Source organism: Eucalyptus grandis, chromosome 2 (genome assembly GCF_016545825.1).
Source record: "Eucalyptus grandis isolate ANBG69807.140 chromosome 2, ASM1654582v1, whole genome shotgun sequence".
NCBI lineage: Eukaryota > Viridiplantae > Streptophyta > Magnoliopsida > Myrtales > Myrtaceae > Eucalyptus > Eucalyptus grandis.
Genome location: NC_052613.1, coordinates 2866192 through 2938280, shown reverse-complemented (window position 1 = coordinate 2938280; position 72089 = coordinate 2866192). Strand labels below are relative to the sequence as shown.

The 72089-nt window shown below is 38.8% G+C and overlaps 2 protein-coding genes, 1 long non-coding RNA gene and 1 pseudogene across 3 annotated transcripts in view; 3 read left to right on the top strand and 1 right to left on the bottom strand.

The window, feature by feature from the left end:
• LOC104417981 (cysteine-rich receptor-like protein kinase 42) overlaps positions 1 to 2654 on the top strand; it is a 5416-nt gene extending 2762 nt beyond the window's left edge. Inside the window, 5 exon segments of the mRNA XM_018866682.2 lie at positions 561 to 674; positions 767 to 1117; positions 1320 to 1554; positions 1727 to 1871; positions 2057 to 2654. Of these exon segments, the coding sequence (XP_018722227.2) occupies positions 561 to 674; positions 767 to 1117; positions 1320 to 1554; positions 1727 to 1871; positions 2057 to 2332 (1121 nt within the window). The 3' untranslated portion in view covers positions 2333 to 2654.
• Positions 2655 to 15029: 12375 nt separating this feature from the next.
• Positions 15030 to 19455, top strand: LOC120290235 (annotated as a pseudogene).
• A 21390-nt stretch (positions 19456 to 40845) lies between these two features.
• LOC120289191 (cysteine-rich receptor-like protein kinase 42) lies at positions 40846 to 45555 on the top strand. The gene is made up of 6 exons (XM_039303805.1): positions 40846 to 41722; positions 43604 to 43717; positions 43810 to 44160; positions 44420 to 44654; positions 44828 to 44972; positions 45161 to 45555. Exons 1-6 carry the CDS (start codon positions 40972 to 40974, stop codon positions 45419 to 45421), a joined length of 1857 nt encoding a protein of 618 aa, XP_039159739.1. The 5' UTR covers positions 40846 to 40971; the 3' UTR covers positions 45422 to 45555.
• Positions 45556 to 59643: 14088 nt separating this feature from the next.
• Positions 59644 to 60541, bottom strand: LOC120290333. Its single transcript, XR_005548249.1, has 2 exons — positions 60103 to 60541; positions 59644 to 59956 (listed from the first exon to the last, which is right to left on the bottom strand). It is a non-coding gene; the product is annotated as an uncharacterized LOC120290333 (long non-coding RNA).
• Positions 60542 to 72089: the final 11548 nt, after the last annotated feature.

Here is a 72089-nt window from a genome sequence, read left to right as displayed (position 1 = left end):
TATTTTATTTAAAAAATCAAATTTTCAATTTTTTTTTTCCTTTTCCTTCTTCCTCCTTCATCAGTTGTCGAGCTTTAGCAACTGGCCACAAGTGTGAGCTAGTGCAGGTTGACCTCAAGCAAGCTCAAGCCTTGCTAGCCTCGCCGCAACAACCTAGGATCTAGCAAGCTCAACCTTGCCTGAGGCTAGTCAAGTTGGCCCTCGCCGAAACTACACGATGGCACTAATGGCTTGTCGCGGCCATTGTCAAGAAATAAAAGAAAAAAAGATAAAGCAAAATTATTTTAAAAAATGATTTTTATGAGATTGAAATCATTTTTCAAATGAGATTTAAATACTATAAAATATTTTTAGTCACATATCACCAAACAAAAGGAAAATTTACCATTTTCTTGAAAAATAATTTTCCAGGAAATATATTGTTTTTTCATGAAATTTTTTCCCATATAAACACATCCTAAGTATGATTTGATTGATCTAATGATTCAATGCTACTAGATTTTTAGAATTTCTAATGAACTTGCTCATCTCAACTTGATGTTGTCTTTATCATTTTGCAGGGTCATCTAGGATCCGCATCACCATAGCAATAGCCTCATCGGCTGCCGCAGTGACGTCGCTTGTTCTCATGGGTGCATACATTGGATGCAAAAAGTACTCCAAGGAAAAACGAGGTAATCAATCTGGTTCAAGTACGTATAATGATCATCTTGGTAATTCTTAAACACAGACTTGATGAACGAATTTTGCATTCATCCACTTTCAGTGCAAAATAGCCTCATGCAATTAGGGGCGAGCAAGAGCAAGTTTAGCTTATATTTCAAGTACGAGATGCTAGAGAAGGCCACCAACTTCTTTGATAACTCGAGGAAGCTAGGGCAAGGTGGGGGCGGTTCCGTGTACAAGGGGAATTTACCCGACGGGAAGGTCATCGCAGTTAAGCGGTTGGTGTTCAACACGCTACAATGGGTGGACGACTTCTTCAACGAGGTGAACTTGATTAGTGGGATCCAACACAAGAACCTCGTTAGGCTTTTGGGATGCAGCATCGAAGGCCCAGAGAGCCTCCTCGTCTATGAATATCTTCCTAACGGAAGTCTTGATCAAGTTCTTTTTGGTAAGTAGCTGATTGTCGCATAACTCATAACACGCTTACACAGTCATCGTTCAATGCCGAGAAGGGATCTACCCTTTATGACAAGCATCGGTTCGGTTTGCATTCTCTATAACTGGCTTCTTGTCTTGACTTCTTCTGTTATGTCTGTCCCACTCCACTCTGCTTGTCTTTCTAGATACGCTAATAGAATCCGTTGTTGCAGTCAGCAATGCGACCCCTGTCCTAACTTGGGAGGAAAGGCTGCACATCATCATAGGAATAGCTGAGGGCCTCGCATATCTTCATGGAGGTTGTGGAGTGAAAATCATCCACCGGGACATAAAAACCAGCAACATCCTCCTCGATGAAAATCTCAAGCCGAAAATATCAGATTTTGGGCTTATCCGATGCATTGCTCTGGATAAGTCTCATCTTAGCACAGGAATCGCCGGCACACTGTAAGAATGCCTTTTTATTACTAGCTTGCTTGAAACCATAGTCAGCACTTTCTGCCTCCTTAATCTAACAAGTTTGGCATGTCAAAGTGGTTTTGCATATCATCCTTCTCTTCACTTCACATCTTCTCTGGGCTAAGTATGGTTTATATCTAAAAGACGGTTAACTATGTAGCGGTTACATGGCGCCTGAATATCTTGTGAGAGGACAACTAACAGAGAAAGCCGATGTTTATGCTTTTGGGGTGCTGGTTCTTGAAATCTTGACTGGTAGGAAGAACAACGTATACACACAGGGGTCAAGCTCGGTATTACAATTGGTAAGATTGCTTGTCCCTACCATCAGGAAGAACTTAGATCGACATTGACTTTCCTGGCCATGCCACACTGGGATCTAACTTTTCTTTTGATTTTCCCAATAGCCCTATCGTTGCTTTTTGCGTTAGTGTTAGCAATTTATCTTCGGATATAAGGGAGCCATGGAAATTTCATGATTGTTTTGTAGGTATGGAAGCACTACAAGTCAAATAATTTAGCTGCGTGTATTGATCCGGCCTTACAAGGTAAATTCTCTGTCCTGGAGGCATCGAATGTGCTCCAAATCAGTCTTCTGTGCACTCAAGCCTCCATGGAATTGCGACCGCCCATGCCTGGAGTCGTCGAGATGCTTCATGACAAAGACCGTATAATCCCCCAACCGAACCAGCCCCCATTCCTCAACGCTAGCGTGCTATTCGACAAATCCAGTAGCAGAAGTTCTTCATGCACACGTAGCTGTTGAACGAGCTCACGGCCTTCGAGGGCTCTTCCAGCTTGATAGGAAGCCCTCTTCCAGCTTAGTTGCGTTGACCTTTTAGGATTGGGACCTTTCTTCTTCTTCTTCCAACGAATACAAACACTTGCCAACGAGTGATTGAAAACACTTTGCAAACGACTGGCGGTGCATATTTTAGTGACGTTAGGGCATGAGTCAAATTATTGTTACTTGGTTAGCAGCATGTTTAGATGATGAGGAGTCCAATCTTAATTCGATAAATCATGGATATCCCCCGAATATATGAATCCGAGTGAGATGCGATTGCTTTATTTTTTTCGTAGTTTTACATCCCAATTGGAGAATCACAACATGTTGAGATGTTTTGATTTCATTAGTTGTAGGTTATGTGAAAAAAGGAAAGAAAAAGAAAAAAGAAACAAATGTCATTATGTTTTTTCACATTTTTATGTTATTTTTTCTTCTGTTTTTTGGTCCAAATAGTTTTATGTCGCTTCAAGATACGTGACTGTCTCGCCTACACTTGCTGCCCATTGCTTTGGCACATCGTCGCATGCCCTTTTCTGCACTGATTTCACGAAAAAAAATGATGATGAGGAGTACATCTGCATTTCCAAAGGTGATGATTGAGAGGGAAATAGCCTCTGAAGAAAGCTCTTCCCACATCGATCAAGGTGAAGATGGCTCTAAACCAAAAACCTCAAAAGAAGAAGAAGAACTCCTGGAGACTGAAAATGTAATATTTGAATTTTTGACCAAGTCAAAGGTCAAAAGTCAATGAGATAAAAAAGGAAAAAGAAAAGGTAAACGGTGAACAGTGAACGCTCTGATTAATAAAAAGGGATTGAGATGCACTTGCACCACGGCCCTTGCTAAGCCATTAACTCCGATTCGCAATGTTCGTAAGTGATCGTGCCCTTCGTTCATTTAATTGAAGTAATATTCGAAGTTAGGGCACAAATTCAAGGTTAAGTGAATTTTAAGCTTTAAGGAGTCATTAAGCTGCTTTTGTGTTTGTGTGCACAAATTCAAGGTTAAGTGTGCGTGGTGTGTGTTTGGTGCGTGTCATGGCGGTAAAAATCTTAGGTTTTCCACGCATGATGCATAGTGAGCATCCAGTGATTTTGGGTCCGTATTTTGATGGCTTTTGGCTTGATTTTGGATCGCCCAACTTAGGGTTCTTATAGTACATTGAAAGAGCTTTTTATTGACTATAAGTACAATTGAAATGAAGTTCAGTGGAGAGAGTTAAAGCGTGAGTAAATTTTGCACTTAAGCTCTGCATTGCAAATGGCTTTGAATAATCGCTTCAGACAAGTGATTTTTGGGTGTGTTTGAATTATTTTGTTAGTGTTTAAGCTTAGTTTAATGGAATCATAATTGAGGTAATGTTTTACTTGATTTTAACTTGTTTCTCGTTTATTTGATGGGACCGCGAGTTTGACGATTCAAGTAACATTTCTTATTTGGTCGTAGGCATTCCTAGGTGAGTAGTACTATCCCTTATTTACCCAAGTCTTACAAATGATAGGATGATCAATATTATAAGTTAAAGAAGCATTATATGATTTGATACTCCTTTGAACATTAAAAAAAGTGGTGCTTGGGGCATAGTGAATGCGTAAAAATTAAATTGAGCATTTACTACCCTTTTGTCTATTGGAAATGGCCAAGTATGTTTTGAACATAACTTGAGTTGATTGTTATGAATGGTTTGTGAGACTATGCTTTGAGAAATTTTTTATGAATGATGTTTCGAAAGGTTATACATATCAATTTGTGAATTGGTTTATGAAGAATTGTGGAATGATATGAGAAATGTCTTGTGAAATGTGCTCATTTTGATGAACAAAGTTTAGAAAGATTATGCATTTTGTTTTGTGAAATCAATTATTAGTATTGATCGTAGATTTGATTGTCGATATTGGAGGATGCAGGTTTGGTGCTCAATATCACCATGAGCCCATTGGGGGGCTTGTAGGTATGCATATTGGGTTTAGGCTATTCCTCTAGGCCAAGCTACTAATTTTGTAGGTGGAGACCTTACCAGGAAGGAATGTTGATCACCTTGTCACCAAACGTTGTATTGTGACTATAATTTGATATTAAGCAAAAGATTGATCGATGGATGTATTATCGACGTATGTTTTAATATGAGATGAATCAATTAAATAGACCATTGGCATGTGATTTTGATAAGATTGATCATTGGATTTGACCATTGATATTTGTGATGATTTTAATGAGTATTTTCTGAATTATGTAAAGCTTGTTGAAATAAAGTGACATAGATGATTTGATATTATATTAAAGTATTGAATTATGAGTTTTTGGTATTGTTATATATAGTATATGCATGGTGGTTTTTCGATCTACTTAGAAGAGATATATACTGCTTACTAAGCTATGATTGCTCACATCTCTTTTTTTTTTTTTTTCAATCTTTTTTTTATTCTTATTAATGATCTAGTGTGAGAGCGTTATAAACTAACACTTTCAAAAGGGGGGTTTTTGGGTTTAGTTTGGAGCTACATCTTCTAAGTGAAAGGTGTTGCGACCTCATTTTCGGCGCTATATTGTGCGGGCGCATGCGGAGGCTAATGGCCGGCTAAGTCTATTAGGGCTTAGTCAGAGCTCTCCCAAGCCCATTAATTCACGACTTATCATATGAGTTTTGAATATGTAATTTACTTTTAAATAAGAGTCATCACTAATCAATTTAGGGTGAATCGATTAGAAACTCAAGCAAAATACTAGGAGAATTATTTCACTCCTGTGCAATCAAAGAAACTAGGATTATGGACTTGATTAGACTAGTTAATTACTAATGCCATTCTAATACCTAATCTTGTTTAAACCCTAAGGCTTTTTTGGATTTTCAAGGATTTTTCCATGCATTTGTGGAGAAAAACATATTTTTGGTCTTTTACTACTTTTTGAACATAAAAGTATTTTTGGATTTTTTTTCTATTTTTTTGAAGATATAAATCATTTTTTGACTTTTTCTGATTTTTTGGGAAAATGTAAAAACTGTTTTTTTTTTTTTTTTTAATTTTTCTATTTTTTATTATTAACATATTTTTTATATTATAATAATATAATATCAACGACCTGGGTGGGATTTCCGAGTTGGGTCCGACCAGGGTCGTTGAAGCTGCGGCCTAGTTGGGCCCTTCTAGTGAGCCCAGTCTATGACAAAAAAAATGGGGAAAAGGAAAAGGAAATGAAGCCCAACCCACAACCCAGAGAAGTTAGACCCAAATCCTAAAAGGGCAAACCCGACCCATGGTTTTATTTTCGCAACCTGGTCGGCCGAGACGGCAGCGTAGCTTGCCTCGGCCGAGCTATCCACCCACTCAAGCGCCGCCTTGGCTAGCCTCAGTTGTAGGCTTGATCCTCGGCCGAGCTATCATTCCACAGACTGTCCTCACCTTCGGCGTTTCTGACCACATGAGTTACGGCGACGGCGGCAACCGAACACCTAGAACAAGAAAAAGAGAAGCCAAGTAAATTGTGAAAAGGGAGGAAGGAAGCGGTAGCTAGCGATGGCCCCCACCTGGTATGGCGGCGACGCAAGCACGGTAAGGATCGGCTCAGCATAGGGATGGCGTCTAGAGATCGAAAGATGCGACGACGAGGTGGGCAGTGAGCGTCGAGCCAGCGAGCTTAGTACGGCAGGGCTCGCGGTTGGTCGTCGAGGCAACAGCAAGTGACGCCGGAGCGGCGACGGGTGGTCGGGATGAGTCCCAGCCTTGATTTCTCTCTCGAACTCGCTCGCAGATCACTCTCCAAATCTAAACCCCCTCCGCCCACGAGCTCTCTCTCTCAGATCTCGGCTTGCTTGCTCTCGGGCCTCCCTAAAGTCTCTCGGGAAGTCCCGAGCTCGCGGCCTCCGATCTCTCTCTCGTGTGTCTATTGCCTTCCCCCGACGCCCTATTTATAGGCAAGGAGGCCGGTCGACGGAGGTGCTCGGACCACCGGTCCTTCGTGCTCCGAGCGACCTCCTCCGGTCGAACCGGCATTCCCACCTGTCGAGGTGTCTCTAGCTAAGCCGCCTCCTCTACTACATTGAAGAGGCGTCCCCTCTATCTGCGCCACTCCACGTGAGTAGCCGTCTCCTCCTCCATCCGGCATCGCGCGTCCGGCCTCCTCTGTGCGTGAGTTGCAGAGGCAAAAGGAGGAAGAAGATAAGAAGGAGGGGATTGGGCCAAGAAGAAGAAAAAAGGGAGTGGGCTTGGGGCCCGTGCGGGGAAGAACAAGAAGACGGGGCTGGGCTTTCACGCCTAGCCCCATAAGAACCCTTTTATTTTTATTTTTTTTTTTATTTTTTATTAAATAAATTATCTGAAAAAAAAAGTGAAAAATAAAGGAAGAAAAGAAATGAAATAAAGCTTAATAGATGCAAATAGAAATTAAGACCTAATTGATGCGAAAATCATTTTTGTTAGGGCTGGATTGATCTATAATTTTCTTATACAATTTAATCCTAAATACTTAGTTAAAATTTAGGTATTAACAAAAGACAATGTGTCATCCCCATTTTCTGTTAGCTTTTGGGGTTTGACAGAAAATGGAGACAAAGAGGAGGAAGAGACTCTGGTGGATGCTAAGAAGAAAATCAAAGCCCCTATTGGGATTAACGGATCCCCAAAAACTGGATTCGACACTAAATCGAACCCCTAAAACGAATGCGGAAGACGAAGCTCGGGAAAATCACGTATCACCGATCCTAAAGCACACCACGGATTCGAGCGTACCTTGTTAGCCACAGATTAAACACCAATGTTGAAGTGAGGAAGAGAAATTGGCCCTGTTCGATCCGATGACAACAATTCGCTTGGAAGGGGAGAATGGATTAAATGCAGAGGAAATTAAACTCTTTTACATTTTGGTTTCCATGTCGTTTTCCCTACTAGGAAATGCTCACATATGGGCAAATCGACTTTTTTAATGTTGCCCAACAAGCCCTCTTTGGCTAGTCTATTCATACATTATTGGCCAATATGACCAAGTCTAGCATGCCACACATTCACATCATTATCATATGAAGTAGAAGACGTGAAACAAGGGAATAACAAACATTGACATCACCACAGTCAACATTTAGTACAATAAAACCATCTAGAAAGTGACCACAACCATAGTAGTTTGTATCCAAATACAAATCTACACCACTATTACGGAAGTTCACACTAAAACCAAGCTTAACCAACACCAAAACAGACACAAAATTTCGACGAATCTCCGGAGCATATAGAACATCATGTAGGAACAAGTTGCGTCCACCACGCATGTTCAATTGGTAGGTGCCAATCCCTTTAACTCATCTCTGGAGTTGTTTCCTACATAGATCCACTTAGTTCCAGTTGGTACTCATCGGAATTCCACGAAGGATCTTCTATTCTTCGCTACATGGTCTGTTACTCCTGAATCTACAGTCCACAAAGGATTGGATTCAGCCAATAATACAGAACTTGACACATAAGCAAAGTTCTCAAATGTACAAGAGGTGTTTACCTTCTTTGGCTCACGACAGTCATGAGCATAGTGACCCTTCTTGTCACAATTGTAACACCTCACCCTTGACATTTTCTTCACTTGAGGACATTTTCCTCTCTTGTGTTGGTTAACTCTTGATCTCTTGCAATAAGGACTTGATCCTTTGCATTCCCACATATCGAACGAATCAATACGCTTACGCTTAGAGCTCAAAGCCCTTTCTGAGCTAGAACCAGCATTGCAAATATCTATTTTCGGCTCACATGCCGTTAAGCAGTCCTCTACCAGCTCAAGGTGGCGCACAGCATCCTCAAGATCTTCCATAACATGGTCAAGAGCTTCTAGTGCTTCTTGCTTTTTCCAACACATATTGAATCTTCATGTTCAATATTTCACAATTGTTGCCATTCATATCAGCAATTACGTTCTTAGCTGCTGAAACCATCGATCTGAACACATCAGACATATATGCACGAATAATTAATGCCTATCACTTATGCATCCACTTTGTACAGATCCACCATATCAATAAATAATTTCAAGTAAGGTTTCAGAATCAAAAGGTCACTATGTTTTCAATCATCCTCCAAAAAATCCTAACTCAAAATTATCATTAATATAATTGTCTTATGCAAAATAAATTCTATGAAGTTACAAAAACTTCTATGAACTACCCACAACAGTCAACAATAACAAAAATCAAATAATATCTAACATCTAATAGAATAACAATGCTTTCACATAATACAACTATCCATTACACTAAGTAATATATACAAAGAAAAATATCAATATAGAAAGAGATATTCAACACTAAAAAACATCTCAAACTAATCTAAGAAATAAATAGGGAAAGTCCATTATAATCTATCAGTCAAAATATTTGAGAAATTTGAAGGCACATTTGCCAACCATGAAAAAACTTTTGGAGAGCTCTCATGTCGCCTCCAAGGCGCATTCACTCTGCGCCATGTGGTGCTCAATCTAAGGGTTGAAGTTTTGGTTAACTCAATCCTATAGAACTCTCTTACAAAAGCTTCCACTAGCCTCCTATAACCCGGAACCACGTTGACCTCCCATAGCCGATCTAACACTGCATGCCATTCAGATGGAAGAGTGTTCATCAAAGCCGGCACATTCTCAAAATCCGGCATAAGATAACCATTCCAGATGATTTCCTGTATCATCTGATTGACCCTGACCAAGTGTGATACTAAATCACTATCATGCCACTGATAATCAGCTAACTCTGTCATCAGCCTTTTAAGTCTTACTTTTCCTTCGTCCATTCTCGGGATTGCAGGTATCCGTGCATAACGCATCATAGTTCTTGCAACAAATGCAGAACCAAAAAATGGATCACTTATAATCCACAATAAACTAAATGGAAAATACATAATTTTCCATGATTCATGCAACAAATGCATAATAAAAAAATGGATTACCTCTAACCCATACAGACATAATTGAAAAAGAAACAAATTCTTTTTTTTTTCTCGGGTCAACGGTCAACGGGTCAGGTCATCGGTCATCGGACCAGTCGGACCGGACAGACCGGTCGGAGCGATTGGGCCGGTCGGGCCAAGTCGGACGAACCGACCGCACGTGCCGCGCACATGCGCGGGCTGACGTCACACAGACGTCAGCCGGCACATGCCGAGCGCGTGCCAGGTGTCCGCGGGTCGGGTCGGGTCGGGTCGCCGATCCGCCGCCGGTGACCGCCCGCCAACCGTTGTCGGCGCTAACGTCATCGATGACGTCATCCCAGCGGTTACCGACCGTTGGGTGACGTCATGCTAACGTCAGCACGCGTCGGTCCACCGACCGGCGCGTGCCGGTTCGCTGCCGGTGTCGCGCACGTGCCGGTTCGCCGACTAGCGCGTGTGGCACACGCGCTGGCCGAGCCAGCGCTTCGCGTGTGGCACCCACGCGCAGCAGCTTCTTGCCACACGTGTGGGCGCGTGCGGCGTCGCCCGGCGGCGCACGACATGTCGCAGGACTCGTTTTGACGAGCCCTTTCACCCTATGCTTTCAGAAATCGATTTCGACTTACAGAAACTCGAAAAAAATGGACAAACAGTGCTCGGGTGTCGGGATTTCTCGCCCCGATCCGTGTCGGCCGAATACTTTTGCGAAAATTCAATCAAAAAACATGAAAAAGGTCGGGAAAACATAAAATCGGGCTCTAATACCAATGTTGGGATTAACGGATCCCAAAAAACTGGATTCGACACTAAATCGAACCCCTAAAACGAATGTGGAAGACGAAGCCCGGGAAAATCACGTATCACCGATCCTAAAGCACACCACGGATTCGAGCGTACCTTGTTAGCCACAGATTAAACACCAATGTTGAAGTGAGGAAGAGAAATTGGCCCTGTTCGATCCGATGACGACAATTTGCTTGGAAGGGGAGAAGAAAATTGCCTTGTGCTTACTGTTTCTTCTATTTGAGAGAGAGAGAGAGCCTTGGAAAGAGAGGGAGACGTACGTATGTTAAATGCCAAAAGGTGCGTTCTCCCTCTCTCTCCTCCCTTTTATACGACCCTCCATCCACGGGCCCTATTCTTGTGGGCCGGGCTTTTAGGCCCAACATGGGCAGACGGGCCTTAAGCCCATCTCATATAAAACCATCAGCCCCCATCACCATTAGTCTTAAGAAATGCAAAAACATCATATACTTTGGGCATGTACGCCGTTAATTCATAATCATATATTGCAAATGCAATCTGAGCCTAAGATCCAACTTTTTCGGAGTCGAATCCCTTCATGAAGAACAACACTCCCAGTATAGATTAAGTGAGGGGAGGGAGAGGGAGTAACTTGGAACTTGCGAATGTTCAAGCGGCAGAGATTGTGGTGTTGGGACTTGCCGGCCACCGTGAGGGTGTTGGAGTCTAGTCTCTTCAGCAATGCTCTTGCCATTTCTCGATTGCTTCTGTTGATTGGCAGAGCGATGAAACCCTAGTCTTGTGGAGAAGATGAATAATCCCTTCTCTTCTCTTCTTGGGCGTCTCTTGATTTGCGAGCGATCAAACATGCTTTTGGAAGCGAGCATTTGAACCTTCCAAATTTCCTCGAATGCTTACATGAATTTTATTGATAACTATTAATTTCTTAAATATATATAATTATATATATATTTATTTATATATATATATATGTATATATGTAATAGAAGTTCAATTAAGCTCGTGAGCAATCTGGCTGAAGATTGATGAGCTTGACCTCAAATCAAATTTAAATAAGTGAATCTTGCATAATCATCCTATCTAGCCTGACTCAATCTAAAATTAGCTTGAGTTAGCTTCATTTCCATCTACAACTGAAATTAACTTCATAAACCGTAGGATCCGACTAAAAACACACCTCTAGCAGCACTCTTCAACTTGAATCCTAGCTTGTCGCCATGCTCTCCATCACTTTGTAGGTTGTTCAGAATTGGAGTTAGTTCGAAAGTTAAACAATTTCATTTTGATAAGCTATCTACAAGATTCCTCTCTGCTCTTGGGAAATAGTGAGCCAGTCATCATAGAATGTAAAGACATCTTAATTCTTTTTAACGAATCCTATATTGACTCACTATACTCAAGAAGCAAATAGATAAGTAGACTAGGTTATAAAGGCATCGAGATGTATCATGTTTTGATACTTCTTACCCTTGTATTTTGGCTTGGCTTTAATGAAAGAGAGAAAGAAAACACAACCGGGCCTGGTCCACTCATACTTAAGCCCATACGATGCTGATTCTCCACTAGCTTTTCTGGCCCCTCGCTCCAAAATGTTTCTTCTCAAATCTTCATGTTCTTTCTTAGTTTCATTTTGGGATAAAAAAAAAAAAAAAAGCAATGGCAATTCATCTGTTAGGGCCTTGAGATTATTAGGACCATTCCATATGGCATATAACATACTATTAGGGCCTTGAGATTATTGAGTAGACATATAACATATGATGATAACAATAACTTAGTGAAGAATTGCTTAACTAGGTATGACTTGAATCGAAGCTATCACATTAGGCCAATGACCTCTTATTGTATGCCCCAACACTATGAACAGTCATTTGAAAATGGGTTCTTCACTTATTCGTGATAAAAAACATGCATATACCCAACGAGTTAGGTCGCGAGTTTAATGTCAATTTGGAGTTCCCACGAAAACATGAATTACCTGCAACACGTGATGAAGCATGTGTTAGGTAACCGAGTTGATCACAAGCTATGAACTAGGGTTTATCGTTTATCTCGGTTCGACCTAAGATGTGCATGGATCATGAGCTGTGACTACGATAGGGGCAACCTTAGAAAGGAGAGGACTTCACTTGGACCGCTCTTTGTGTAGTGCATGGCTCACATGCTACAAATAGATATTTCTGCATTCTCACTAGTGATTTCGTAGAAACAATGTCATTTGGGAGACCCATCTATGGTGAGTTTTCACAAGGAGCTAAGTCATATAGCGATCATCCAAATTGTTTTCCAAGTGTGTTTCCATGTTCATAATTCTCCAGAATATTGGACGAAAGCTGACAAAGGAAAGATTAATCACATTAGAGATGAGCCATTATAATTTTTTCAAGACACGAAACTTAATTTAGGATAAATGTAACACCAGTTTATCGACTTGAGATATTTTTTGGTATTAACTTTGTGACTAACTCAAATAATAGTTAGGAATCCAAAACTAGTTGATTACTCATTCGGAGAAAAGTTCGATAAATCACATGATCAAAGCTAGTAAGTTCATATAAAAATTAGTAAATTTGAGGTGATGTGCGACAAGCTCGAGTCTAGGGATGAAGGGTTTAAGCTCCTTTTGCTATGAAGGTTAAACTAGGTGGTGCGCCAGGAATTTTAACCTAAGTTTGGTGCCATAATAATTCATTTTCTCCTTGATGATAGAATTACTTGATCTTCATGTTCATTTTTCCGTGGTCACAACTTTAATTGCACTCTTTTCGTTTTACCAGTTTTTTGACATTTGACTTTATCGATAAACTTTATTGCTTTTACCTTGAAATATAATAACTTTTGGTGTTATATCAATTCATTGGAAGTTTATTAACGTTTTCTTTTGGTGCGTGTAGTTTACCAGCTAAGCAAGTGAATTAGAATTTGGTAAAATACAATATTTCTTGAAATAAAATCTTTAAAAAAGAAATGTATGCTTTATTTTTTAAATATTAAATCTGAAATCATAGTTTTAGGCCTTCTTCCTCCTCCACTATTGTTTATGTGGTGTGGGCATAGGCTATGAAAATTGGGGCATCTACCTTTTTCTATAATTGGTGCTGTGTATGCGTGGAGGTCGAATCTTGGCGACTGAAATAATTTCGCGGTCGACAGGCGCGGTAACGGCCAAAACCCGAACTTATATTGCGTCGTGTGCTTCTCAAGCACTTAGGGACTCGGTGCATATGATCTGTTGAATCACACGAGACTTAAAAATGATTTTATGCTTGTCATTCTTTTATTCCATGTGCTTTGGAAAGCACAGAAGAGTTGTTGAATCGCTTCACGCTTGCAACTAATTGATATGAGAACTTTGCTTAGTTTTCTTAAGATTTCCTCCTATTTTAGATGTGAATTGAGACGGTCTTGTATGAACTACCACGTTCCTAGGTGTCTTTGATTTGTGGAACTCTGTGTAGCGGTTGATAATCAAGGTAGAAGAGGTCATACATAAATCTAAGAAATAAGTGCATTGAAAGTTCTAAAATTTATCATAAAGGCACAATCAAGTTCTAAAACTTATCAAATTGGTCCAATCTATGTCCTTCTAGTGATTACAATTTTTGAAAATTTTAAGAGAATTGTTTTAGGACTTAATTACACTTTTTGAAAGTTTTAAAACTCAATTTAGATTTTCGTGATAAATGTTAAGATTTTCAATGCACTTATTTCTAAATTCAGGCTAGAAAAAAAGATGGTGCCCAATCGTTCGTTTGGTGACTCATTTGAGTAGGCACGTGCATATAAACTAGCTTGGACACCTCCTAAAAGTCAAATTTACATGTATGAAAAATGAAAGGGGAATCTCATCCGAAACACTTGAGGCCAAATTTGATCATCTAAAGTCAAATTAAGGTCGATGAATTTTGCGTAATTATGTACATGAATTTCCAATGATGGACCTTATTTACTAGCCCCAACCACGACCATGCAAATATTGGATTCATAGTACCTACACGTTATAATAGGTTTTTCATTTTTGGAATTCGGAACCTACCATACATACCTTTAAACTTGGAACCTATGTTGTCTCAAATTCCATAGTGAATCATCATTTTTTAATTACCACAACTTTTTGCTATAATTCTCTGGCCATAACTTATATTTAGACATATGAAGAATATGAAACATTAATAAATTAAAAGTCTCAATTATAAAATAAAAGTTTAGACTAGTGATTCTAGATTAGACATTCATCATCAAATGCCATGGAATATTACAAAATCGTATGAAGATATAAATACAAAAAAATGTAAAACTTGTTCCAAGTTTCATTTACCTAGAACTTGGGAAATACCTGTTAAAATAGGTTCCTCAATTTTTGGAATCAGAGACCTACTCTGTATATCTTGGGACCTAAAACTGGTTTGGTTATTCGGTTTCAGGTTGGAACTTTGCTAGCGTGATAATTTTTAGGCTACTATGAGAATAACAATTTGTTGTAAAGCACATATTTTTGAATAAATGAACTTTTTAATAATTTTTTGGTTGTCCAAAATATATTGTTATTTTCATAATAGATTAAATAATACCGTCCAATCATCACCCTGGCGTCTCGATCAGTTGCTGCAGGTCTCTCTCTGGCGCCTCGACCGCTCTCAACCCAAAATCTTTTCTGACTCGAAAGCTCTCGGAACCCATCATGCCCGCCGTGTCAAACATTGCATTCCACCCTCTTTCTAGAGAGAGGGGGAGAGTGTGGAGAGAGACATGTCATTACCGTGGCACTTTCCAAAAACTCTAATGTAGCATGAAGACAGCAAGGAGGGACGTGAGAAACGAGACCCGAAAGTTAAGCCCCAGTTAGCCGCTTCGATTTCGCGTCGTGTAGCCAGGTTGAAGGTTTATGAGATCAACAGGTTGAATCGGATCTCCCCTCACGCTCTTGGTCAATCTGTCCCTTTTCTTCTTCTTCTTGTCTCTTTGAAGAGAACAGAGAGAAGGAATAAACGAGCATATCTCAAGCAGAGCCCATGAAGTCGAACGGAGCGAGACCATCAATCGCCCTTCCTCTTCTCGCGCTCTCCTCGCTCTTCTTCTCTCTCGCCGTCTCCGACCCTAGAACCACCGAAGCGGGCCTTTACTACGAGAACTGCACTGGGATCGTCGCCCAAAACATCGTCGCCAACTTTGTGGCAGTCATGAGGGAGATCTCTAAGAGCGTCGCCAACCAGCGCTGGGGCAACTACTCCCTCACCTCGCCACCGCCGGCAGTGTACGGCCTCGCCCAGTGCCACGGCGACTTGACTGAGTCTGACTGTCTCCTCTGCTTTATCAAGAGCTGGACCTGCCTCCCCAACTTCGGTCGGCTCTACCTCGATGGCTGCTTCCTCCGTTACGGGAGTTACGACTTCTACAACGAGACCGTCGATCCGACGCATGGCATGCTCAATTGTAGCTCCAATTTGACAGTCCCGGCGGAGAGAGTGGCTGAGCTCTCGGATAGGGTGGACCGTGTCCTGAGGAAGGTCTTGGCAACCGCAGTGCAGAACAAGGGCTTCGCGGTGGCTGGGGAGGACGGAGTTGGAGGAGTCGCCGGGGTATATGCTTTGGCACAGTGTTGGAGCGCGCTTGATGCCGGTGGTTGCAGATTCTGTTTGGAGAATGCAACTTCGATGGCCAGAAGCTGCGCACCTGGAGAAGAAGCGCGGGCCATGAACGCGGGATGCTTCCTCCGTTACTCGACCACAAAGTTCTACAACGTCCCCGATAGCAGAGGTAACAACTAGGGTCCTGTTCTCTGGTTTATCGACTTAAAAGATGGCTTCCTCGCCATTAAAGAAAAACCGACGCTCTTCTATGTCTACTGTCAGATTTCGATTTTTCCAATTGTGGTTTCCTCATGTTGGTCAATTAAGGCACTTCTTTTAATGATATTTTTTAAACTTTCTTTTTCTTTTCATTTTTTAAAATATCAAATTGTTTTATTATTGTTATTTTCTTTTCTTTTTCCTTTTTAGCTGATTGCTGGCCATGGTGACAATCGGCGACAAACCTCATGCGAGGTCGAGCTCGAGTCTAGTTAGATCTACGAGGCTCGAGCCTCATCAAAGGTCAATAAGATCTTGGAATCGCTAGACCAATGAGCTCTTCCCTTGCCTATGGTCAATTGCTAGCTGTCCCGGAGGCTAGTGATTAGCCGAGGCAAAAGCAAAAAAGAAAGAAAAGAAAAAAAAGGAAATAAAAATTTAATTAAAATTCAAATTTTTAAAGTAATTAAAATTTTGATTTTTTTTTTTAATTAATTGAAATTTTTATTTAAAAAGATGTATTCTTATAAGAACAAAGTTTCATTAATTCAGGACCTAAGGTTGAGTACAGGGGACTAGAGCTCGAGTGTCAAGGCCTAGGCCTCGCCTTTATGGATGCTAGCTCAAATGTTGAGGCATTAGGGCAGAAGCACCAAGGGTTCAAGCCCAGCCATGATGGATTCGGGCATAGGCGTTGAGAGCCTGACCTCAATTCACCCAGATCTCGTCTTGATGGACTCATGCCCAAGAGACTTGGTCCCAACCTCAATGGATCCGAGCCCAACTGTGATGGACCCATCCTAAGCGTTAGAGACTTAGGAACCAGCGGAATTGGCGTTGGGGTTTTTGTGGTCAAATGTAAAGTTTCAGATCCAAGCGTCAATACCTAATAATATTTTAGACAATATTTTCCAACTTTTTCAAAGAGGAAATCATTTTCTTGAATATAAGCATATTTTTCCATTGACCAGAAAAATATTTTCCATTAATTCATTTTCCCAAGTGAACTGAACGCTGAAAAATGAGAAAGATGTTTTCTAGGAAAATATTATCCGTGAAATGAGCATAACCCACGAGTGTGTTTGTTTGACAAAAAGTGTTTTCTCGAAATTAGTTTCTAAACTTTCATCCGTTTAGTTCACCAAAAATGATTAATTGATCAAAAACACCTTCCAATTAAGGAAAATATTCATTCATAAAATTAGAAAAGTGAATTCCTAAATCTAAGAAGGTAAAAACACTTTCAAAAATTGCCCATATGGAATTTTTAAATATTTTATTTGAAAGATCAATTTTTTTAAATATTTTTCCTTTCCTTTTCTTTTTTTCTTTTCCTTCTTCCTCCTTCGCTGGTCCTCGGGGCAAGCCGACTTATGGCAAGCTCAAGTTTCGCCAACCTCGTTGCAACAAACGCCAAAATCTAGCAAGCTCGACCTTGCCCGAGGCTGGTCATGTTGGCCCTCGCTAGGCCTTGACAACGGTGGTAGTGTCCTGTCAAGGCTTGGTGTTGATTGGTGGAGGAGGAAGAAGGAAAGAGAAAGAAAATTAGATAAATGTTATTTTAAAAATGACTTTTTCTTCATGAAATTAAAATCATTTTCCAAACGAAATTTAAGCACCATAAAACATTTTCAATCATATATCACCAAACAAAAGAAAATTAATCATTTTCTTTAAAAATAATTTTCCAAAAAATATTTTCCTTTTTCATGAAATTTTCCCCCAAACGAATGCACCCTAAGTTTAATTTGAATGATCATATGATTCGATGTTTGCTAGATTTTTGGAATGAATAATGAACTCGCTCATCTCAACCCAATGTTGTCTATCATTTTGTAGGGTCATCTAGGGTCCACATACCCATTGCAATAACCTCATCGGTTGCTGCAGTGACTTCGCTTGTTCTCATTGGTGCATACATTGGATACAAGAAGTACTCCAAGAAGAAACAAGGTAAACAATTCATTTCAAATGCATAAAACGATCTCTTGGTAATTCTTGAACACAAGCTTGATGACATGAATTTCGCATTCATCCTTATTTAGTGCAAAATAACATCATGCAATTACGGGCGAGCAAGAGCAAGTTTAGTTTATATTTCAAGTACGAGACGCTGGAGAAGGCCACCAACTTCTTTGATGACTTGAGGAAGCTAGGGCAAGGAGGTGGCGGTTCCGTGTACAAAGGGAATTTACCCGACGGGAAGGTTGTCGCGGTTAAGAGGTTGGTGTTCAACATGTGACAATAGGCGGATGACTTCTTCAACGAGGTGAACCTGATTAATGGGATCCAACACAAGAACCTCCTCAGGCTTTTGGGATGCAGCATCGAAGGCCCAAAGTCTCCTTGTCTACGAATATCTTCCTAATGGAAGTCTTGATCAAGTTCTTTTTGGTAAGTAGCTAGTTCTTCGTATAACTACACAACACACTTACAGTCATCGTTCAATGCCGAGAAGAGATCTACCCTTTACGACAAGCATCAGTTCAATTTGCATTCTTTGCAACTGGCTTCTTTCATTGCAAGCAATGCTTCCATCTTATGATTTTCAAGTCGTAGGTTTCAAAAATCTCTTGCCTTCTCCGGTTATGTCTGTCGCATTCCGCTTTGCTTGTCCTTCAAAATAAGCGAATAGAATCTATTGTTGCAGTTGACAATGCGACCCCTGTCCTAACTTGGGAGGAGAGGCTGCACATCATCACAGGAATAGTCGAGGGCCTCGCGTATCTTCATGGAGGTTGTGGAGTGAAAATCATCCACCGGGACATAAAAACTAGCAACATCCTCCTCGACAAAAATCTCACGGCAAAAATCTCAGATTTCGGACTTGCTCGATGCATTGTTGTAGATAAGTCTCATCTTAGCACAGGAATTGCCGGCACACTGTAAGAATGCGTTTTCATTAGTAGCCTGCTTGAAACCATAGTCAGCACTCTCTATTTCCTCAATTTGACAAGTTTGCCCTGTCAAAGTGCTTTTGCGTATCATCCTTCTCTTCACTTCACATCTTCTCTGGGCTAAGTATGGTTTATATCTAATAGATGGTTAACCATGCAGCGGTTACATGGCACCTGAATATCTTGTGAGGGGATAGCTAACGGAGAAAGCTGATGTTTATGCTTTTGGGGTGCTAGTTCTTGAAGTCTTGAGTGGTAGGAAGAATAGCATATACACACGGGGTCAAGCACGGTATTACAGTCGATAAAATTGCTTGTCCCTACGATTAGGAAGAACTTAGACCGACACTTACTTTCCTAGCCATGGCACACCAGGATTATCTAATCTTTTGATTTTCTCAACAATTCTTCATTGTTGTTAGCAGATTTATCTTCAGATATAAGGGAGTCATGGAAATTTCATGATTGCTTTGCAGGTATGGAAGCACTACAAGTCGAATAATTTAGTTGCGTGCATTGATCCAGCCTTACGAGGTAAATCCCCTGTCCCGGAGGCTTCAAATGTGCTCCAAATCAGCCTTCTATGCACTCAAGCCTCCATGGAATTGCGACCGCCCATGTCTAGAGTCGTTGAGATGCTCCGCGACAAAGATTGTGTAGTCCCCCAACCGAACCAACCCCCATTCCTCAATGCTAGCCTGCTGTTCGACAAATCCAGTAGCATAAGCTCCTCATGCACACATGGCTATTGAACAAGCTCACGGCCACCAAGGTCTCTTCCAGCTTGACAGGAAGCCATCTTCCAGCTTTGCTGCGTTGACCTTTTAGGATTGCCACCTTTTTTTCTTCTTCTTCTTCTTCTTCCAACGAATGCGAACACTTGCCAATGAGTGACAGAGAACACTTTGCAAACGACTGGCAGTGCAGATTTTAGTGACATCAAGGCATGAGTCGAATTATCCTTACTTGGTTAGCAGCATGTTTAGATGAGGAGGAGTCCAATCTTAAATCGATAAATCATGAATATCCGTCGAATATATGAATCTAAGTGAGATACAAATGCTCCATTTTTTTGTAGTTTTATATCTCGATTGGAGAATCACACCATGTTGGGATGTTTCAATTCCGGAGTTAGTCGTGGGCTATGTGATAAATGGAAAGGAAAAGAAAAAAAGAAACAAATGTCATTCTTTTTTTTTTTCATAGTTTTTGTTGTTTTTTCTTCTTTTTTCTTGGTCCAAATATATTATTTCGCTTCAAAATCTGCAATTGTCTCGCTTACACTTGCTGGCCATCGCTCCGGTGCGTTGTCACACGTCCTCTTAAACGATGACGAGAAGGAGCAGATCTGCATTTCCAAAGGTGATGATTGAGAGGGACACAGACCCTGAAGAAAGCTTCTCCTACGACGGTGAAGGTGAAGATGACCCGGAACCGGAAACCTCAGAAGAAGAAGAAGAAATAGATGAAGAATAACTCCCGGAGAGTAAAAATGTAATATTTGAATTTTTGAACAAGTCAAAGGTCAAAAGTCAATGAGATAAAAAAAGGAAAAAGAAAAAGAAAAAGAAAAGGTGAACAGTGAACAGTGGATGCTCAGCTTAATAAAAAGGGACCAAGACGCACAAAATAGAGAAGCAAAAAGAGAGAGAGAAGGAAAGGGAAAAGAGGAAGGTTTTACGCCACGGCCCTTGCTTAGCCAGTTTAACTCTGATTCGCAACGTCCGTAAGTGATCATGCCCTTCATTCATTTAGTTGAAGTAACGTTTGAAGTTAGACCACAAATTCGAGGTTAGATAGATTTTAAGCTTGGAGTTCGATTAAGGAGTAGTTGAGCTACTTTTGTGTGTGGAAGCACTACAATTCGAATAATTTAGCTGCACGCATTGATGCGGCCTTACAAAGTAAATTCCCTGTCCTGGAGGCATCAAATGTGCTCCAAATCAGCCTTCTATGCACTCAAGCCTCCATGGAATTGTGACCGCCCATGTCTAAAGTCGTCGAGATGCTCCACGACAAAGACTGTGTAATCCCCCAATCAAGCAAACCCCGTTCCTCAACGCTAGCGTGCTGTTTGACAAATCCAGCAGTAGAAGCTCTACATGCACACATGGCTGTTCAACCAGCTCACGGCATCCGAGGTCTCTCCCAGCTTGACAAGAAGCCCTCTTCCAGCTTTACTGCGTTGACATTTTACGATTAGGACCTTTCTTCTTCTTCTTCTTCTTTTAACGAATACGAACACTTGCCAACGATTAATAGAGAACACTTTACAAATGACCGGTGGTGTAGATTTTAGTCACATCAGGGCATAAGTCGAATTATCCTTACTTGTTAGCAGCATATTCAGATGATGGGCAGTCCAATCTTAAATCAATAAATCATGGATATTCCATAAATAAATGAATCTAAGTGAGATGTGATTGCTATGTATTTTTGTAGTTTTACGTCCCGATTGGAGAATCACACCATGTTGGGATGTTTTGATTTCGGAGTCAATCGTAGTTTATCTGATAAAAGGAAAGGAAAAAAAAAAAGAGAAACAATTGTCCTCCTGTTTTTTCATAGTTTTATGTCGTTTTTTTTTTCTTTTTGGTCGAAATAGTTTTACGCGGCTTCAAAATCCACGACTGTCTCGCTTACACTTTGCTGCCCATCGCTTTGGCGCATTGATTTCACAGAAAAAAGAAAAAATGATGACGAGAAGGAGAAATTCTGCTATTCCAAAGGCGATGAAAAGGACGCTCAGCTTAATAAAAAGGGACCTAGGCGCACGAATAGGAAAGAAAAGGGAGAAAAAGAGAGAAAAGGAAAGGAAAAGAAGGAAGGTTTTGTGCCACGCCCCGCCGAACAAATTTAACTCCGATTCCCAACGTTCATGAGTGATCATGCCCTTCATTCATCTAATTGAAGTAACATTTGAAGTCAGGGCATAAATTCTAGGTTAAGTTGATTTTAAGTTTCAAAGTTTGATTAAGGAGTCATTGAGCTGTAGGATTTTACATAACTTGATTTAAGTTTGTAGTTTTCTCAAAACAAAAATTTGAGGTTTTCCGTGCGTGATGAACAGTGTGCGTCCAGTGACTTTGGAGCCAAATTTGAATGGTTTTCAGCTTGATTTTGGATCAATCAAGTTAGGGTTCTTGTAGTACATTGAAAGGGCTTTCTATTAACTAGGTACGATTAAAAAAAGGTTCGATGGAGAGAATTGTAGCATAAGTTTCAAGCTCTATGTTGCAAACGGCTTTGAATAATCACTTTGGACAAGCAATTTGTGGGTGTGTTTAATTTTTTTTTTTTTTTGTTAATATTTAAACTTAGTTTAGTTGAATCATAGTGGTGGTAACATTTTACTCAATTTTAACTCGTTTCTTGCTTATTTGATAGGATCGTGAGTTCAATAATTCGAGTAATATTTATTGATTGGTCGTTGGTGTTCCCAGCTGAGTGGTGTTATCTCTTCTTTACTCATGTCTTGAAAATGATAGGATGACATATATTATGAGTTAAAGAAACATTACATAATTTTGATACTCCTTTGAAAATAAATAAAAGTTGTGCTTAGGACATTTTGGATGCATAAAATTGAATCGAGCATTTACTACCCTTTTATCTATTGAAAATGGCAAAGTATAGTTTGAACATAGCTTGAGTTGATTGTCATGAATGGTTTGTGAAACGTATTATGAAAGACATTTTAGAAACATTTTTTGAAAGACGTTTCAAAATGTTATACATATCAATTTGTGAATTTAGTTTATGAAGAATTCTAGAATGATATGAGAAATATCTTGTGAAATGTGTTCATTTTGATTAATAGAGTTTAGTAATATTATACATTTTGTTTTGTGAAATCAATTGTTAATATTGATTGTGGATTTGATTGTTGGTATTGAAAGATGAGGGTTTGGTGGTCAATACTATTGTGAGCCTATTGAGAGGCTTGTGGGTATGCATATTGGGTTTAGGATATCCTTCTAGGCTAAGTCATTAGCTTATTAGGTGAAGATCTTGCCGGGGGGGAATCTTGTTTGCCTTGTCACCAAACGTTGTGTTATGACCATGATTTGATGTTAGGTAAAAGATTGGTTGATGGATGGACCATTAACTTATGCTTTGATAGAAATAAATCAATGCAACAGATCATTGTTGTGTGATTTTGATAAAATTGATTAGTGGACTTGACCATTTATTTTTATGATGATTTAAATGAGTATTTTCTTAATTGTATAAAGCTTATTGAAATGAAATGACGCATACATGATTTGATATGTATATTGAAGTGTTGGATTATGAGTTTCTGGCATTGCTTTATACATACATACATACATACATACATACATATATTCAATGTGGTTGTTCGATCTACGTAAGATAGATATGTACTACTCATTAAACTGTGATTCCCAATCTTTTCAGGTTCTCGAATAGTAGTCTATTGTAAGAGCATCATTAATGAAGACTTTTCAAAGTTGGACTTTTGGATTTAGTTTGAGGCTCATCCTACCAGTGAAAGGGTGGTGGTGTCATCCTCATTTTCTGTTAGGATTTTGGGTGTGATAGAAAATGAAGACGAAAAGAAGAAACATTGATTGATACAAAGAAGAAAAGAGAAGCACCCATTGCCATGTGTCTCAATAAATGCAAAAACATTAGATACTTTGGGCTTGTACCCCGTTAATTGAAAATCATATATCGCAAATGCAATCTGAGCCTAAGATTGAACTTTTTCGGAGTTGAATCCCTTCATGAACTACATCACTCCCAATATAGATCACGCGAGGGGAGAGAGAGGGAGGAACCTAGTACTCATGAATGTTATAGTGAGGGTGTTGGAGTCCAGCCTCTTCAGCACTGCTATTGCCATTTTTAGATTGCTTCTGTCGATCGCAGAGCGATGAAAACCTTAGTCTTGCAAAGAAGATGAAGAATCCCTCCTCTCCTCTTCTTGGGTGTCACGCCCTAAACCTCGAGCGCACGCCCATCCTTCTCCGGTCAATAAAATTTTGCGACTTCCCAAGACGAGTTGCCAATCCTTTTCGTTTTATTGCACATGTGGAAGCTAAAATAAATCCCCTGATAGTAACCATATCGGGATAAAAAAGCAGGACAATATATTCACAAACAAACATGCTTTTATATTCACATAGAGTCATGTACAAGGTCTATGACCAAAAGACTACACAGAATGGCTTTTCAAAAAGAAGCGGTCCTAACTGACCTACACTTCAGATTGCCTCCTCTCGGCTTAGGGTCCTCCACTCAACCACTTTCTAAAGACTTGAAAATGGTTATACAATAACCAGTGAGACGATGTTTTAGCAAGTCCATGCTTTAAACCCCGATTAGGGGGGAAATATGCCAAGAAGCGTCCCAACTATGCAATCACATAATTAGCATAGAGGACTTACCTCGCCTCAGTTTCACCTTACAGGTCAGCACAGTTATACACATTAAGTATAAAATCAATATACACAACAATTGAAACGCATTACTCAACGTAATAAATCACATGGGTTTAGATTATAGGGTCAAATCGTTATGACGCATCCCATACCATGTCACACAATTTTGTACCATAATCTGGCACATCTATTTCACTCAACATGGGTTCCAATTGATAATTTCGCCCGCTTTAGGGGACAACCTACTAGAAGTTCGGCGGTCTATTGGCATAGCTAGGCATTGTCTCATCCCATTGAGCATGGTTACACCTCTCAGACGACATTCTCGAAGGAGTATAGGTCCAGAATCTACCCAAATCCCACTAAGTGGGTATCCCATATAGGATAACGTCCATCCGATACAATTCGGGGACGGGTTCTCTTAATTAGCACACGACCATTCAATTTCAGCCTAAGACATTGTGTATTGCATTCAAATACCTCCATTAAAATGGTGATCCTAGCATGTTTTCTTTGTATTAAAAACATCATGAAAATAGTCGTGTGTGGGTACACGGTCAATTCGAATCAGAAGACTGATACCTATCTTTTCCAAACCCCATTATTTGATATAGTACTTAAAATCCATTTTCAGTGTCAAAACCCGACACCTGGGATTTTCTGAATAAATAACAAATTTTATAAATTTTTGGAATAAATGTCCAAAAATCCAAATCAGCACTCAATTTTCATAATTTAACACTCAATTGCATAAATTAACCATACCATTGCAATTGGCACGAAATTCCGGTTATCGACTATCCCGGTCTAATTTCCGGAAAATATTTAATAATTAAATAATTACTGAAATTAATTAAATAAATACTAAAAATACTAAAAATACTAACTTAGGCTAAATACTTCTAATCTAACCACCTATTGACCTAGATAAATTATTCTAAACATCCTAGCTATATAACAACGTACTAACTTAATTAACTATAATTTCTAACCACCTAATTAAATAATCTAACTAACCTAATTTAACTAACTAAACTAATAATTAAACTAATTGCACTTAAATAAATCTAAACACCCCTTAGACGTCATTAGCTTACTAAGAAGAGTTTAGTGCATAAACTTATCAGTTAATTACGGAAACCGGTTCATCGCGACAACAGTGTGACAGCGGCCGAAATCCAAATTTTCGGCGATGTCGGTGGACACTCGAGCTGGGCCAAAAGGCCTCGCAAGCCCACAGAGAACTATTGGGCTTGGACTTGGCTGCGGTTGGGCCTTTTTCGCGGGCTGGATTGCTGAAAATGGGCTTCAAGTGAGCTGGACAACAACTGAAGATGGGCTGAAATTCACTGGGCTTGAAGACTGCTGGATCCGTGGGCTGCTGAACCGGGCTTTGCTGGGTCCGAAAGACTGAAAACGCTGGGCTGCTCGCTGCAAAGAAGATGGGCCGGACGAATGGGCAGCAGCTTGGGCCAGACGCTGGGCTGATGATGCTCGAGCGTGAAGATGGGAGCTCGGTGGATGCTGGCAGCTGGAGGAGTCAACGAAGAATTCGTTTGAAGAAGACCAACGAAGTTGGGGCAGCTGGATGGAGAGATCGTGGACGTGGCAGCTCGGTCGGTCGAAGATGGGCAGCTAAGGGTTGACTGAAGAAGGTGGAAAACAGCAGACGTCGCTGCTAGGTGGGGGCACTGCAGTGGACCGAAGAAGCTGAGAAGACGGGCTTCGGTGGACAGAAATCGAAGACGTTGGGGCGGTGCCTCTTCGGTCAAGTTGACCGAGCGTGAGGGGGAAGCAGACAAGTGGCGCGGGATTGGAGAAGAGAAGAAATTTTGGATGAGTGGTGCTTCGGCAGAAGGGATGAGAGAATGCAGGGATCAAAGGAAAAATGAAAGTGGAGAGGTAGAGAGGAGATGGGTGAATCGGCAGAGAGAGAGGGTTCGTAGAAGAAGGGAGAGGGCGGCGGCAGAGGAAGATAGAGAGAGAGAGGGGAGAAAAAGCCAATAAACCATATCTAATAACTTGAATGCTTGGTCCCCTAAAGCCTTCAACTTATTCTATATGTATCCCATTACTTTCTAGTTTGTAATATCCACCAAATTATCCAATTTGAAGCCACAAAAATGCTGCCCTCCCTTGGTTCCGAATTTCACATTTGAACTTCCAATTTCTTCATGAAATTTCTCAAATCAACGTCCAATTTCATCGTGGAAAAAGCCCGTAGAATTTCTACAAATGCCCCTCGTCAAATAGCTCTATATAGAAGCCAAAATCTTCCTTCAAATCGGCCCGATCGAATTTCCGTAAATTTCCGAAACATCTTAAGTGATTTTCCGCAAAAATCTTGGAATCTCCAAAAATTCTTCGGAGGATGAGTCGACGTTCCTAAAATAGATCGTGACTTGATAGAACTTTTAATTTCTAAAATCGAGTTCAACTTCGCAGTTAATTTCCATCTGACGCGATTTCAGCATGACCTAGTCTACCAGGTAGCTTTTAGGAATTTTTAGTATAATTGTTTTAGTGCAATTGACCTGTGATCTATTTATCTCGAGTCACAATATATATCTTTGACACATTGACGACTCTCAATTGTCGTGAAAATCTCAAGATTTCAAATACAGACACTGGGTACAGAAATGATAGAAAAATCAGTCTAGTGCCGATCGACGAGAATTTTGCAATTAGGTGGAATCACCCACACATATCTCAATCGAATCGACCTACTTCTAGTCTCTGATCGATTTTTGTCGGTACCATAATGACCCTTGTAGATCAACACGGTCGAGCAGTCAATTCTTGGTCGAATTCTCAAGTCTATTGCATTTAGATTCCTTAATTGCTTCCCCAGATAAACCAGTTATCTCGTGAATGATCAGTTCAGAGAATAACATTATTTGCGTGTCGACGAAAGGCCCAATTTATTTAATCGAAAATGAAATTTGAAAATTTAGGCTATCATATTAGGCGTCTCTTGATTTGTGAGAAGAGAGGACTGTGAGAAAAAGAAGGAAGGGTCGACACAGAGTGAGCGAGTGAGAGAGCTTCTCTCACCTTCTATAAATAGGCAAGGCTTCTCACAAGTTAATTAACATAGGACATACAAAACACTGAAAAATTATTATTAGCTATCAGAATTATCTTTTCTATATTGATCCCAAGAGCTCTTGTGCTGTGGAACCCAACTCTTGCTCGAGTAGCACGAGTTTGCCGATGAGCTATCTGTGAGTCCGATGACATATTACATTAAGACAGTGGATTGACTAGCAATATAAAATAGTCCGCTTGTTCTTGAGGAATTGATATTGAGACTGCAAGAGATATGTAGCTAAATAATCGTGCTACGTCTCCGCTGCCCATTCTTCAAGATTGGCATTTTGAGCGAGTTATCGGCTATTTTCGTTGTGAATGTTAGAATCACTACTTTAGAGTTTGGTCAGTGGCATATAATACTTTGTGTTTATATATGTTATTGATTTAATGCTTAACATTACTCAAGAATGTGTATGCGATAGTTAAGTGGGAGTACATTTTTAGTTAAGGTAAGACTTATTAGTTTCCTGCTACAATTTATTTTTACGCATATTAAATTACATATAATGATTGAGTACTTGGGTGCAAGAGATGATAAAGAGCACAGCAAATTTTCGATCCTGAGACTTGTATAAACTTTTTATTATGCGATTTAGATTAATGCCAAAAAATAGTGATATGTGCTAATTATTAATATCTCATGCGCATTTCTTGAATGTAGTTGAAAATGGCTGCAAAGAAAAATTGTTGTTGATTTGAACAAGGATGAAAAAACTGGATGGCGAGGACTATGGCATCTGACTCCGAGAGATTCAATATCTCCTGGATCAGCAAGAGGTGATGGAAACCCGTTGTGATCTTGAAGGAGGTGGCTCGCCTCAACATCGCCGTTATCTTGAATCCTATCAAAATTGGCGCAAGAAAGATCGTTAATCTGGTAGGAGCAATTGAACGTCGATGCGATTTAAACTTAGAGGAAGTTCTGGCCCTAGGTTCCAATGGAATTGACAGCGAGCGCGCATTCGGTGGAATGATCGGACTCCTGTTTGCATCTGCAATTCCCGACCTCCTTTCTCGATTGGAATTTGCTGTAAATTTTTTTTCGAACCCTAGCTCTCTCTTCTTCCCCCAATATCTTTCTTTGCTTTTGCATTGCTTAAAAGGGAGATGATTTTTTGGGACAAAAATGCCCTCACCCAATTGTAAAAAATACGCACGTGACTGTCACCAGGGTCATTGGAAGCTGCTTTTTACAGCCAGCGATGAGGTGTGGGTCATTTAGAATATGGTGGTACATTTTGAGGAATTTTCTTTTTTCTTTAGAAAGTCCCACTCCTTAAGGGTCTTTTGAAAAATATGTACAATCTGGGGGTCTCTGGAAAATTTCCTAGAATGTTTAGGTGAAGTTTATCAGTAACATATATTCTTTGAAAAATATAGTAAGCTCAACTAAGTTCACGACCGTTTTAGCTGAAAATCAGCGAGCTCGACCTAAAATCAAATTTAAACAAGCGAATCTCGCATAATCAACCTGTCAAGCATAAGTCAATCTCGCGAAATAGCTTGAGCCAGCTTCATTCCCACCTGCAACCGAAATTAATTTCAGAAACCGTGGGACCCAACTAAGAACATCACCCTTCTGGCAAGCTCTTCAACCGGAAAACTAAGAACATCGATTGCCCTACAACACGAGATGATTGCATGTGTTAGGTGACTATAGTTGATCACAGGCTGTGAACTAGGGTTTATCGTTCATCTTGACTCGACTGGAGACATACATGGATCATGAGCTGTAACTAGGATAGGGCTGAGAGGAGGAGAGGACTTCACTTTGGACTGCTCATTGTGCAGTGCATGGCTCACATGCTGCAAATAGATATTACTACATTCATACCAGAGATTTCGCATTAGGATATGCCGCATGCATCTCGCCATTGATTCTTTTCGCATTCAAGGTTCAGTTTTTGCAGAGAGAGAGAGAGAGAGAGAGAGAGAGAGAGAGAGAGAGAGAGAGAGAGAGACTGGATTCCACTATGCAATCAACAAGAGATTACAACAAGAGATCACACTATCTCACTAAGTCACTCTTTTTATATTTCTCTCACGATTACAAACGTTTAAGCTCTCAAGAGACAAGTATATGATCGAAAGTCGCTCAGACTTTAGAATTATAAATTCTACGCTTCGTCTCTTACTTGCTCATCGGTCCATGATCTCCTTAAATACTCCTCCACTTCCAAACTACCCGTTGGACAGTATCCCGGAGAATCGTCTTCCAATATACCCATTGGACAGCTCTGTATCTAGAAGATTTGGTAACCGTTGAGTGACAAAGGTAAAATCCCAAATTGATTCCGATCGCCCATACAAACGAAATCTTGGTTTCCATAAGTAAAGCTTTTTCGTATAGAAAGATCTTGTCTTCAAGATCCAATTGTCAATCAATTAGATTGAATCAATCAAATCAATCTTGATGTAGAATCCAAACCAGATCACTAGCCGTTATATGATTGGGCTTGAGTTACGATTCATCGAATGCTGGATGTAAAGTCTCGAGAGCCATAGACTTTACGATCTGAGTCTCAGACTTTACAATGCTGGTCTGAACATATCTGCTTCGAACAGATTTAGCTTTAAGGTATGTACCCGGTTCAGCTTGAAGATAGAGTCTCGTCTTCGGTTCATCATTCACGTTCGATGCCGAATTAGTTAGAGTGAGCAAACTTCTGATGTAAAACAGACTTTGACAGGGCAGTCTGGCAGTCTTCAGACTTTGACACGGCAGTCTTCAGACTTTGACACAGAAGTCTGGAAATCTTCAGAATATACTTTGGACATATGTTACGTTCAGTCTTTTGATCGTCTTCTGACTTTGATAATATCCTCTACATGTTCTAACTCTGCATGGTCTATTACTCAATCATCAAACATGTTAGTAGCCTTTGATTTATTTTGTCATTTTCAAAACATCATAAGGGATTTCCCTAACAATCTCCCCATTTTTGATGATGACAAAACAATCTCTGAATATGCAGATTTGTAAACACGCTTTTAATAATTTAAATCAAAGGATATCAGAAGATAACAAATAGATTGAGCATAACAATATATAGAAAAATAGTCGCAGCTCAATATTATGCCATAGATAATATCAACCAATCAACATATATGCATATTCATATCTTCTCCCCCTTTTGTCATAATCAAAAAGTGATAATAATGGAAAAAGTATCACGTAGAGAATGATAACAAATATTTTGCATGAATTACAATTTCAAAAATCAGCTTTTATAAAGTAAATCGAATATTAAAGATATGCAATATAGCTCACTTCGATCATATCAGCAAATATCCAATAAAAATCACGGATGCATCATGAAATTCACGTACCTTTTTTGTCATAATAAAATGATAATATCAATATAAGATTTGTTAATGACAAAAGGTAAAAAAAAAATGCACTAACCGGATTTTTTAGAACAAATTCTGACACATTTACCTTTCATTCCATCCATAATAAGATCACGATCAATTCAAAAAGATTTTTCCATAAATGATCAAAGCTCCCCTTCAATTTGTTGCCTTTTTGAGATGATCACGATTCTTTTCCTTTTCTTTTGGATTTGCTTTCTCCCCCTGTGATCATGACAATATTTGCGAATAGAATTATTGCTTGTGCACGTTGAACATAATATTTTTCCAGTATTTCCTTTGTAGCAACAACATCCGCAACGATCACTTGCATTTTGAAATTCGAGGCAAAATTTTATTTTCTTCAATCAAGTTTGTCTCGAATTCAACCTGCATCAACTTAATAAACAATTGTCGCAGGAGATATTTTCTGATTGCACCAAAATTTGCGTAGATTCGCAATCATCCTTCCCTTAAAGAATTTCCTGCAATCAACTCATTTCCCTTTTGGTATCCATCAATTTGGATCCTTCCTTGACGTTAGAGTAAAATATGAAATCTCCATAATCAAATATTCTTTCTTAATTCATCATAACAAAGTATTCAAAGAAAGAATATTATGCACAATAATATCTTGCATCATAAATTAATATCACGTAAAACAGATTTTTATTTGGCAAAATATGATAAAATCTGAGAGTATAAAATCAAACCAAATAAATTCATTTGTCTTTAAGCATGATATAAAAAATGATCACACATATCAAATTAAATCTCAAATTACAAAAACAAATCATGCGATTCTTTCTTTAATAAAACAAATCAAGGAATATGATCATTATAAAATCTGAATCAATCAATGATATATCGAATTTCAAGCATAATGAGAATTATGTGGCCAAAAAAAATTCCTTACCAACTTCTTCTTTTCCTTTATTTCCTCGATTTCCTCATCGGATTCTGAGTCTGTGTCTAAGTCGGACTCGATTCGAGTCGTGTTTGAGTCAGACTCTGATTCTGAATGTGCCATCAAGCATAAATTTCATTGCTCATCATCTTCTTTTATTGTTCTTTTCTGGCCATTCTGCTTGTATTTTCTTCCATCGAAATATGGTGGCCTTGTGTTGCTTTGCCATTCCATAAGTCCTGGTGCCAATATACTAGCCATAAAGAATCTTTAGCTCAAAAGTAAAAACACTTTTATAAACCGAGCACTTGGCTCTAATACCAATTGAGAGTGCTAGTATGAACAAAATAAAGGAGTTAGGGAAGAGAATAAGAACACAAGATTTATAGTGGTTCACCTTAATCCAAGCCTACGTCCACTCTCCCACGCTAACAGCCTTCTTGGCTGGATTCCACTATGCAATCAACAAGAGATTACAACTTCGAGTGCAAACACTTAGTAGTAAATCACACTATCTCACTAAGTCACTCTTTTGGTATTTCTCTTACGATTACAAACGTTTAAGCTCTCAAGAGACAAGTATATGATCGAAAGTCGCTCAGACTTTGGAATTATAAATTCTACGCTTCGTCTCTTACTTGCTCATCGGTCCATGATCTCCTTAAATACTCCTCCACTTCCAAACTACCCGTTGGATAGTATCCCAGAGAATTGTCTTCCAATATACCCATTAGACAGCTCTGTATCTATAAGATTTGGTAGCCGTTGAGTGACAAAGGTAAAATCCCAAATTGATTCCGATTGCCCATACAAACGAAATCTTGGTTTTCATAAGTAAAGCTTCTTCGTATAGAAAGATCTTGTCTTCAAGATTCAATTGTCAATCAATTAGATTGAATCAATCAAATCAATCTTGATGTGGAATCCAAACCAGATCACTAGCCGTTATATGATTGGGCTTGAGTTACGATTCATCGAATCTGGATGTAAAGTCTGAGAGCCATAGACTTTACGATCTGAGTCTGTAGACTTTACAATCTGGGTCTGAACATATCTGCTTCTGAACAGATTTAGCTTTAAGGTATGTACCCAGTTCAGCTTCAGCATAGAGTCTCGTCTTCGGTTCATCATTCACGTTCGAGTCTGGGAATTAGTCGAGTGAGCAGACTTACGATGTAGAACAGACTTTGACACGGCAGATCAGCGAGTCTTCAGACTTTGACACGGCGGTCTTCAGATTTTGACACGAAGTCTGGAAATCTTCCCTTAATATACTTTGGACATATGTTACGTTCAGTCTTCGATAGTCTTCGACTTTGATAATATCCTCTACATGTTCTAACATCTGCATGGTCTATTACTCAACCATCAAACATGTTAGTAGCCTTTGATTTATTTTGTCATCTTCAAAACATCATAAGGGATTTCCCTAACAGATTCTACTGTTTTATTAAAAATATATTTTAGTACTGGTGGAAATTTGAAATATCTCATGAGTGTTAAAAAAACTATTAATTAAATAAGCTACTCCATTTGTGTGCACTTGGGTAACGTCAAAGCACCGCAGCATCATCTCAACTTCAACTTGAAACTTTTTAAAGATGTTATGAGCGTATATAGAGGAGAGTTGCTTCTCATGATAACACTTCATTTTCAACCAAGCTTCTGATTGTCTGGAATCAAAATTAGCACGAGCTTATTTTTTATACTTGTCCTTGAGTGCAAGCTCCATATTTAGAGACAAAATCACTCAAACATGTTTTTTCATGTACATATCCTTAAAAAAAGAAGAAGCATTCATACTCTCACTTCTTCGAGTAATTGACATGCCTGCAAAAAATGTTTTTTTCAAACATACCGGAACCCATTTTTCCCACTCCTCATGCAATGTTTGAAGCAAGTGATTATCAAGAAGTCCATGTGAATCAATCAGCGCAATCTCAAAATCGCTCATAAATAGTGAGTCATAAACTGCTTTTTTTATTGCTAACTTTATACCCTTATATTGTAGATGACCCCCTAATTTTTGCATTATATGCCATAAACAAAGGCGATGACGAGCAAATGGAAATACTTCAGAAATTGCATTCTGCATTGCTTTATACTAGTCGGTCATAACAGCTTGAGGGGCGTTCCTTGACATGCAATCAAGCCAAGCCTCCAGTAACCAAATGAAAGAGTTTGTGTCTCATCTGCAAGCAAACCATATCCAAACAAAACTAAGTGACCATGATGGTTGACACCAACAAATTGAGCAAAAGACATGTCATATATTTGTCAAATAAGTGGTATCAAATGTGACTACATCTCCAAAATATCTATACGCATCTCTTGATTCGTGTGTCCACCCAAAAAGCATTATGCAGCCTTTGCTCATCATCCAAATCAAGCACATAATAAAAATTGGAAATTTTCAATTGCATGGTTGAAAAAATTTGAAAGTGCTTGCCCATCTCCTTCTTGCAATTTCAACCTTTTTGTACTTTGTCACATGATTTCTAACATCTTTTTCTTCAAAATTTAAGTTCTCATGTCCTTCAACAACCTGCTTGAAACAATTTATTTGTTCTAATCCCACATCACAGTGCAACTTGATTTTTCTTTTTTGTTTTGGAGTCAAACTTCTTTGCGATGTAAAGAATCAAGTACAACTTTTGTTATTTCCCACTTATGAGGCCCAACTAGATGTACTCTTACCATTGCTGGACAACTGCATCTTTTTCCCGATCTTGACTTAACTAACTCCTTCGATCTTGTACCCTTAACGACTGCAACAAAGTACTGCACCACATTTTTCCTCATTGCCTTTTCTTTTATATGAGTTTAACACTCTAATGCGAAATCCTGCTTCTTTAGCATAATTGTTATAAAATGCATTAGCCTCATCATAAGAATTAAACTCCATACCTATGCAAGGTTTGATTTTCATGTTCTCCATAACACTTTCTTGATTAGCATCTTCGGTTGCATTGTTCATCTTGTCTTCCTCACCACCATTATTTTCACTGGCGAAGTTGCTTTCAATACGAACTCCATCAATCTAAACAAGATGTCAAGAAAAAAATTAAGAATTATATGTCTTAAATATATAGATAAAAACTAAAAATTCGACAACAAGTGAATACCTCTTACTTTCTTGCAATAAGAAAAGTAAATATTAATGAACCTTTCTCCACAGTTATGACTTATTCAATTACAAAATCGTACAACAATCGAAATTCAAAGTGTAAAAGGTAATTACACATTCTAAAAAAAAAGGAGATAATTACTTTCTATTTTTTGAGTTATTAAGTTTTTTTTTTATTTGGGAACAATATTTACATAATCTTTTTCTTTAACCAGAGAATAATATCCACTATTTTAAAAGTTGCAATTGAATTCTTAAGATATTTATTATTACTTAAATAGTATTGTAGGATTTGTTTCTTATTGTGTGAATATTAATGCTTTGATTTGTTTCTCAGTTTGAGCTAGCAATAAAGAATTATACAAATCTTGGGGGAAAAAAAGAAGACAAACAAGGTAAAAATGAAACTAGTTGAGAAAGCCGACATTTCAAGTGTTTTTTATCTTTTAAATTTAATAGATCTATATAATGGCATTAACAATTTCAATATGTTGTACTTGTAACTATTTATATTTCGGTAACAATTTCAATATTCATGAAAATTGATTGTGTGGGCCATTTTCCGATTTTATCTCTCAATTTAAGCTCGTGATAAGAAAATATATATAAAAAAAAAGGTAAAAGATGGACTTGAGTCTTACGTGGATAAACTTATGTCATCTGTTTTTGTCTGAGGACGAGGAGGATTCTCACTAATTCTTTTTTGGAAAAGATAAAAAAAAAAAAAGGTTAAAGGATAGAAATCGGTTGATTGAAAACTTGCAGTCGTTAGCTGAGCGTCACTCTGTCGTTTGACTAAGGATGGTCAGCAAAGACTTTTCCTTAAACTATTGTCTATGTGGTTCGGGCTTAAGCCTTGAAAATTGGGGCATCTACTTTTTCCCACAATTGGTGCCGTGTACGCGTGTGAGGTCGAATCTTGGCGACCGAAAATAATTTTACGGTCGACTCGGGCACGGAAATGGCCAAACCCCAGACTTTTATTATGTTGTGTGTTTGCCGACCACTTGGGAACTCGGTGCATATGATCTGTTGAATCACACGAGACTAACAAATGATTTTATGCTTGTCGTTCTTTCATTCCATGTGCTTGGAAAGCACAGAAGAGTTGTTCATTCGCTTCACGCTTGTAAATTATTACTATGAGAACTTGCTCAGTTTTCCTAAGATTTCCCCCACTTTAGATGTGAAGTGAGACGGTCCTGTACGAACTGCCACGTTCTTATGCGTTTTTTAATTGCGGAACTCTATGCAGCGGTTGAAATCAAGGTAGAAGAGATCATACATAAATCTAAGGAATAAGTACATTGAAAATTCTAAAATTTGTCATAAAGTATAATCGAGTTCTAAAACTTATCAACTTAATCCAATAAAAGTCCTTTAGTGATTACAATTTTTGAAAGTTTAAAGAGATAAGTCTTAGAACTTAATTACACTTTTTAAAAGTTTTAAGACTTAATTTGGATTTTCGTGAAAAATTTTAAGATTTCCTCTGTGCTTATCCCTAAATTAAAGACAAAAGAAGAAGAAGAAGAAGAAGAAGAAGAGTGAGGGTGCCTGATCGTACGTTTGACAACTCATTCGAGTAGGCGGGATGCATAGCTCGGACACCTCATGGCCACGGCCATGGGACTAGACAAGTCAAATGTACATGTATGAAAAATGTAGGGGGAATCTCATCTAAAACACTCGAGGCCAAATTTGATCATCTAAAGTCAAATTAAAGGTCGATGAATTTTGCATAATTATGAAAATGGGTTGGCCCCAACTTGATACAAAAGAGAACCTTCCAATGATGAACCTTATTTACCAACTTAACCACGACCATGCAAATATGGGATTCATGATACTTATTAATGAGCGGTTTTAGGTTTCGTACATATTTCACCTAGATCCTAACCTGCATATTCTAGAACCTACTTATCCCAAGTTTCGAGGTCAGTTCCAGGTTCCATCCATATTATTAATTGAACGATTGTAGTGAACCATCACCTCTAATTATCAACACGTATAACAATAATTCACTGGTCATAACTTATAATTAGACACGTAAAGAGTATGAAATATTAACAAAATAAAAGTCTCAGTTATAAAATAGTGTCATGACCAAATTTTGGATTACTAAGCCTAATCTTAGCTCGGGCTCTTCCAAGCCCATACCAATTCGCAACTTAGGTTCAGGTTCTTAACATGCAATTGATTTTTAATTAGGAGTCACCACTAATTTATTTTTGGTAAGTCGATTAGAAATCTAGGTAAAGTAACAAGAGAGAAATTGTGAGTTTGGGGGGCTTGAATTGATTTTAATTTACTTCCTTAACATGTGAGATGATCATGCGGGTGTGTAAACCACCAATTTAACACCCAAATAAAGTAATGAATAAATTATAGGACTTACCTTATAGCAACGAAAACGTTTGCAATGTTAGATCAGAATTCACATCAACAATCATAAATATGATTTGCTTTATACAATACATGCTACTACTCTAACATGAAATGATATGACATGGCAATATGACCTAAACCATATGACGTAAGTGAAATATTTTGTGTTTTCTTAATGAGCATGCAATGTATCAATTGATTTATTCTAAGATAATTTTTTTTTTTGGGTATTTTCCATGAAATTCGAAATTAGAAAAATGCGAAAATTATCTAGGCAAATTAAGATACCATCCAACTTATATTAAGAATTAGGTTAGGCCAAATCTTAATTTAAACTAGGATGTTATCTTAACTTGTTAATCCCTAACCTAAGATACAATCTATCTATGAAAAATTATCTAAACTTATAAATATTATCTAGAACTAAATTTCGTACAATTTTATCCTAACATGCAATGATATACAAAGAGTGCCCTAGTTCTAGGTTTTTTCATTTTTTTTTTATAAAATTCGAAATTAAAATTGTCAGATAATTAAACGTGCAATCTAATTTTTTTTTTTTTTAAAAAAAAAAAAAACTAGCATCCTAAGTTGATTTTTTTTTGGATTTTTATTTTTAAAAATTCAAAATAAATTTCATATTCTAAATATGCAGAATAACCCTAAAACAAGAAATATTCTAACATGAACCTAATCTTAACGCAAATATTTTTTTGGGTTTTCTTTTACGGAAACAAAATCGATTCAAACAACATGACAGTAAATCAGACAAGATAAGATTGATATCCATAAATTGACAAATTATATCTCGTGCATGAGATCGGATTGGCCAATTTTAAACAAAATCGCGAATCGAATCTCGGGCGTGAGATCAGATTGGCGACTTTTTTCGTGCGACGAGTTAGATTTCGGGCATGAAAATCGGACTATCAATTGTATGCATGTTGTTAAATAAGGAAATGGAATTTTCAGAAATTAAAATAGACAAAATTTTTACCTATTCCGAATATTGGCTTCCAGATTTGGACTTTGTGCAATCGGATCGGGATTGTAATCGACGGGCAATAGGGTGGTGCTCGGCAAGGCTCGCAGTGTGGCTGCTCATGGCACGGTCTGGAACGACTCAGCGAGGACGGCGGTAAAAGAGGGCGGCCATTGAACTTTTGATTTTACCAATGAGTCACAAAATCAGGTGAGAACTCTCGATGTACAAATCTCTTCGCGAGTCTGGGCCTCCAATGAAGACTTTGACCAAGCTCTTAGGCCACTTCTATGTCTCAAAAGGAATAAGAATTTGACATCTTCTGCATGCAATGAGTGATGAAACCAAGGGATAACACGCCAAAAAGCCTATAGGAATAATAAAAATCAGGACTTTACAGGATCGGTCTCCATTATACGGAACCAAACACGTTGCCGCATGTGTATTCTGTGAAGCCCCCTTTTTTTTGGCATAAAACGCCTCAATTTATAATCTCTGCACATTGACTCCTCGCTGGACTGGACTTGCTGGCGTCACTGGATGGCCACATGGACTGAAGATCATTGGAATTGCTGTGGGGTCTTGCTTGGAGGCTGCGAAGGTCGTCGAAGACTGATGTGTCGCATGCAGCGGACAATCGGCAGCAGGGTCGGCGTTGAGGGGCAGCCACGAACTCAGCAAAGTCACGGCCGTGAAGGGGTCTCGACCGTGACTCCTTCAGTTCCCTCTCTTTCACGTATGTTTTATCCCTGTATTGTGGCCGTACATTCAATGTGTGGCCCCTTGCTTTGGTCGTGAAGAGTTCCTTTTATACGTCAACGGGCAGGGTTACGAAGAAAGAAAGTAAATCGTATTTCCTATTCTAATTGCTTAAAAGATATGATTTGTCATTTTCTTCCCTCCTTTTGACCGTGAGTCCATCTTTTGGCGATTCATGCATATCCCTTTCCTTTTGATCACGTATGCTGAATAATTTTTATTGATCTTATTTCTTTCAACTAAATATCAGCTCACGAGTTGGTCAATTCCGTATGTTATGCTAAGGATAAGCGCTTTGTTCGTAGAAAGGAAAGATTCATATTTTCAATTGTCAAAAGTTCAAGATTATGCAGACACAACCACAAAGGAATCGATGAAGTATATTCCATGACCTTGTAAGAAAATATTTAGAGTCTCATTCTCCTTCACAAACTGTCCGGGTCGTCAAAATTTGGGTGTCAACAAATAGAAGCTTAGACTTGATTCCATAACACACGCTCATGGCTTGGAATACAACAAATTCGCGTGAAGATATAAACCAAGAAAAATATAAAATCTTGTTCTAGGTTCTAGGCTCTCTATTCATCCAAATAGGTTCCCTAATTTTTTAAATTTGGAATTGGACAAGTTCCTACTAGTCCAGTTTTTCAATTCCAGAACCATGCTAACCCTTAATGATACCTTCCCTATGTTTAATGCGATAGAATAATTGCTAAAAAAGAAAGAGCATAATACTTTTCAGGCTACCGTGATAATGGCTTATTTTGAATTACAAATTCTTGAATAAATGGACTTCACGATAATTTATAATAATTTATTATTTGTTTTTTTATGATCATTGTTATTATCAAACCAGATTAAATATTATCACCTAATTATTTTTTAAAAAAATAGCAACACAGACATCAACATCGGTCACCCTCGTCATTTCAGTCGTTGCCTATGAAGCACAGACACGTTGCCCGTGCTTCTGTGTTGTGTCCGTCATGTGTCGAAGCGTGTTGGACACGTTGACACGCTCAGACACGGTCGGACACGCGATCAACCCTTGTTGGATTTTCTAACACATGGTCAAACACGTTTTGACATGTGTGTCCGGAAGATGGAGGGCGGAGGCGAGGGCGAGGGAGCAGAGATGAGCTATGAGCAACGGTGAGCCCATGATGAGGCTGCGAGCGACGGCGAACCCGCGATAGCGAGAGACAGCCAGAGACGATGAGAGACGGAAGAGGAGAGGAAGGCGGTCGTGCGGCGAGGAGGAGGAGAAGGATCAAGAGGAAGGGGAGAGGAAGGGGATTGCGCGGCGAGTGGTGAGGAGGTGGAGGAAAAGGAAGGCTGGCTAGGGTTTTAGATAAGGAAACCCAAAAAACAAAAAAAAGGAGATATGATGGTGCGACTTTTAATTTTGGGGGAGGGGAAGTGACAGCTTACCTATACTGTCAGGAGGTGGGGGCGGGAAATAAAAGTGTAATAAATTTGGGGGTGGGGGAAATGGACGAGGGAAAGTAGGGAGTGAGGGTGTGGGGACTTTTTTTTTTAAACGGAAAAATAAATAAATGACATTAAAAAATAATTTTGAAAAATAAAAGTATTGAATTTTGAATAATGATAAATTTTGTTTATTTGAAGAAGATCATGGATTTATTTAAATAAATTGATTATAATTTCTTATTAATTATTAGTTTCATCAATAACTTTTGTTAAAGTTAAAAACACGTTTCCAAATATGGATACACATTAATTATGAATATGTTTTTGAATTTTCAATGAATTGATTTATTAATATTATTAGTGTAAATTCATTGTAGGCTCTTTTTTAATTAATTAATTATTTATGAATTTGAATCAAATTAATTAAAAATAAAAATATTTATTTAATATACAATATGTCTCAACGTGTCGGAATTCTCTATTTTTGAGAAATGACGTGTCGTGTCGTGTCGCGTCACGTGTCCATGCTACTTAGGTCGTTGCTAATCTCTCTCTTTCGTCTGGACCGCCCTCAGCCCAAAATATCCTCGGACTCGAAAGGTCTCGTGAAAAACGAGACCCGAAAGTTAAGCCCCATTTACTTAGTCGCTTGATTCCGCGTCGTGTAGCTGGGTTGTAGATTTATGAGATCATCAGGTTGAAACGGATCTCCCCTCACGCTCTTGCTTAATCTCTCCCTTTTCTTCTTCTTCTTCTTCTTCTCTCTTCGAAGAGAGCAGAGTGAGAAGGAAAACTTGATAATAAAGCATTTCTCAAGCAGAGCCCATGAAGTCGAGCAGAGCGGAACCATCAATCGCCCTTCCTCTGCTGGCGCTCTCCTCGTTCTTCTTCTCTCTTGTCGTCTCCAATCCTCGGATCGCCCAAGTGGGCCTCATCTGTGAGAACGCCACTGTCGCCGAAAAGGGCATCCACAACTTCAACGCTGTCGTGAGGGAGATCTCCAAGAGCGTCGCCAACCAGCGCTGGAGCAACTACTCCGTCGCCAAGCCACCGCCAGCAGTGTACGGCCTCGCCCAGTGCCACGGAGACTTGATTGAGGCCGAGTGCTTCCTCTGCTTTGCCGAGAGCCGGCCCTGGATACTCCCCTGCTTCCCCAACTTCGGCCGGCTCTACATGGACGGCTGCTTCCTCCGTTACGATGTTTACGACTTCTACAACGAGACCGTCGATCCGACACGTGACATGCTCAAGTGTAGCTCCAATTTGACGGTCCCAGCGGAGAGAGTGGCCGAGTTCTCTGATAGGGTGGACCGGGTCCTAAGGAATGTCTCGGCAAGGGCAGTGCGGAACAAGGGCTTTGCGGTGGCTGGGGAGGATGCAGTTGGAGGAGTCGCCGGGGTATATGCTTTGGCACAGTGTTGGAGCACGCTTGATGCCGGCGGTTGCAGAGTCTGTTTGGAGAATGCAACTTCGAGGGCAAGAAGCTGCGCTCCTAGAGAAGAAGCGCGGGCCATGAATGCGGGATGCTTCCTCCGTTACTCGACCACAAAGTTCTACAACGTCCCCGTTAGCGGAGGTAACAACTAATCTCCTGGTCTGTAGTTTACCGACTTAAAAGATGGCTTCCTCCCCATTAAAGAAGCACCGAGGCTCTTCTTTGTCTAATGTCGATTTCGATTTTCCCAATTGCGGTTTCCTCGGTTTGGTCGCTTAAGGCACTTCTTTTAATGACGTTTTTTTTTCTTTTCTTTTCCTTTTCATTTTTTTAAATATAAAAAAACATTTATGACATTTATTTCTTTTTCTTTTTCTTTTTCCGCCAATTGCCGGCCGCACTGACAATCAATGATTGACCTCAAGCAAGGTCGAGCTCGAGGCTCGAGCCTTGTCAAAGGTCAACAAGACCTCAGCATTGCTAGAATAGCAAGCTCCTCCCTTGCTGTGGTCAATTCCTAGCCATCTTCGTGGTTGCAATTGAGATAGAAGTAAAAAATAAAAGAAATGAAAAAAAAAAGGAAAATAATTTATTTTTTTTAACTAATTTAAATTTTGAATTTTTTAAAAACAAAAAAAATGAAATTTCAATTTTAAAAAAAAATATTCTCATAGGATCGAAGTTTCCTTGATTTAGGACCTAAGCCTCAATGTTAGAGACTAGAGCTTGAGTGTCAAGGCCCAAGCCCGAACTTTATGGATGCTAGCTCAAGTGTTGAGGCATAAGGCACAAACACTAGGGGTTCGAGCCTTTGGATAATGGACATATATAATCCTAAGCATAGGCATTGAAATTATAAAATTAAAAATAGAAAATTCAATTAATTAAAGGCCTCAATTGACCCGGGTCTAGTCTCGATGGACTCGTGCCCAAGACCCTGATCCCAACCTCAATGGATCCAGGCCCAATCTTGATGGACCTAGCCTCAGCATTAGAGACTTAGGAACTAGTATTGGGGTTCCCATGTTCCAACGTAGAGTTTCGGATCTAGGTGCCAAAACCTAATGATATTTTAGAAAATGTTTTCCAACTTTTTCAAAGAGGAAATCATTTTCTAGAATATAAGCATAGTTTTTCGTTGACAATAAAAATATTTTCCGTTGACTCATCTTCCTAAGCTAACCGAACACCGGAAATGAGGAAAATGTTTTCTAGGAAAATATTATCCACAAAACAGACATAACTTAAGAGTGCCTTTGTTTGACAAAAAGTGTTTTCTCAAAATTAGTTTCGAACCTTCACCCGTTTAGTTAGCCAAAAATGATAAATCAATCTAAAACACTTTCTAATCAAGGAAAATATTCATGCCTAAAATTAGAAAAGTGAATTTCTAAATCTAAGAAGTTGAAAGCACTTTCAAAAATTGCTCTTATGGAATTTTCAAAAATATTTTACTTTATAAAATTGACTTTTTAAATATTTTTCTTTTTTTTCTTTTTTTTCTTTTCTTTTTTTCTTTTCCTTCTTCCTCCTCCGTTGGTCGCTAGTGCAAGCCAACCTCGGGCAACTTCAAGCCTCGCCAACCTTGCCACAACAAACCCCAAGATCTAGTGAGCTCAACCTTGCCCAAGGCTAGTTAGGTTGGCCCTCACTGGGCCTTGATGACGTGCCAATGTCCTGTCAAGGCCTGGTGACTGGTGGAGAAGGAAGAAGCAAAGAGAAAGAAGATAAAATACAAATTATTTAAAAATGGCTTTTTTGGCATGAGATTGAAATCATTTTCTAAATGAGATTTAAACACCAAGAAACATTTTTAGTCACATACCACCAAACAAAGGAAAATTGATCATTTTCTTGAAAAATGATTTTCCAAAAAACATTTTCCCTTTTAGGAAATTATCCCTCAAATGAACACACCCTAAATTTAATTTAATTGATCTTATGCTTTGATGCTTGCCGGATGTTTGGAATTATTAATGAACTCGCACATCTCAACCTAATGTTGTCTTTATCATTCCGCAGGGTCATCTAGGGTCCGCATCACCATAGCAATAACTTCATCGGCTGCTGCAACGACTTCGCTTGTTCTCATCAGTGCATACATTGGATACAAAAAGTACTCCAAGAAGAAACAAGGTAAACAATTCGGTTCAAATGCGTAAAATGATCTCTTAGTAATTCTTGATCACAAGCTTGATGAAATGAACTTTGCATTCATCCTTATTCAGTGCAAAATAACCTCATGCAATTACGAGCGAGCAAGAGCAAGTTTAGCTTATATTTCAAGTACAAGACACTGAAGAAGGCCACCAACTTCTTTGATGACTCGAGGAAGTTGGGCCAAGGGGGCGGCGGTTCGGTGTACAAGGAGATTTTACCCGACGGGAAGGTTGTCGCGGTTAAGCGGTTGGTGTTCAACACATGCCAATGGGCGGATGACTTCTTCAATGAGGTGAACCTGATCAGTGGGATCCGACACAAGAACCTCATGAGGCTTTTGGGATGCAGCATTGAAGGCCCAGAGAGCCTCCTCGTCTATGAATATCTTCCTAAAAGAAGTCTTGATCTAGTTCTTTTTGGTCAGTAGCTAGTTGTTGCATAACTACATAACACACTTACACAGTCATCGTTTGATGCCAAGAAGAGATCCACCCATCACGACGAGCATCGATTTAGTTTGCATTCTTGCAAGCAATGCTTCCATCTTATGATCTTATGATTTTCAAGTCAGAGGTTTCAAATATTTGCTCCATTAGTGTCTTGCCTTCTTCGGTTATGTTTGTCCCACTCCGCTCTGCTTGTCTTTCTAAATAAGCGAATAGAATCTTATTGTTGCAGTCAACAATGCGACCCCCATCCTAACTTGGGAGGAGAGGCTGCACATCATCATAGGAACAGCTGAGGGCCTCACATATCTTCATGGAGGTTGTGGAGTGAAAATCATCCATCGGGACATAAAAACCAGCAACATCCTCCTCGACGAAAATCTCACAGCGAAAATCTCAGACTTCGGGCTTGCTCGATGCATTGCTCTAGGTAAGTCTCATCTTAGCACAGGAATTGCTGGCACACTGTAAGAATGCCTCTTCATTACCAGCCTGCTCAAAACCATAATCAGCATTATCTATGTCCTTAATTTGACAAGTTTGGCCCCTCAAAGGGGTTTCACGTATCACCCTTTCCTTGTACTTCAAATCTTCTTTGAGCTAAGTATGGTTTATATCTAAAAGACGATTGACTATGCAGCGGTTACATGGCACCTGAATATTTAATGAGGGGACAGCTAACGGAGAAAGCCGATGTTTATGCTTTTGGGGTGCTGGTTCTTGAAATCTTGAGTGGTAGGAAGAATAGTGTATACATACGGGGGTCGAGCTCGGTATTACAATCGGTAAGGTTGCTTGTCCCTACGATCATGAGAACTTAGACTGACATTTACTTTCTTGGCCACACCCCACTAGGATTATCTAATTTTTCTTTTGATTTTCCCAACAAACTCTATTGTTGGTTTCTACATTAGTGCTAGTAGATTTATCTTTAGATATAAGGGAGCCATGGAAATTCATGATTGCTTTGCAAGTATGGAAGCATTACAAGTCAAATAATTTAGCCGCGTGCATTGATCCGGCCTTACAAGGTAAATTCCCCATCCTAGAGGCGTCGAATGTGCTCCAAATCGGCCTTTTGTGCACTCAAGCTTGCATGGAATTGCGACCGCCCATGTCTGGAGTCGTTGAGATGCTCCACGACAAAAACCGTGTAGTCCCCCAACCGAGCCAACCCCCGTTCGTCAACGCTAGCGTGCTATTCGACAAATCTAGCAGCAGAAGCTCTACATGAACACATGGCTATTGAACCAGCTCATGGCATTCGAGGTCTCTTCCAGCTTGATAGGAAGCCCTATTCCAGCTTTGCTGCGTTGACCCTTTAGGATTGGGACCTTTGTTCTTCTTCTTCTTCCAACGAATACGAACACTTTGTAAACAACAAGGAGTGCAGATTTTAGTGACAATAGGGCATGAGTCGAATTATCCTTATTTGGTTAGCAGCATGTTCGATGATGATGAGTCCAATCTTAAATCTATAAATCATGATATCCCACAAATATATGAATCTAAGTGGGATGCAATTGCTCTATTCTTTCGTAGTTTTACGTCTTGATTGGAGAAGAATCATACCATGTTGGGATGTTTCAATTCTAGAGTCAGTCATAGGTTGTGTAATAAAAGGAAAGAAAAAGAAATAAATAAACAAATGTCATTCTGTTTTTTTTTTTTTTACTTAGTTTTATGTCATTTTTTCTTCTCTTTTTTGGTTGAAATAATTTTACGTTGCTTCAAAATCCGTGACTGTCTCACTTACCCTTGTTGGAGAAAACTTCTTGATGTTTTGAAGTTGACAAAACTCATCCAAAGTCTATTATGAAGAATTCCAAACTTAAAAGTGAAAACCCCAAATGTCAAAGTCTGCTCACTCCGACAAATTCCAGATTGAACACAAATGAAGAATAAAGATTTATCTAGATAAGGGATTTTCTATCTTTCTTCAAGGGTTCGGTTCGTAGAAGTTATATATGGCCTTCTAGATGGAAATCACACCTGCGAGATTGATTATCTTTATTAAAATCAATTTAGACACATCAAATCTTTTTGAAGGCAAGTAAATTTGGAAAGAATTTACTTATGCAAACCAAGATCCTGATTGTATAGGCGAACATGATTGACGGGCTTTCATCTCAATCTTCAAACGGCTCGAGATCTCTTTAATTGATTCTGTCCAACAGATTGATCGGAAGAATTCATTTGAAAAGTGCCAACGGTCGAGAAGGCATGAAGGGGTATTTAAGGAGGACTCTCTAGTTGTTCAAAAGTGTGCATGGAAGAGAAATAAAAAAGTTTGAAACTTCCCACTTTCTTGTTACTTCTTATACTGAGCTCAAAGTTGTACTCAAAAGAGAGATATTTATAGTGTGACTTTGTGAGGGAGCAGTAGAGTCTCTTCACTGTGAAGTTGAGATCACAGATTGTAAATTCTCTTTTGATTCTTAGTGAAAACTAGAAAAGAGGCTGTCAGCGTGGGAGAGTGGACATAGACTTGATCTAGGCCAAACCACTATAAATTTTGTGTTCTTATTATATTCTCTGAACTTCTTTATTTTGTTCGTAGTTCTATTTAACTGCTAAAGTCTGAACTCACTCAAAGTCCATTGTTCTTTAGACTTAGTTTCAAAAGTAAAATATTTTCACCGTTCTTTGCGAAAAATTGTTTTCATACCTATTCACCCCCCTCTAGGTGTTCATACTAGCACTCACAATTGGTATTAGAGCCTATGTGCTTAATTATTGAAATGTTTTACTTCTAAACTAAAGATTCTCTATGGCTAGTATTTTGGCTCCAGGTTTGGTTGAAGGCTAGAGCAACACCAAACCTCCTTACTTCGATGGAAAAGAGTACAATGTCTAGAAAAACAAGATGAATGCATTTCTCAAATCTAGAGATCCTCTAGAGTAGGATGTCGTAGAAAAATGGATCAACCCTAAGGCAACATCAGCTTTAGACCGACGAAAAGAAGTCATTGATGCTAATGAAGCAACACGAGCTGAATTTATCAAGAGACAAGCTCTTAACGCGAAAGCAATCTACTCTTTATATTGTGCCTTATCTCCTACTGAGTAGAACTGAATTTCTTCTTGTAAAACAGCAAAAGAAGTTTGTGACAGATTACATGTTACCTACGAAGGGACTAACCGTGTGAAGGAAACCAAAATAAACATTCTGCTCGGACAATATGAAGCTTTCAGAATGAAGCTTGGAGAATCAATCACTGATATGTTCAGTCGCTTTACAGAGATTGTAAATGGCCTGGCTTATCAAGGTCAACCAATCTTAGGACCAATGAAAATTAACAAGCTACTGCATGGGCTTTTGAAAGACTGGAATCATGTGAAGACTTTAATTAGAGAAACCCAAAGGATCATGCCTCTATCAGTTGACGAACTGATAGGTATGCTTCAATCATACAAAGTGGAACAAATAAATGATGAAGAAGATCTTGAAGGTAAGAAGTCAATTGCTTTAAAGTCTAACATTGATTTTGATGATATAGATTTAGATGATGATATGGACGATGAGGAGCTGGTGCTTATGGTCAAGAAATTCATAAAGTTGAATAGAGAGGGAAGAAGACTCAACTGGAAGAAATAAAGCACGCAAAGTTTCCAGAATAACAATGAAACCAGCAAAGATGTGATATGCTTCGAATGCAAGAAAAATGGGCATATCAAACCTAACTATCCTCTGTTGAAGAAGAAGAAAGAAAAAAACTGAGAAGTATAAAAAGGCACTCAAAGCTGAAACTTGAAGTGACACCGAGTGTGAGGAAAGCGAAGAAGAATATGCCAACATATGTCTAATGACTCATTCCGAATCAGATTCATAATTAGAAACAGACTCTAATTTAGACTCAGACAAAGAATTTGAGGTTAGTGATTTAAAAATTCATGTCAAAGTCTCTAAATACATAGATGAACTTTGTTTCAGTCTCAAATCCTCTCTTAAAAGGATTTCTAAACTAAAAATGGAGAATTCTAAGCTCAGGCAACATGAAATTTCTTGGAAAGAAAAGTTTGAAAGTCTGAATACAAGTTTTGACAGTTTGAAAGAAAATTTAGATTCTCTCTCAAAGGAAAATGCTATTTTGAAAAATGACATTTCAAGTATTATAGAAAGATTTTCAAAATGATCCAAAAAACTGGAGAAAATTCTTTCAGCTCAAATACCCTACTTTAATAAATCTGGTTTGGGTATAACTCTAGAAACTATTCCATTAATTAATTTTCTTAAAGTAAAGGAGATAATTAAACAAAGACCTACAAGGGCATTTACAAAAATCACTTTCAATTTTTTTTTTTTTTTTGTAAAACCCGTTAGCCAAAGTGCACTCAAATGTTCGAAGTGTAACAATTTAGAGAACATTTCAAGAAAGAATGTCCCAAGGTTTGGAGACCAATTAAGAATGACTGGCTAAGACTATTTTTAATACTAACCCTCATGGACCCAAGAAAATCTGGGTACCAAAGAAAGTTTGAGTTTTTCTTTTGATCGCGGTCACTATCAAAAGGAAAATCAAATGGTATTTGGATAGTGGTTGTTCGAGGCATATGATAGGAAACTCAAGCTACTTTATAAAGCTTGTTAGACTAAATGGAGGAAAAGTATCTTTTAGAGGAAATAACAAAGGAAATATTGTAGGATGTGGAACTGTGAAGATTGGAAGCCTAACTATCAACAACGTTTCCTTGGTGGAAGGATTGAACTACAATTTGCTAAGCATAAGTCAGCTTTGCGATACTTGGTTTCAGAATAAACTTCCAAGAAGGAACTTGTTCTGAAACGAGTCAAGACTTCTCTCAATCTTTCACTGGGCGAAGGCATGGCAACATTTATCTTCTGGATGTAAACCCAGAAAATTCTCAGTGCCTTATTTCTATTCAAGATGAAGCAAGTCTCTAGCATTGGAAGCTTGGTCATGTTAACATGAAGCAGATTGCCAAGATTTCCTCTAAGAAGCTTGTTCGAGGACTTCTTAATCTGGCTTACCAAAAAAATGAGTTGTGTACTCACTATGTTCTAAGAAAATGGGTCAGAAACTCTTTTAAACCTGTGAACCAAGTTTCTACAAGTCGAGTTCCGCAGCTTCTTCATATGGACCTTTTTGGTCCAACCAGAATTCAAAGTATTGGTGGAAAGAAATATTGTCTAGTAATCGTGGATGATTACTCTCGCTTCACTTGGGTCTACTTTCTAGCAAGTAAGTTTGAAGCATTCTCTTATTTCTCAAAGTTTGCCAAGAAGGTTCAAAATGAAAAAGGGTTATGCTATTTCGAGCATACAAACTGACCATGGAGGTGAGTTTGAGAATCGGGATTTTACTAAGTTCTGTGATGAATCTGGTTTTCAGCATGTTTTCTCTTCTCCATACACTCCAGAACAAAATGGGGTTATGGAAAGGAAAAACAGATCCTTACAAGAGATGGCAAGAACTCTCTTGATAGAGAGCAAAATATCCTCTCGATTTTGGGCAGAAGCAGTTTCCACAGTTTGCTATATTATCAACAGAGTATTCTTGAGGCATATTCTAGAGAAAACTCCTTATGAAGTGTATAAAGAAAAGAAGCCTATTGTCTCCTACTTTCATGTCTTTGGTTGTAAATGTTTTATTCTGAAGAATGCGAATGATCGAACTAGAAAGTTCAAGGAGAAATCAGACAAAGGAATCTTCCTAGGCTATTTGACTTCAAGCAAAGCTTACAGAGTCTTTAACAAAAAGACTCAATCCATGAAAGAATCTATGAATGTCAAGTTTCAAGATAATGTGGAGAATCTACCAGATCAGACTCAACTTGAAGAGTCTAAATCCGTTCTAGACTTTACAAAATCTAATTTCCCCGAAGAGGTTCAAACTTCTAGAGAATAGCATCAAGCATAACAAGAAGATTCAACTGAAGCAGAGGATCAACAAACTTTCAAACCAAGCAGCAACTGGAAGCACAAGTCAAGTCATCCCAAAGAACTCATCATTGGCAACATTGATGAAGGAGTTCGCACAAGATCCAAAGGAAGAGAAGAGTCCAACGCTCTATTACTTGTTTCTAAAATAGAACCAAAAGGTGTAGACAAAGCCTTGTATGATGAAAGATGGATAGAAGCTATGCATGAAGAACTCAAACAATTCAGCATCAACGATGTACGGGAGCTGATTCTAAAACCCAAAGGCAAATCTATTATTGGAACGAAATGGGTTTTCAGGAACAAAATAAATGAGAATGGTAAAGTGGTAAGAAATAAAGCAAGACTCGGGGCAAAATAATATACACATGAAAAAGGGATAGACTATGACGAGACCTATGCACCAGTAGTAAGGTTAGAGACAATTAGATTATTACTTGCTTTTGCCTGTTATAAAATTTCAGGTTATTCTAGATTGATGTCAAAAGTGCATTCCTAAATGATTTCATACAAGAAGAAGTCTATGTGGAACAACCACTAGGATTTGAAGATCCAAGAAAGCAAAACTTAGTCTACAAACTGAAAAAGGCCTTGTATGGATTAAAGCAAGCACCTCGAGCATGGTATGAAAGGTTGAGTAAGTTTCTAACTCAGAACAATTTTGAAAAGGGAAAGGTTGATACTACCTTGTTTATAAAGAAAGAAGGAAAAGACTTTTTACTAGTACAAATTTATGTAGATGATATTATTTTTTGCTCTCCTAACGAAAGTCTCTAAAGAAATTTTCAAGATCTATGCAAGATGAATTCGAGATAAGCATGATGGGTAAATTAACTTTCTTTCTAAGGATTGCAAGTTAGACAATTGAAGAAATGTATATTCATTTACCAAGAGAAATATGCAAGAGATCTCATCAAAAAAATTGGGTTGGAAAATTGCAAGAAGACAGAGATACCAATGTCAAGTTCTTCGAAACTGGACAAGGATGAAGAAGAGAATAAAATAGATCATAAGCTATACAGAAGCACGATCAGTTCACTTCTTTACCTAACTGCTTCTAGACCTGATATTTTATTCAACGTGTTTGCATCTATGCTAGATTTCAGTCTGATCCTAGGGAATCTCATCTAAGTGCTGTAAAACGCATCATTAAATATGTTGCAACCTGTCCAAAGCTAGGTCTGTGGTATCCAAAAGAATGAGACTTTACTCTTCTTGGATATTCATATGCTGATTTAGCATGTTGTAAAGTTGATAGAAAGAACACATCTGGCACTTGTCAACTATTGGGAAATATGTTGGTATCTTGGTTCTCAAGGAAGCAAAGTAGCAGAAACTGAGTATGTTGCTCTTAGGAGTTGTTGCTCTCAAATCCTATGGATGAGACAACAATTAAGAGACTTTGGGATTGAAGAATCATGTACCGAGATCAGATGCGACAACACCAATGCTATTAATCTCACCAAGAATCCAATTCTTCATTCAAGGGCAAAGCATTTAGAGATTCGGCATCACTTTATAAGAAATTATGTCCAAAATGGGTAGATTATGATTCAGTTCATTGATTCAAAGAATCAGTTTGCAGACATCTTCACAAAGCCTTTGGAGAAAAATTTATTTGAGTCTATTCGAAACAAGCTGAATATTATTTCTCTTATGGAGTAAAGTTTGAAACTAATCAAACTCAGATTTTAAAGAAGCTACTTCAGTAAGAGAATATATCGAATCCATGTATTTTAATTTTAGTAGGTAATTTTCGAACAGGTACGTTCTTATTCGAATCGTTACTTGCCATTCTTATTTTTAGAAGTTATCTTTTTGAATTTTTGAATTTTTGGCAGTTTTTATTTTTAGTTATTCCAAAAAGGCATTTTCTTTCGCGTCATTTCAACTTCCAGTTTTCGATAGTTTTTTTTATCTGCCAAAATGATTCATTTCCAAAACTACCTCTCAAAACCCTAATTGCTACACTCTCATTTCTCGTCTTTTACTCTCAAGTTTGTTCTGCGGGTTTCCATCTTTTTCACTTGAACCTGTCTATGAAATCCTCCAAGCCTGCAAACATGTCTTACCAAAGGAAATCTTCTCAAATTGCAAGCAAGGGGCCTTGGAATGTGCCAGAAGGGCAAACACATTTCAATCTCACTAAAGAAGAATCTTCGCACAACTCTCCACAGCAATCTCCGCAGAACTCTCGATAGCACTTTACATAGAATGTTCCGCGCCAACCTCTGGAAGAAGAAATCGAGGAAGACATAAAACCTCTCAGAACCTCGAGACCCCAGGTTCTTTATAAGCTTTACACTCATTTGAAGAAGGGTGGTACTCCTATGACTTTTATCGATGATTTTCTAAGAGAAAAAAAGGGTATAAGAATGAGAATCTATTCTTAAGAAGGATGGAACAGTTGGGTATAGCGCCAAAAGGATCGGTAGACAATACATTTCTTTATTTTCCTGCAGATCTTAAGTTCAGTTCTGATCATCTTGAAAACAAGGATGATGATGAGCGGTTTTATTCGAATTTTCACCCCAGAATGGGTGTTGCTGCAAATGTTCCTGGAGAAAGAACGAGATTGTTTCATTCTAGGGAACACAAAAAGGTTTACTCACAATTGCTGAAGAGGGGGGGTGATGAACCCTCAATCTGTTGATTTTGACTTCCTAGACTCGATCAAGGTTAACTTGAGGGAGAAGTTAGCCTTCCTTCAATTCAAGAATTTCTGTTCTGAGACGACAATTGCATATCTAGAGTTGACTACATTTTTCTATTCAAATCTGTCTTTTCTTGACCAGAATTGAATCCAGTTTACTGTGAGTGATAAAGCTTATGTGGTGGATATTGACACACAGGCAGACATTATTGGAGTGGAAAGGAGTGGTTTTCAACCAATTAGTGTCTCTTTTGGTCAAGTAATGAGATTTCTTGTTAATGACAGATTATGAGAAGGCGGCATAATTTATTCTAGACTATCAACCTCAAATGTTCTGTTGCACAAAGTTGTCATTAACTGCATCAAACCGAAGGTTGCATCAAAAACAAATGTTTCTAGGTTCGAAGCAAGACTCAAGTTTGCTATCTGCAATGGGATGAGATTTTCACTCCCTCATACTATCCCGCTGCACATGTACGGGATAGTTATGAAGAACAAAGGACAATTGCCTTATTCTGCGCTGGTTACAAAGTTGTTTAGAAATTTTCAGATTGAGTTTCCCGTCTCACTTTGCTCTCGAACTATTGCTCCTATAGTTATAGGACTGAAGATGATTTCAAAGATGAGGTTGAAGGATTTGAACAAGGCTATTGAGCACTTGAAAGAGGAGTTCTCTAGCAAAACCAAGGAAGATTTTGCTGGAAGAAAGAGGAAATGCAAGGAAGTTGTGAAAGAACCTATAAAGAAGAGGAGATCACTTATCTTGAAGAGGAGATCACTTATCCGAAAGAGGATGACGATGATCTTCCAATTTTTGTCATTGCCTTAAAGAATCTTCGAGGTTTTGTTGGTTCTGAGAAACCATTGGAAAGAGAAGAAAGAGATAGAGAAGAAATAGAGCTAGAAGAAAAAGAAGAAATAGAGAAGAAGAAGCCAGAGATGAAGAAGGAAAAGGTCATGAGGATGATTCTTATGAGGCAACAATTGCCATATCTTTATCTGAGAATTCAGAAGCAACCGAAAGTGGACAAGTAGGAGTACGTACAGAGAAAGAACATCACTCTCGTTCTGAAAACGAGAAGACTCAAGAAGAAGGAATCCTTTCTCCACATGTAGGCAAAGAAACAGGGGGAGCAGTTGAGAAAACATGGACTTGTTCTCCTCTTTTTACGAGTGATGGTATCAGTCGATCTCCTACACACCTAGAAGATGTCTATGCTTCCCAATTTCCTGAAGCTGACATTGAAGAATCTACTCCAAGTCATGGGGTTAGACAAGTTGATGTTCCCTCTTCTCTAAACTCTCCATGAATTCAATTCGCTGAAGCTAGTACGTAGACTGAACCGAATGCTGACTATCCAATGATGATTGAGCTCCTTTTGGAACTCAAAGCTCAGCAATACGCCATGGAGATTGAGATTCAAAAACTTCACACTGTGTTGCGATCCTCTTCAGATTTTCACACTAAAAAGGTACAGTCATTAGATACTCAGGTACAAACTTTGAATCAACAAGTATCTGAGACTGTGACCAAGAATGATCAAACTATTCGGATTATGAAGATTGTTCAAACTCAAGTCGAGAATGTTCATTGCCAGTGCCAGAAGGTTGAGGAGGCAGTGCAGTCCATGGGGGATTTTCAACTAGTTTGAATTCCAAGACAACCTTAATTCCATTTATCTCTCTTCTATTTTGACTTTCTCCACTTTTTGCTATTGACAAAAAAGGAGAGAATTTGCAAATTTGAATTCTTGAACTTAACTTTTTGTAGATTTGATTAGTGTGTTTGATGTTTTGAATACTTAAACTCTGCAGCAATCTTTGTGGCAATGATGTTTATGGATGTGGATGTTTAAATCTTGATGTATGTTTAATTTTTTTCAAGATTAACATGTTTTATGTGGTTGCAAAATCAATACTATCCAGATCCTTAACTAATTGTTTTTATAAGATATCATGTACTGCTAAGAGTTGTTTTGTAAGTTATAAATCTTAAATCTGTCACCATCAAAAAGAGGGAGATTGTTAGAGAAAACTCCTCGATGTTTTGAAGTTGACAAAACTTATCCAAAGTCTATTATGAAGAATTTCAGACTTCTATGTCAAAGTCTACTTACTCTGACAAATTCCAAACTAAACAAAAGTGAAGAATAAAGACTTATCCAGATATGGGATTATCTATTTTTCTTCAAGGGTTTGGTTCGTAGAAGTTATATATGGCCTTCTAGATGGAAATCACACTTGCAAGATTGATTATCTTTATTAAAATCAATTTAGATACATCAAATCTTTTTTAAGGCAAGTAAATTTGGAAAGAATCTACTTATGGAAACCAAGATCCCAATTGTATGGCAAATAAGATTGACGAGCTTTCATCTCAATCTTCAAACAACTCGAGATTTCCTTGATTGATTCTGTCCAACGGGTTGATTGGAATAATTTCTTTGGAAAGTGCCAACGGTTGAGAAGGCATGAAAGAGTATTTAAGGAGGACTCTCTAGTTGTTCGAAAATGTGTGTGAAAGAGAAATTCCAAAGTCTGAAGCTTCCCACTTTCTTGTTACTTCTTATACTGAGCTCAAAGTTATACTAAAAAAAGAGGGATTTATAGTGTGACTTCGTGAGAGAGCAATAGAGTCTCTTCACTGTGAAGTTGAGATCACAAATTGTAAATTCTCTTTTGATTCCTAGTGAAAACCAGCTAGGAGGCTATTAGCATGGAAGAGTGGGTGTAGATTTGATCTAAGCCGAACTACTATAAATTATGTGTTCTTATTATCTTCCCTGAGCTTCTTTATTTTGTTCGTAGTTCTATTTAACTGCTAAAGTTTAAACTCACTCAAAGTCTGTTGTTCTTCAAACTTAGTTTCAAAAGTAAAATATTTTCACTATTCTTTGTGAAAAATTATTTTCACACCCATTCACCCCCTTTTAGGTGTTCATACTAGCACTCACAACCCTTTGCTGCCTATCGCTTCAGCACATTGTCGCACGTCCTCTTCTACATTGATTTCATGGAAAAAAAAAAGATGATGACAAAAAGAGAAATTATACATTCCCAATGGTGATGGTTGAGAGGGACAAACTCTGAAGAAAGCTCCTCCTCCGACGATGAAGGTGATGATGTCCCTGAACCAGAAACCTCAAAAGAAGAAGAACTTGCAAAGAGAAGAGACTTTGATGGATGCTAAGAAGAAAAGCAAAGCACCCATCACCATTAGTCTTCAACAAATGCAAAAACATCAAATACTTTGGGCACGTATGCCATCAATTCATAATCATATATCACAAATGCAATCTGAGCCTAAAATCCAACTTTTTCAGAGTTGAATCCCTTCATGAACAACATCACTCCTAGTATAGATCACGCAGGGGGAGAGAAAGGGAGGAACCTAGTACTCGCAAATGTTCAGGCGGTGGAGCTGGTGATGCTGGGACTTGCCAACCACCATGAGGGTGTTGGAGTCTAGCCTCTTCAGCAACGCTCTCACGATTTTGAGATTGCTTCTGTCAATCGGCAGAGTTGTAAGATATACTGAGATTATCTTTACGATATTCTGGATATTATGGAGATCCTTAATATTTAGAATATCCTTCCCATATCCCTTCTATAATATTCTTAATATATTTAATATTCTGGATATCTTTATGGTTGATTATAATTGATTGTATAATATTTTATTACTGTAAATAATCTCCCTGTAAAACTTATAAATAGGCTCTTGTATTGCTCATTACAAATCATCAAAATATACAGAAGTTCTTTATTCCTCTATTCTTAACTTGGTATCAAAGCCTCTTTCTTGAGGATTTTTATTTTTTGCAATGCCAACTGAATAGGTCACGTTTGCTCCACGAAGGTGTCACGTTGCTCTTGTTTCTCCGCAACTGTCGCGACCCGACCTCGCCACCCTCGAATCCCTCATCATCGCGAGGAGAGAAAAAGGGGAAAGGTCGGATTTAGGGGTACTTGATCACGAAAATTCCCTCACGGCTTGCATTCCAAAAGACGTCATCACCTCGCCTTTTGGATCAAGCCTCTCATGAGTTCCATTTACGAGATCGCGAGCTCTCCCAAGCTCGTACCCCGCGTGACATCGGAATGTCGCGATCCATACCCACATGTTTACACACCTAAAAAAAAAAAAAGTCGAATGTGGATATCGAATTTAAGGGTACTTTTACCATGGTAGCCCTCTCGATAGTACGCTTCACCCATTAGGATGGCATCACTTCATCCTTTGGGCTACTCCCACATCAAGTATGTTAAACCATAGTGAGTTTCATCGAAACTCATACCCCGCGTGACAACGGATTTATTTATACGATCTACTTATTTATGACAACCTAAAAATAGACGGGAGTCGCCACTAGCCTCATTTTGGGGGTCGGCTAGAAACTCAATCGAGGGTCGGGAGTATTCCCTCAATTCCTACGTAACCAGATATCTAGGTTCGGGGACTTGGGTTACGCTAATATTGCTATTAGCGCCCTTTCGGTACCTAAACAGTATGTTGTGTTTTTTTTCTAACATGTTCATGCATTTCTTTTTATATTTTTAGGATCGTCAATTCTATACTAAATGATCATGCGTGGTGGATTACTTTCATTCTATTTTATTCCTAAAAATGAAAGGAAAACAAACAATGAAAATGAAATTTGCATGACATGAAGTAAACAATCAAGAAAAACAGTTAAACCTAATCATGCAACTCTAAAAAAATATAAAAGAGAAAACAATTGGGAAAGAAAGAAAACCCGCAACTCGTCGGGTTTTATACAATGCATGAAACCCGAGACATATGTCGGGAAAAATGAGCATTACAATGGTCGGAATGGACATCGACCTCCCCATCTTCACGCCTTACACTTTCTCCATCTTCGGGGTCCTAATCTAAACCTATCTTAGGAAACTTCTAGCTAAATGCATACAATGGAAAGAGACGAGCAAACGCATCAAAACAATCAAAAGCAAGACATTTTTTATATTCAAAAAGAGTGACTAAAGTCATAAGGTCTTTGGATCAAATTCTAGGTGGTATCCCAAATAAATTTCATAGAGACACTATCATCATATCAACACATGAATCTCTAAAAATCTTTAAAAAAAAAAAAACAAGTCAATCCAGAATAGAGCATAGTAACATGTCACACCGTCATTCTACAACATATTGAAAACAATTGGACAAATCTACTATCTCATCTTAAGACTAACGGCAACTAGCCACAGAAAAGATAGCATTTCTATAATCGAATCAATTTCAAAAAATCAAAGACAGCACTTCATTATATATTGTAACAAAAAGCACGTGAATTTATAAAATCCTGGAAGAGATCGAGGTCAATCAAAAGTAGAACAGAGTAGCAAGGCAAACATACAACCATTTTTTATGCAGTTTTTATGTGAAGGACAACTTCCATGCAGGACCTAATCCCAAACTCCTCACACAAAAATTCATACCAAATTCACAAGTATTTGAAGCTATAAAAACAAAGCATGTATTCTAAATCAAGACTATTTCCAAATTTCAATATCAGCAAATTCACGCATGAACAGCAAATATCAATTGCAATTAGCCAAATGGGTGCATGATATTCACATCAAACGGGGTTCAAATATGATAATGACTCTCATGAAAGATTCAACTCCAGCAAAGCATATTTACTAACTCAAATTTGAACACATGCATCAGATCTCAAACAGGACAGATTCTGGACTGAACTTTGGACATGTGAAAATCATATCAAATAAGATTCAATCAGGGCATTCTATAGCTCATTGGAAAGATATTCGAACCATTTTCGACTTTCATGAAGACTTCGAACACAGAAAACCACAACAACCAGCTCATATTAAGTCATTTGCACAGAAGGTCAGATCAGCAAAAGAAACAGAATATCAGAGCAGAATCAACAGACTTTGTAAGTGGTTTTCAGCAAGCAAACGGCGTCAATTATGGGCATGTGACATATCAAATCGAAGCTTAAGAAGTCTATTCTTTATGTCTAGAAGGGCTCGAGGCCATAAAACCTTATCTATCAATTCATTTAAGCCAAAACAGAAAGTCTATCAGTCATACGAAATAGCGACACATCGACCATTCCATTTCAATACTAACAGCAGCTAGCCACAGAAGAAAAAGAAGCAAAACAACATACTACAAGATGCAGTATCTCAAATCAAGAAATCAATATAACATTTGGACCAAAAGTAAGGAGAAAGACAACTTAAATTGGAGTTGTCCTGCTCAGCAATTCAAAAGATCCAATCGAATATTTCTTTAGCAAGGAGCATATTGAAATTTGCTGCATCAATGTGGAGAAGACAGCCACACAAGCACATATAAAACTTTTGGTGTTGACTTTAACGTTCATAATAGTGCAAACAACAACTCCTATTGCCACAACCAGAACAGCCATTTCTACTTCCCTCGAGTAATACTTACTTTGTAGGATCCACTTCATCACGCAAACAATAGGAATCATGCTCAGTTTCAAAATTTGGTAAAATCCGACAGAGTTAAGCATCAAACTTAAGTTCATCTAGAACCACCAGCTCTAATAATTTTCTACAGCTCTATGGCAACGAACGCAGAAATTCAGCATCTAGTTTCTTTGTCCAGAGCCATCAGGTGAACAGTTTGAAGCTAGAAATGCCATACACAAAGACATAGATTTTAAGCAAGCAAGCAAGAGGGATATACCACAAACATATGCTTCCCTAGTATGCAATTGTAAGAAGAAATCAGTAAAGACTAACATGTTACCACAGCCAAAGAAGTTCAGCAAATGGCCGTTTGAACCCAGCATGTAATAAACCTTATTATCAATCCCACGCAAAGAAATTGTATAAGGCCTCTTATCATTAACCTCATTAATGTGACTGTACACAACATCTAGAATGATCTCAATGCCAACACCATTTCCATCCTTGTACGATACAGCAATCGTTCATCTCGATTACACAGCAAAGAGCACGGCTTAATCAGATATCTACTCAGCTCAAGATCAAATCCAAACCAGAACCTAAACAGATCCTCTAAATCCATCAATTAATAACAACGATGACAACAGCAGCACCTAAACAGACGACATTTACTAGGAGAAACTCAATAAACTTGTTCTTCCCCAACTGGTCGAACCAGAGATAGAGCGATTGAGAGAGAGAGGTAGATAACCTTGAATGAACGGCGAAGGATCGAAGCTGTCTGAGCCCTAAACACCAAGTTCCTCAACCGGCCGTTCCAACAGGGGTGCGCGAGACAGAGTTGAAAGAAAATCGTTCGAGTCAGAGGGAGCGAATGGGAGAGAGAAACCAGAGGCCAAAAAATTTAACGGATCGAGAGAGAAAGAGGGCTCACCGTTTTGGTGAGTTCGATCCAGAGACAAACTCGGTTAAGCATCATCATCGCCGATCCGCCCAACCTCCGGCGAGTTTCTGCACCAGAGGACCGAGGGCCGAGCGTTCGATCGGTCGAGCGAGCGAACGTTCGATCTCCGAGAAGGAACTAGATCCGCTACCATCACCACTCGGCTTCGTATATGAACCCCACGCTTCGAACTCTTCGATCGGCAATTGCTCTGTCTTCTAAGGTTTGAGGGAGTCTGAAGGAGGTAGAGATCAAGAGAGAACCGCCGTCGATCGAGCTTTGCATCTTGCTGCTCCCGTCGCTGCTACCGACGCCGATCAGTTTCGGAAACCGGATCCTCGAGCAGACTCCTCGCCGAATAGAGGACACACCTCCAATCGCGCACCGACAGAGGAAAACCCTAACCTCGATTGAACCAACGAAGAATCCCCTTCCAGAAATGTCTGCTTTTCAACGATGATGAAGCCGCTCTTCGATCTCGCTTCAGGAATCACCGGACGTTGAGAATATCGAGTTCGATTCTGGTACGAGAGTTGTTCAACGCCGATCTTCAGATTCTGATTTGCTGGAACAGAACACCAGCAACCTCTAATGGCTGAACAACCACGTCTGATGGCTGAATCAGCCAGAGGAAAATCCTCCATTGTCCTTCGGCGAGAAGAAGTCCATGCTCGAATGAAACCAAACCAGCAAAAGAAAGCCTCCGTGGAGAGAATTACAGAGAGGAAATCCTATTATCCAGAGAGAATCAGTGGGTGGAGAGGGCCCAAAACGCTGAAAATTCCCCCAGCTTCTTGAGCGAACACTTGTTTCGCTTTTTTTCCTTTTGTGCCGAACGTGGAGTCGTCGAGAAGAGAGAATTTGAGAGAGAGAGATATAGTGAGAGAAAGTAGATCTGTGTGTGTCCAGCCCCCAGAGCGATCCCCCTTTTTACGATCGTCAATGGCCTCCCTTTTATATTTTTATTTTTCATTTTCTCTTCTTCTTTTTTTCGTTTTCCTTATTTCTTATTTATTTTTTCATTTCATTTGTTTTCTTTGTTTTCTTTTGTTTTCCTTTTTTCTTCTTTTTTTTTTTTCTTTCATTGATTCCTTTACTTCTTCTTTTTCCTTTCTCTCTATTTTTCTTTTCTTTTTTATGTTTTTTTTTTTTTGCTTTTCTTTATTTCTTGGCTCTTTATTTATTTTTTGTATTTTTTTGTAAAATGAATGATTAAAATGTCGATTTAAAATTCCGGGTGTCAACAGCAACTTCTGCTGCTTGTTTTGTCACCAACCCAGCCGCCACATGCTATCGACTTGGAACCATCGCGGCCATATATTGCAAGTCTATTTCGAACTTATTCAGCTGGTTATATTGACAATACAACACCACAAACAGATTCTACGTCACTCAAAGAATCCAGCCAGCCAAATCGCACCGCCAACCGATGCCGCACGTGCCCACACGTGCCACCCCAAGCCTCTACACGCCCACATGCGTCTCACGTGACTTAAGTCGTCCGTGTATTGCTAACATGGTCATTACGTCATCCTGATGTCACTTGCCGCCTCATTCGCCACGCCAACGCCACGTCATTGCCACGTCATCTGACTAGAATATTCTAATTTCTATAATTAATAATATATAATTAATTAATACTACTTATTTATTCATTTATTCATCAAATTCGATTGATTGATACGAGTTGATTTTTTGTTACAATAAATTGACAAAACAATAGCTAACCTAATAACTGCTTCGACGTCTGCAGAGCCATGTCATCACCACATCACTGCCACATCATCAGTTGACCATTGACAATTGACTAGAGTTGACTAGAGTTGACTGAAGTTGACCGATCATCCCGAGGTATTTCGACGTGCTGATTTCATGATGAAAGCCCTAGTCTCGTGGAGAAGATGAAGAATCCCTCATCTCCTCTTCTTGGGCGTCTCTTGATTTATGAGTAGAGAGGATTGAGAGAAAAAGAAGGGTCGACACAGAGCGAGCGAGCGAGAGAGCATAAACATTCGGAGCACCTTCAGTCCAAACCGAGCATTAGACGAGGGTCATGTTTTGTCCGATGGCCCGAGAACTGCTCTTTTTTTGTAGCATGGAGACAAGCTCGGTCAATGGCCTCATCCTTCTCTTGTCTCTTTCTCCTTCTCTTCCTTATTCCGCGCGCCTTTTTCCGTTCTCCTCTCACGATGTGGGATGGCCTGCTGGCTTGAAACGCGAATATCATGAGTCGGACAGGGTTCTGCATCAAAAGGCCCCCTTGGGCCCCTCCTGGGGACCCGACTCGACTCAGCCTGAGATTTAGTTGTCATCTTTCAAAGTGTGGCGATATTAGATCCGAATCTGGCCTAGCCCGCCCATTTGGTCAGGCCTACTGGGGGTCTCGAACCTGTCTTTTTTCTAGAGGTGATTTGTTTCTGATTGAGTCGAAAAGGCGGCTCTCGATCCCAACGGATCGGAGGTGGGAGCTAAAGTGGTTGGTTCTTCTTAGGATTGATCAAAAGAACCAGCTACTTTTTTTCTTTTCTGGGGAAAGAACTTAAAAAGTTATAAAATGCAAAATAAGAAGAAATAACCTCAATCTCGGCAATAATTCTTCCGCATTATACAACTGCAGATCTTTAAGGAGGTCTAGTTCAGTGTCCCATGAGACTTTATTACCGGACACCGTTGAATTGTTTCCTAGTGTCTTAGATCTCAGAATTTTTGAGTCATTCCACATGCATTAAGGATTTTCAGCCGCCACCGGTATTACTTAACGTGGTATTATGTAACGTGATGACCAGCTTGCCATACTCGACTATTGACGACGGGCTCTCATTAGGAAATAGTATCAACTGATATAGGAGCAACTCTTCAAATTCGTGCGAGCGGTCAAAAGCAATTATTTCATTTACATGCATAGTCCAATGTCACACCTCAGTTCATCCACTTCCATCACACAAGTCTCTCTCTTTGGATGGTAAGAATTACAAGCGCCACATTTTACACCTTGTTGGAATTCCAGCAAGGTGTTAGTGAATAACCATTAAAGACGCCCGTTGTTGTTGTGAAGGTTACAAAAGAATAACTCCTCTAATTATGTGGTAGTTACAAGTAATAATTATTCCACCATCATATGATAAAACAGTAGAGTAATGGAGAATTATAGAGGAAGACTAAGGGTCTTCTTTCACCTTCTATGAAGAGGTAGGGCTTCTCTCAAGAAAATAACATAGGACATATAAAACACTGAAAAATAGTCCCGTCATTCTACAGGAACCCAACTCTTACTCGAGTTGTATGAGTTTGCCAATGAGTTGTTTACGGGTTTGAAGAAATATTACATGAAGATTGTGGATTTGACTAACAATGTAAAGTAGTCCTGTCATTCTAGAGGAATTGATGTCGAGACTGCAAGAGATATGTAGTTAAATAATGGTGCTACCTTTCTACTGCCCATTCTTCAATGTTGGTATCAAAGCGAGTAATGGACTCTATTCATTGTGAATGTTAGAATCACTAATTTAGAGTTTGGTAAGTAGCATATGATACTTTTGTTTATATATGTTATTGATTTAATGCTTAACATCAATCAAGAAAGTCTACGTGATAATTAAGTGGGAGTGTGTTTTTAGTCGAGACTTATTAGTTTCCTCCTACAATTTATTTCTATGCATCTTAAATTACATATAACGATTGAGTACTCGGGCACAAGAGATGATCAAGAGCATGGCAAATTTTTTATCTTGTGACTTGCATAAAATTTTTATTATGTAATTTAGATTAATGCTGCAAAATAGTGATATGTGCTAATTATTAATATCTCATGCGCATTTCTTGAATGTAGTTGAAAATGGCTGCAAGAAATTTGTTTGATTATATGAACAAGGATGAGAAATCGGACGGCGAGAACTATAACATCTTGCTCTGAAAGATTCAATATCTCCTTGATGAGCAAGAGGTGATGGAAACCCTAGATCGTTGTAATCTTGAAGGAGGTGGCTAGCCTCAATGTCGTCGTGATCTTGAAGCCTAACAAAATTGGCGGAAGAAAGATCATTGATCTGGTTGGAGCAATTAAATGTCAAAGCAATTTAAGCAATCTCCAAAACTCTCATTTTGAGCTGCTGCCACTTTGGGTCTAAAACAATCGAGTTTTAATAGAACTATACTATACCGGCGACAGTAATCTCTTCAATCCACTAGGAATTTCCTCATTACACGTGGTAGATTAGCGTTAGTGACTTGCATTATCAGTTCAATAACCGGCATGAAATCATAGCAAAATCCACTGCCACAAAAATCTAATTCAAAATCATTTTTTTCCTCAAAATTCAAAACCCATTGTAAGTGCTAATCTTGTTAGCACTTCTCTCCTTACACATGATAGTTTAAGGTTAATGACTTGCATTATCAATTCAGCAACCAGCACCACGAGATGATAGCAATATCCACAGCCGCAAGCATCTAATTCAAAACCCTTTTCTTTTTGAGTCAAAATTCAAAAACCCACTGAAAAAGTGCTAGTCTCCCCCCCCCAAAAAAAAAAAGAAAAAGAAAATCAATTCTCCCCAATTCAATTAATATATACTCTCCCCCATGCATCAAATTTGCACATCAATTCTACAATTCAAAGCAATCGGCCGATACAATTTCGCTCGTGATCGGACTCGAGATTGAATTGCATCGCGAATGACACCAATACCGAAGTCAACGACTGATCATTGCAAACACGACTCGGGATGAGTCTCGGGTATTGAGAAAACTCCTACCATGTTTTAAAGTTGACAAAACTTTCTTATTCTTATTCTAAAGAATAATAGACTTCTGAAATCATATCACAAACTCTTGTCAAAGTCTATTCATTCCAAAAGTCTTCCCCACTTTGACGTAATCCAAATTGAAACCAAGTCTAGAATGAAGATATAATTAGACTTAGGATTATTGATCTTATGATAAGGATTCAGTATGAATGTTATAGAGATTTATCTTTAATATATGGCTTTCTGGTGAAGAATCTCACTTACCATTTATAAATACATTGATGGAATCAATTACGAATTGATGAAATCAATCTTGAAGACAAGTTCCTTTTTGGGAAGCATCTACTTATGGAAACTTAGATTCTGATTGTATGGGCGACCAGAATCAACGGATTTTCATCTCAATCTTCAAACGGCTACAAGATTTCCTTAATCAATTATATCCAACGAATTGATTGGAATAAATTCCTTTGAAGAATGCCAATGGCTAGTAAGGCGTAGAGGAGTATTTAAGGAAGTTATTAAGTCAATTTGAGATAGTGCGTGAAAATTGAAATTCCAAAGTTTGAAGCCTTTCCAACCACTTGCTCTTCAACGATAGTGCTTACAAATTATATTCAAGAGAGAAAATCACAAGAAGAGTGACTTAGTGAGGGAAAAAGAAATCTTCCACTTAGTGGTCGCGCTCGAAACATTGTACTTCTCTATTGATACTTTAGTGAATTTCAACCAGAAGGCTATCAGCGTAGAAGAGTGGACATAGGTTTGATCTAAACTGAACCACTATAAATCTCGTGTGCAATTTTCTCTTCCCTTACCTCTTTTCAAGTTTATCTGTTGCAATTTTCTTTTAAATTTCTCAAAATTCTAATCAATTTCTTATTTGAGTTTGAATTTTCTTTAGAAATTTGATGGCACTTTTAGTCAGACTCTAACTTATTCATAAACTTTGCTTGCAACATAATATATTTTTCTTTTAATTGTTAAATTTTTCTTAAACACTTATTCACACCCTCCTCTAGATAGTATACTAGCATTTTCACCAAGTAATCAAAATTCGACCGTTTTGGAAGAGCAAATCGCTCGATCGATGAGCAGCGGGAGGGAGGAAGAGGGAAGGAGTGACCTGAATACGACGACGGGAGCCAACAAGTCGATCTCCTTGGCCTTGTCCGCAGTGGTCACTAGGCATCCTTGCTTGCATCGTGCGATGATGAGTTGAGGATCGACCCCATCTCTCGTCCAAATCTCTCTCTCTCTCTCTCATCTCTCTCTCTCTCTCTCTCTCTCTCTCTCTCTCTCTCTCTCTCTCTCTCTAGGAGAGAGAATGTATCTAATAGCGTGGGAAAATCTCAAATCAAATCCAAACAAGTCTTGTGTAATTAACTCTAAATATTCTAAGGTCTTGAGAGAGAGAGGGTGAGAGAATCTTTACTTAATTGACTTCACTTTACACGTTATTAGAGGAGGGTTATCATACCCAAATGACATGCACAGGAAATGATATTAATTGTTGAAGAGAATAATGAAATATCAAAAGACATCCTTAATACCTAGTAATATCTCCAGTAATATTTTCTAATTATCTTCATGAACATATTTCATTAAGCCTGTCTTGATCTCAAAAAATAGCTTGAGCCAACTTTATTCTCCTCTACAATCCAAATTAATTCTTCAATTTGAAACTGTAGATTACCTCCACATTCTCCGTCACATTTTACAGGTCGTTTTGAACTGAAGTTAGTTTGAGAGTAAGATAATTGTACTTTGGTAAGCTATTTGTAAGATTCCTCTCTCCGCTCTTGGGGCATTGAGCCACCTATCACATAATGCAAAGACCTCTTGGCCCTTTTTATGAATCTTGAATTGGCCCATTGCACTCAAGAATCAAATAGACCGGCGGACTAGATTATAAAGGCATCAAGATGTAACGTGTTTTGATGCCCCTTACTCTTGTATGTCAACTTGGTTTTATTGAAAAAGAGAAAGAGAACACAATCGGGCTGGGTCGACTGATACTTAAGCTCGTATGGCGCGGATTCTTCACTAGCTTTTATGGACCCTTGCTCCAAAGTGTTCCTTTTCAAATCTTCATATTCTTTCTAACCAGAAAAAAAAAAAACTACATATGCTTTCTTAGTTTCATTTTGGGATCAACAACTTCTACTTGTGAAAGGTAATGGCAATTCATCCCCCCCTAATGGCCACTCCATATGGCATACAACATAGTATTAGGGCCTTGAGATTATTGAGTAAGCGTTTAGCATACGGTGCCAATAATGGGTTAGTGAAGTAAATGCATAGCGTAGGTATAACTTGAATTGAAGTTATGAGATGAGACTGGCGACACCTCATTATATACTCCAACGTTATTGAAAAGTCATTTAAAAACGGGTTCTTCACCAATTCATGATAATAATAAAAAATTATCATACTCGACGAGCTAGGTTACGAGCTTAATGTCAACATGGTGTCCCTACCAAAGATGTGCCAATATAAGATTCAAAATAAGGGTGGAAAAAGCCATTACATGAAGCAGCTCTCCATTTTAGTCATGATTGCGGTTCCATTAACTGTGCGCCAAAAAATTAGTTACCTTGCAATACGAGATGAACGTGTCACAGCCCAAAAGAAAGCTGATCCAAGAGGGTTCTAAGGGACGGCCGTGACACATCTGTGGATCAAGCGACCCTCGGCTTGTATCCCCGAGACCCAGGGTTTTCTTGAGCCTTATAGAATACTCTTAGGGGCGGGCGATACGGTAATTGTATTCGTATGTAATAAATGCGAGTAGTTGGTAGTTGGGGAGATGCAATCTCCATCGTTAGATCGAGAAGAGATCTACGGATACAATTTGCCTTGTCTTTGTATAAATAGGGGTCTCCTCCCCCCTCATCGTGATCATCTCATTCACAAGTAAATACAATCCAGAGCTTCTCTCTCTAGAGTTGCTCTCTCTACGATCCTTGCGAGTTGAGTGTGAAAAAGGCTAACTTGAGAGAAATTCCTAAGGCCGCATGGGCAAGGGAACGTTAGATCGATCGGCCCGTGACAAACGCATGTGTGTTAGGTGAATGTAGTTGATCAAAAACTGTGAACTAAGGTTTATCATTCACCTCTACTCAATTGGAGACATGCATGATTTTTGAGCTGTAACTAGGATGGGGGCAAGCTTAGAGAGGAGAGGGCTTCACTTGGACCGCTCATTGTGCAATGCATGGTGTTAAAATACATCTCGAATATGTACCCATCATACCAAACTTGATCCGAGTAAAGAATGCTGAAAAATACCAAAATTATTTGCCGTTGAAGCGACGATTAATAATGGATAAGTTGGCTTTGAATTGGACGCAAGTTTGTTGAAGCACATTCTGTATAAGAATAGGAGTCTGTGTTCTCAAACTGGAAAGCCCAACATGGACTTTGTGTTGGACTTGGGCGCAGTCAGCGTGCAAAGAAAGAATAGAAAGGAAATTAAACTCTACTATAAGTTGGCCACATTGACCAACCTATATATTTAGGTTGGGAGTCTTCATGCAACGGAGAGTCGTTTTTGACAAGGGGGTGCATTTTCTTGAAGCGCCCTATATCGAGTGCTTGAAAATGACCAATTTCGGAAACGTAAACTTGTTTGATAACGCTTATCAAATTTTCTATTTCTGGAATAGATTTCTATTCCAGAAATAGAAATTGAGGAGAAATCAATTTCTGATTTCTCCTAACCTAATTTCACTCTTCTCCCTCGTACGCCTCTTCTCTGCCTCCTCCTCCGCCTCTTTCTCTACCTCCTCCTCCTCCTCTCGCCTCCGCCTCTCCTCCACCTCCTCCGCCTCTCGCACTAACGCCCTCCGCCGCACCGACGCTCCGCCTCTCCCGCCCGCACCGACGCCCTCTCGCCTCTTCTCTCGCACCCACCGCCGCTTGTTCCCTACGAATCGAAGCCCTCGCAACAGATCCGAGCACCGACGCCCTCCGCCACTTCTCCGCACCCCGCCGCTCGTTCCCCTGCGGCCAAAGCCCTCACCAGATCCGAGCACCGACGCCCTCCGCCTCTTCTCTCGCCTCCTCCTCCTCCCTCCGCACGCCCTCTGCGCTCCGCCTCCGCCTCCGCCTCCGCCTCTCCTCCGCCTCTTTGCTCCGCCTCCGCCTCCGCCTCCGCCTCCGCCTCCCTCCGCCTCTCCGCCTCGCGCCTCTCCTCTCGCCTCGCGCCTTCCGCCTCCGCCTCCGCCTCCGCCTCGCCTCGCCTCTCCTCCGCCTCCGCCTCCGCCTCTCCTCCGCCTCTCTCCGCCTCTCGCTCCGCCTCGCTCCGCCTCCGCCTCCGCCTCTCCTCCGCCTCTCGCTCCGCCTCTCCTCGCCTCTTTGCTCCGCCTCCGCCTCCGCCTCTTCGCTCCGCCTCCGCCTCCGCCTCCGCCTCTCTCCGCCTCTCGCTCCACCTCTCCTCCGCCTCTCTCGCTCCGCCTCCACCTCTCCTCTACCTCTCCTCTGCGGCTCATCAAACGAATTTCTATTTTTGAAATAGAAATTCTATTAAGTTATCAAACAGTTTTTTTCCTTAGAAACTCGTCCCGAAATAGAAATCGAAAAAATTCATTTCTATTCCGTAAATAGTTTCGGAACGTAAATGTTGTCATGCACCCCCTTAGTGTTCAAGCCAATTAAATCTTATTTTTTTTCTCTTTTCTTTTCTTTATTTTTCTTCTTCTTCCTTGGTTTTCGCCGGCCCTCGATAGTGTTCAAGCCAATTAAATCTTGTGAGTTTAAGGCTCCATTCGTCTTGCGAAAAATGTGAAATTTTTTAAAATTATTTTCCAAGAAGTCATTTTCCTGGAAAATAACAATATATTCTCGTGTTTGACTGAAATTTGAAGACAAATAGAGATTTCCTTCATAGACTCATTTTCAATTTTTTTTTTGTTATTTTATCTTTTCAACTGATTTTTAAATTTATTTTTATTTCTTCTCTTTTCTTTTTCATTATTTTTCTTCTTCCTTGGCCTTGGTCGATCGCCGACCAGCCAAGGCCAAGCAAGAAGGAAAAAAAAAAAAAAAAAAGGAAAAATAATTAAAAACTCATTTTTTAAAAATATAAAAAAGAAAAGGAAAAAAAAAGAAAAAAGTAAATGTGTTTGATGAGAGAAAGCGAGGTGAAAGAAGATATGGAAAAATTAAAAATATTTTTCCCCATTTTAAAGACTTTTTTTTCCATTAATGAAAAATATTTTCCTTAAACAATTTATTTTCCATGAAACGAACACTATAAAATTTGGAAAACATTTTCCTAAAAATTATTTTCCATAAAACAAATGGAGCGTAAGATCTATTTAATTTCTACAAGATTGAAAGTTTATATCACGAGGAATTTCAAGGCAAAACACTAAGTAAGATATTTGGTGTAATTGGGGCTTCGAAAATACTAAGAATGTTTGAGTGACTCGAGTGTGATTATAATCTCCATTGTATCGTTTCATCCATAGTAGAATTCATTATTGCTCACTTCGTGGATGTAGATCACTACAATCGAACCACATAAATTTGGTGGTCGATCTACTTTCTTTATTTTGTCTATTATATTGTTCGATTACTTGCTTTCCACGACACACGGCTCACATGCTGCTAATAGATATTATTGCGTCTAGAGATTTGGCATTCAAATATGCTGCATGCATCTCGCCATTGATTCTTCTTTGAAGGTTTTGCATTCATGGTTCAGTTTTCACGAGAGAGAGAGAGAGAGAGAGATGGTTTTTCAGTAGGTATATTCTTACATGAGGATAATGTTACCTTGTCTAAGGAAAAAAGGAAACACATTGACTTTCCTTTATCTACCTAGTAGAATACTATGTTGGGATGATTCTCTTGTTTCATTAAAAGAAAAAAAATTGTGCTGGTAGAAATTTGAAACATCTCATCTGTGTTAAAAAAAAACTATAGATTAGATAAGTTACCAAGCACCTTGTTGTCTGGTAACTTATTTGTTACAAAAATTATTAGAATTTTTTTTTTACAATTTACAAGTTATCAAGTTCTCTCACCAACTTTTACTTATCATCCGTACTACAAGCCTAAATTTACTTAACTCCCATATAAATTTGTTAGTCTTTCTTTTGATTATTTTCCAACTTTTCTCCAATTATAATAACCAACTTCTTTTGGGTTACTTCTCGTTTAAATTCTTACTAACTTTTATTTATTTTTATTTTTTTCTAATTGATCAACTCTTGTATCATTTCCCCACTTTTTGAAAGGTGAGGGAGCTCTTAGCACAAATTAGTAAATTTTACCAGATTTTTCAATCTAAGTTTATTTTTCAGATCCGACTTCCCAAAAACAATGTCGTTTAAAAGACCCATCTATGGTGAATTTTCATGAGGAATCAAGTCATACATCAATCATCCAAATTGTTTACAAATGTGTTTCCATGTTCGTAATTATTTAGAATATTGAACATAAGCCAACAAAGGAAACATTGGTCGATATTTTTTATGACATAAAAACTAATTAGAGATTAACCATTATGATTTTTTTTTAGACACAAAATTTAATTAAGGATAAATGTAGCACTGATTTTCTAGTATTAGACCAGTGACTAACTCAAATAACAGTTAAGAATCCAAACTTAATTGATAACTCACTTGGAGAAAAGTTTGATAAATCACTTGATTAAAAAGTTAGTAATTTCATATAAAAGTAAAAAAAATTAAAATGTTGTGCGATGAACTCAAGTTTAGATATGAAGTGTTTAAACTCCTTTTATTATGAAAGTTAAACTAGGGGTGAATGGCAACTATATTTTGGCTAAGTTCAAGAGAGAGATGGATGTGGATCGATGTCGTCATGTCACCGGCAAACTTTTTTTTTGGTCATACTCATCTTTTTTTTTTTGAAAAAAAATCTTCTCTTTTCTCTTTTGAAGAGTTGCTCCATGGAAGGGAAAAGTTGACCGTATGGAGTCTTCCCTCAGTCGGCAAGCACGCAAATCCTTTTCTCCTTTTTTTTTCCATCTTTTTCCTAATTGGGCGGTTCATATTAATTTTGCCCGTGATTGCATATTGGAAATAGTAAAAATTTTAAAGGTGTTGGTGATAATGAAACCAATGAACTCTCCTTTGGATGGTAATTGGCAAACCTCATTTTATTTGTATTATTATAGAAATCTTATCTAATTACTCATGACGTGTGAAACAACCATACTTTGATTAGACAACACCATTGGACATTATCCCGTCTTTAATT

Coding starts and splice junctions, on each gene's coding strand:
- LOC120289191 (XM_039303805.1), top strand. CDS start 40,972: ATGAAGTCGAGCAGAGCGGAACCATCAATCGCCCTTCCTCTGCTGGCG. Junction 41,723..43,603: donor CAACGTCCCCGTTAGCGGAG/GTAACAACTAAT, acceptor ATCATTCCGCAG/GGTCATCTAGGGTCCGCATC. Junction 44,161..44,419: donor TCTTGATCTAGTTCTTTTTG/GTCAGTAGCTAG, acceptor TTATTGTTGCAG/TCAACAATGCGACCCCCATC.